At 47.5% G+C, this 67,954-nt stretch overlaps 7 protein-coding genes and 1 long non-coding RNA gene across 17 annotated transcripts in view; 3 read left to right on the plus strand and 5 right to left on the minus strand.

Annotated features, from left to right (window-relative positions):
* Window positions 1-2,830: 2,830 nt before the first annotated feature.
* On the minus strand, window positions 2,831-9,850 carry tars2 (threonyl-tRNA synthetase 2, mitochondrial). The gene is made up of 18 exons (XM_037273236.1): window positions 9,652-9,850; window positions 8,697-8,872; window positions 8,495-8,609; window positions 8,029-8,150; window positions 7,568-7,679; window positions 7,145-7,209; window positions 6,983-7,061; window positions 6,329-6,475; window positions 6,039-6,137; window positions 5,650-5,819; window positions 5,422-5,584; window positions 4,732-4,869; window positions 4,415-4,492; window positions 3,952-4,052; window positions 3,747-3,848; window positions 3,602-3,674; window positions 3,421-3,535; window positions 2,831-3,346 (listed from the first exon to the last, which is right to left on the minus strand). Exons 1-18 carry the CDS (start codon window positions 9,748-9,750, stop codon window positions 3,204-3,206), a joined length of 2,097 nt encoding a protein of 698 aa, XP_037129131.1. The 5' UTR covers window positions 9,751-9,850; the 3' UTR covers window positions 2,831-3,203.
* A 1,034-nt stretch (window positions 9,851-10,884) lies between these two features.
* Window positions 10,885-19,794, minus strand: rprd2b (regulation of nuclear pre-mRNA domain containing 2b). The gene is given in 13 exon segments (XM_037273463.1): window positions 10,885-12,747; window positions 12,779-12,992; window positions 12,994-13,549; window positions 13,552-14,337; window positions 14,417-14,584; window positions 14,812-15,033; window positions 15,116-15,395; window positions 15,518-15,693; window positions 15,766-15,892; window positions 15,954-16,006; window positions 16,123-16,304; window positions 16,381-16,510; window positions 19,567-19,794. Coding segments are annotated over 13 exon segments (3,405 nt in total). The 5' UTR covers window positions 19,763-19,794; the 3' UTR covers window positions 10,885-12,432.
* A 1,145-nt stretch (window positions 19,795-20,939) lies between these two features.
* prpf3 (PRP3 pre-mRNA processing factor 3 homolog (yeast)) lies at window positions 20,940-25,935 on the minus strand. 5 transcript variants are annotated; one of them, XM_037273235.1, is made up of 17 exons: window positions 25,744-25,935; window positions 25,300-25,452; window positions 24,807-24,937; window positions 24,574-24,744; window positions 24,415-24,492; window positions 23,850-24,094; window positions 23,653-23,771; window positions 23,382-23,567; window positions 23,133-23,301; window positions 22,647-22,729; window positions 22,383-22,526; window positions 22,213-22,312; window positions 22,039-22,152; window positions 21,843-21,961; window positions 21,678-21,755; window positions 21,550-21,605; window positions 20,940-21,481 (listed from the first exon to the last, which is right to left on the minus strand). In XM_037273235.1, the coding sequence occupies exons 2-17, from the start codon at window positions 25,442-25,444 to the stop codon at window positions 21,332-21,334; spliced, it is 2,088 nt and encodes a 695-aa protein (XP_037129130.1). In that variant the 5' UTR covers window positions 25,445-25,452; window positions 25,744-25,935; the 3' UTR covers window positions 20,940-21,331. The 5 variants fall into 5 exon arrangements, with proteins under 5 accessions (XP_037129130.1, XP_037129128.1, XP_037129129.1 ...); XM_037273233.1 differs by having other exon boundaries at window positions 22,641-22,729; XM_037273234.1 differs by having other exon boundaries at window positions 23,850-24,097.
* Window positions 25,936-30,274: 4,339 nt separating this feature from the next.
* LOC119135603 lies at window positions 30,275-35,920 on the minus strand. Its single transcript, XM_037273356.1, has 6 exons — window positions 35,628-35,920; window positions 33,333-33,658; window positions 33,192-33,267; window positions 32,708-32,786; window positions 32,337-32,508; window positions 30,275-31,867 (listed from the first exon to the last, which is right to left on the minus strand). The coding sequence occupies exons 2-6, from the start codon at window positions 33,654-33,656 to the stop codon at window positions 31,358-31,360; spliced, it is 1,161 nt and encodes a 386-aa protein (XP_037129251.1). The 5' UTR covers window positions 33,657-33,658; window positions 35,628-35,920; the 3' UTR covers window positions 30,275-31,357.
* Window positions 35,921-44,217: 8,297 nt separating this feature from the next.
* Window positions 44,218-51,426, plus strand: ca14 (carbonic anhydrase XIV). Of its 6 annotated transcripts, XM_037273339.1 has the most exons (13): window positions 44,224-44,408; window positions 44,615-44,638; window positions 46,398-46,577; window positions 46,648-46,793; window positions 46,908-47,003; window positions 47,081-47,147; window positions 47,476-47,633; window positions 48,096-48,222; window positions 48,558-48,581; window positions 48,647-48,731; window positions 48,822-48,863; window positions 50,351-50,404; window positions 50,783-51,426. In XM_037273339.1, exons 1-13 carry the CDS (start codon window positions 44,348-44,350, stop codon window positions 50,889-50,891), a joined length of 1,173 nt encoding a protein of 390 aa, XP_037129234.1. In that variant the 5' UTR covers window positions 44,224-44,347; the 3' UTR covers window positions 50,892-51,426. The 6 variants fall into 6 exon arrangements, with proteins under 6 accessions (XP_037129232.1, XP_037129233.1, XP_037129237.1 ...); XM_037273337.1 differs by lacking the exon at window positions 50,783-51,426 and having other exon boundaries at window positions 44,218-44,408; window positions 50,351-50,696; XM_037273342.1 differs by lacking the exon at window positions 50,351-50,404 and having other exon boundaries at window positions 44,223-44,408.
* Window positions 51,427-57,740: 6,314 nt separating this feature from the next.
* crabp2a (cellular retinoic acid binding protein 2, a) lies at window positions 57,741-62,067 on the plus strand. The gene is made up of 4 exons (XM_037273446.1): window positions 57,741-58,001; window positions 60,820-60,998; window positions 61,079-61,195; window positions 61,265-62,067. Exons 1-4 carry the CDS (start codon window positions 57,920-57,922, stop codon window positions 61,313-61,315), a joined length of 429 nt encoding a protein of 142 aa, XP_037129341.1. The 5' UTR covers window positions 57,741-57,919; the 3' UTR covers window positions 61,316-62,067.
* A 4,176-nt stretch (window positions 62,068-66,243) lies between these two features.
* Window positions 66,244-67,954, minus strand: part of LOC119135687 — a 3,511-nt gene continuing 1,800 nt past the window's right edge. The window contains exon 3 of the long non-coding RNA XR_005100591.1: window positions 66,244-67,954. This exon is cut by the window's right edge and continues 1,364 nt beyond it. This is a non-coding gene — a long non-coding RNA (uncharacterized LOC119135687).
* itga10 (integrin, alpha 10) overlaps window positions 66,786-67,954 on the plus strand; it is a 15,881-nt gene continuing 14,712 nt past the window's right edge. The window contains exon 1 of the mRNA XM_037273151.1: window positions 66,786-66,924. Within this exon, the coding sequence (XP_037129046.1) occupies window positions 66,882-66,924 (43 nt within the window). The 5' untranslated portion in view covers window positions 66,786-66,881. The remainder of the gene's footprint in view (window positions 66,925-67,954) is intronic.

The following is a 67,954-nucleotide window of genomic DNA, read 5'->3' on the forward strand; positions in this document are numbered from 1 at the left end:
GGCAGAATCGCTCCCGAGTCGCCAAGGTGCTGCTTATTGAGTTCACTGGCACCGACACACAACGCCCAAAAAAAACAAAAACATGACAGCTCGTATCTTGAAAATCCTGCCAACTGGATTCAATCGTATCTCAAGGCACCACTGTGTGTCATTTGTCAAGCTCACAAGTGTCAATTGACAAGGAAAGGAAAAGCAACACAGAACTTGGACAGCATAAACAGCTCTGATCCGATTAAGGGTCTCCTACGAGGTGAGCGGAACCTCTTCCACTGGCTTCAAGTTACCCTCCGAAAAGCAGGAATCCAAACAAGAGCGAGAGGTCAAAACTCCCCGAGGCGCCCCTGCACCGCTTCTAAACATGAGCGAAGGGAGGAAAGGTTTATTCAAGATGGAAGGAGGCAGGAGAAAGGACATTTTCAGCGCTCTGGAAATGTTGCGAGCTGGAGAGGTTTGTATGCGACTGCTTGACGTGCACAACATTTTGTCCTGTCCGCAGCAAGACAGACACGACAGTATTTAGTGAATTCAAAGCCGATGTCGGCCTCTTCTTCTCTGCGGGAGCAGAGTGCAAATGCAAATATTTGGGAATGTTTTTTTTCGTCTAAACTGGCCTGAGAGTCAACGTGACCCCCGACCCTCCTGTGAACCCACAAACCGCCACCCCCTCCCTGAGAAGGATTCAACAGGTTGGCTCTAACAATAAACTCTTTCACACAGGAAGCCCGCCCACCCGCTCTCTAATACGTAAGGTGTCGCCAGAGAAAAGCGGGTCAGCACGTGCGGCATATCATGCATAGTTCAGTGTCAGTGTCAATTCTACACGACCCTAAATGGGGAAATCGCGACAATTAGCAAAGGAGCCCGCTCATGCTCAAGGCAAGTTCAAACTTTAAAATTCAGTTTGTAATTCAGTTCGAGAGCAACTTTACAAAGTTATCAATGGGCCAAGTTGTGACTGAGCGATTTTTGCAAGAGCAAGAAGAGTCACAGATAGGCAAAGGGAACGAACCCTGACCTCAACCGCTATCAATCACATGACCCACAACAAGCGAGACAAGAATTCACGACTCATGGGAGTGTTCAGTGTGCAGAGATGATCTGAAAGTCTGGGATGAGGCGCACAAGAGTGAGCTGAAACATGAGCCCGCCGCCTCTGGTGGCAAAATTCAATTTACGCGCCATTGTGGCCATGAAAACACGTGACACGTAGGTGTGTGTGAGTGTGTGTGTGTGTTTGGGGGTCTCTGGGGTCACTGTGACGGATCACTCCCTTCTGTTGTTTGCAGTGGCGGTCGGTCACTTTTCTATTCCTGACTCGCTCTTCTTTTCTTGCCCCCCCCCCCCCAAGGAGAGTGTGTGTGTCTGGGGGGGGGTATTTATAGGAGGGTACCAGGGAAAGATGTCAAGCGGGCCTATTTTGGGAGGTCCGGCCTTCAATCAGTCAGGCAGGCAGGCGGCAGTGATAGCGGGAGAACAATAGCGCGCTGCCTGTTTATCTTCCTCTGGGCCAGGCCCGCGGGGTTCGGCGGCCTCCTGCTCTGGGTCGCCGTCACCCTGCCCTGCAGGAAAACAGTCAAGGGGACAAGAGGGAGAGTCCTCCCACAGTCTGACACTTGACAAAGGGCATCCCCCTCCTCCACGTCTATCTAGACCACCAATTACCTTTATCTTCTCTCTGCGTTACATGAAGGAATTCAGGGTGTGTGGGAGAGGAACTGATCTTGTTATCCATGAAGAGCAGATTTGAAGAGTGTGTAGTGGAGCTAATAGTGCGCGTCATGGCAACACCACTACTGGGCAACGTCGGAGCGGCGCATCTGGCGATTAGGGCGAGTGCACAATCCACTCAAGCAGACCTCAACCGACAGGACAGCGACGTCTGTCCATACGAACGTCTCGTCTACATGCTCGCTGCGCAAAATGTTAGGAATATTGTGGGCATTGAAATGGGAACTGGGAAAAAGTGCACGGTTGACTAAAAAAAATAATCATATGTAAATGAAGTTGCATATACAAACTGCTGTGTGCATCCCTTGAACAGACAATGAATTTTATCTTATCTTTAAATGATCTTATTTGAGATGCATTGTGACTCTGACATTTATTTGCAATGTACGTATATCTAAAAGTATTTTTGAATGACTACTTGGAAAAGTATGCACTTTGGAAATATTTGCACGTTTTCCTTTTACAGTCAACGGTGAACAATAGCCTTGTAAAAAGCTGACGTGTTGTTGGCAAAGCACACACAAGGTCAAAGAGCAGTGTAATTATTTGGACGCAGCTGAATTACAAGTGTGCTCTGTGAACAAATGAAACCCTTATCTCAAGGCACCAGCAGACCGCCCAAATTTAGTCACTCAGAGCCGTGTCAAATCAAGGTCAAAGTGTTCAGGTATGTCACAGACTTTGGGATCATTTCCACTCCGGAAGAACACCACACACACACGCGCTGTGTTTTCCACAGTGGCCGTTCCGTTTGTCCACCCTTGTGTTGTGACTCATGTCTTTTCCATCCTGTCGCTCTCCCTCAATTAAAAAAAAAAGAAAGAGACATCCAATCATTTTGACCTGTACCTTGACTTGGCAGTTTCCACCAAAACATGCCACTGCCGGTTGCTGCTGCAACTCCTATTTTAGTCAAATCCTCCTCTCCTCCCCAGCATCCTCCCTTTCTTCCACTCTTTTAAAGGCAAGCCAGCTCTTTTATTCTCACAGCATGACGCGGCCTAAGTGGGGTGGGTGGGGGGCACATTAAGTGAGCACATCACAGACAGTGAGCTCCCAATAGCTTTGAGATTTAGGAGTGAGCAACATTAGTGAACAGAAAAAGGGTCGATGCAGTTTTATTGGAAATTGAAGCTGTGCTTTTCCCAGATGAAGGGCAGCACACAAAATAAACATTGGTCACATGACACATTTGTAGTTGTTCCACAGTTGTCGAGATATAAATTATTATGTTTCTTTTCTTACATTTAAAAAACAGTTCCCATGAGTTTTAACATTTCTACAACATGATTTCCCCCGACGCAATCGGCCGATTCTGAGTCTCAAAGAGCCGTCGTGTTACCATAGCAACCAGGGTAAAGGCTGAGTTCAAAGAAAGAGCCGTCCTCGATTTTGTGATAGCCAATGATAGCTTGAAAATGTGTGCGTGTAATCCGGTTGCGTTACTTGATCGCGAATGTCGCGTATGTCAGCCTTTAAAAGTCATCTTGGTTACTCCTGGAGTCTCGTAGTTGCGAGAGGATCGTCAGAACCTCCTGGACGGACCTCCTGCCCAGCTGCCGGCCGCCTCGACTCCGCACGCTCACTGTGGCGCTCTCACGCTCCTCATCGCCGACCACTGGAAGCAAAATATTTGGCATCGGAAAAACAGAACGTAAAAATCGACAGGACCTCACTCTTGGCAGTCCTTACCCAAGGTGTAGTTGTATCGCGCCAGTTGAGCAGAGCGAATCTTCTTACTTAAGGTGGCGCCGGCGTCTTCGTTCAAATCCGCCATGAAGCCAGCTTTGCGAAACTGCTGCACCAACTTAGTACAAGACAAACATTGTAGGCTCGTTGCGCCTTTGGTGTTGTGAGTAAATTTCTTACTGACCTCCTTGGCAGCTGCTTTGCAGCTGCTTCCCACAGGGATGACCATGACCTGCGCCGGAGACAACCAAAGCGGCCTTTGAGGGACCAACAACAGACGGTGACACATTTGCTCAATAGATAACACACAGACTTCATTTTGTTCTCACCATTTGCCTCCAAAGTTTTCAGCCAAGATGGCAATCATCCTCTCCACTGAACCAAGCACCGCGCGGTGGATCATCACCGGCCGATGGGACCGGCCGTCTCGCCTGAGAAAAACACAGAGTTACCACCATGACTTCATGAGGAAACGGATTCATGATCCACGGAGAACACGTTGCACTATTAAGGACATCTGAAATGAGCACTCACCCGACATACTGAAGGTCAAATCTAATTGGCAGTTGAAAGTCCAACTGGATGGTGGCGCACTGGTGCTGTCGGCCAATCGCATCTCTTATCTGGATGTCAATCTGCAACATTGTGTAGAGTTGGGAAAGGGGGGGGGGGTGGCATTAGAGCTCCGACTCACAGGTGCGGGACACAAATTACATTTTTGGAGGGCGACATGCTCATAAAACAAGCTACCGCGAGACAGGAGCGGATGCGGCTAATTGCTGCCAACACGCCCGAACTGGACGCGGAGGGAGGAATGTTTGTTTTGATGGAACGTTTTTTGCCGAAGCGCACCCTGACTTGACTTGCCTCGACTCTCGGCTCACACACCTGAGCTGGAAAATCTTTTCCCGGCTTCGTACATTTTCTACCAACAAAACCTTTTTCAAGTAAGGCCATTGCCAACATGATGGAAACTTTGATTGATGACCTCGCTCACCTTGGGCCCGTAGAAGGCTCCGTCCCCCGGGTTCAACTCCCACCTCTCGCCAAACTGCCGCAGACCCCGCTCCAACTGCTGCGCACGCAAACAAACAAACAAACAAACAAACAAACAAACAAAAACAGCGGTTTAATGGTCGCGTCCATCCATGAGGGCGTGTGCGCATGCAATTGAATGCACTTTAATTGCTGCTTTGAGATCAACATCTGCGGCGCAGCAGCTTGAAAAATCGTTTGAAGTGAAGCGAGCGTTTTGTAGTGGTTGCCGCAATTCGCGGTAAATACAATTACAGGCAATTTGCAGTGGGCGGATACCTGCTCGGCGCAGTCCCACTGCTCGGGCTCCCCGAGGCAGGGAGTGGGACGTGTGGACAGGAGGCAATGGAAGGAAAACCCAAACACTTGATAAACGCGCCTCACAAAGTCCAAACAAGCCACAATCTCGTCTTCCAGCTGTTAGGGGCAAAGAAAAACAAACGCCCGAGGGCAACAGGGAGAATGTGTTAACCTGTTTACAGGCACGCCCATCAAATTGCTCTAATATAAACCCACATGAGTCCCATTTATAGGTTGTGTCGGAATAGAAGCCCTTTGAGTCAATTGTCGTAAATTGAATTTTTTTTAAACTTTATTTCCAGCTATGTTGAGCAGGTGACTTCATTTAGTCAGGCCTTGTCTAGTTTTACCCAAAAGTCTTTGCTGCCACCTTGTGTTCACTATGTGTAATTACCAAACCTTTGGGCTGGGCATCAATTGTTCAAGGTATTAGGAATCTCTGACAGTTCAAAGCAGGTGCTTTTCTACACACAAGGTCTTATTGTCTTTAAACAGCTTGAAGAGCTTTTGAAAATAAATATTCACAATTTGTCAAATTGGTTCGGTTTACCAAACACCAAGCACCATTGGGTTTGTCTTGACTATGCTGCTCTGAGAACCGGTGGGACAACAGCACGGCTGGCAGCAGCCTGATCATCTCAATGTGACACTCAAGCACGTCATACCGACCTGCTCGGGCGCGCAGAAGATGTGAGCGTCATCTTGGCAGAACCTGCGGACCCGGGTGAGACCCCCGAGAGCGCCGGAGAGCTCGTTGCGATGCAGCGCCCCGAAGTCGGCCCAGCGCAGAGGAAGCTCTCGCCACGAGCGCACGCGCTGCTCGAACATCAGGCTGAAATGAAGACGCCGTCAGTTGGGATCTGGCGCCATTGAGCTTGTGCAGTTGTTCAGACGTACCAGTGGGCAGGGCAGTTCATGGGCTTGAGCGCATAGGTCTGTGAGCCCTCTGAGGTGACGGTGAACATGTTGTCGCTGTAGTGTTGCCAGTGGCCCGAGCGCTCCCATAAGGCAGTGCTGTACAGAGTCGGCGTGATGACCTCGGTGAAGCCTCGGCGCCGGTACTCGCTCTGCCAGAGGAGGGAGGGAGGAAGGAAGGATGCGCGTGTCACAAAGAGTGCAAGGACACGCTTGCACTGTCACAGTGCGCCGCAGACAAACGAGCGCAATATCCTGAGCGACGATGGAAAACAACAATGCCCTCTGGGGTGTGTTTTTAAGCAAATGCTTGTGCCGGTGGAATGCAACAGCAGGGGGCGCTAGAGTAAACAAATCCTCCCAACTCTCACCTTGATGAAGTCGGTGAGGGCGTTGTACACGTGCGCACCTTTCGGGAGAAAAAAGCAGCTTCCAGGACTGACATCGTTGAAGAAGAACAGCTCCTGCTCCTGGAAAAACATAAAGTCGGACTTTTCACGGACGCCAACGTGTTAGAAGAATGTGAACATTGTTAGAATGTCGCTGTGTGCGTGTTGTTTGCTTTCAATTTGTAAGCACAGTAAACTGATATGGATTGGAAGCTCAATGGATGATATTGGCTCTCGTTCATTGGCCCGGCTCAGGTCCGGATCGCTTTTACCGTGCCGATGCGTCTGTGGTCCCTCCTGCGGGCCTCCTCCTGTTCTCTCTCCCACTGCTCTTTATGCTTGGCTGTAGGAAAGGCCACCCCGAAGAGACGCTTCAAAGGCGGACACTCGCTCTGATCGACCAGGGTGAGGGGTGACAGCTGGGGGGCGAGAGAGCGAGAAACTGAATCTTTCACGTCGACGTAAGCGCTGAGTAAAAAGGTGGCGAAAGGGAGCAGAAGGGCGAAGCCATGCCAGTCGCAGAGTTTCAGAGTTTGTGTGTTTGGAAGAGCCAAGGACAAGAAACCGGCCTCCCTCTGACAAAACAACATCCTGCCGGCGCCACGGAAAGGCAGGATGACGGGCCGGTATGGAAGAGGGCTCCCTCATGGATCAATAACCACGAGGAACATTCCATTCACACAGCCGCATTAAGCCCTCCACATGTATGGGCCAAAATAAACACTTGTGCACGTTCGCCAGGCTGAACACGCAACTGCCTGTTTTTGTCTGAGCTTTAGTTGACGTAAAGCACTTTGCAAGTGATTGTTTTGATTGACTGTGCAATCACAAACATCCGACCCTGCCTCTTGCCCACAGACAGTTGGCAAAGAGCCCTGCGTGGCCCGCAACCCGTCAGAGCGGTTCCAAAAGACACAAACACAAACCTGGAGCATCTTGAACACACCGAGGAGGCCAGTGTGAGGGAGGAGGGGCCCGTTACAGACTGCTACAAAGTCTCCACACCTGTGCAACACAAAAGGATTGCAAGAGTTTTTTCACCGTGCTTACGGGACATTCCAAATACCTGTTTGCGTGGGTACACGTGCCTGTATACTGTAGCAGTGAGGCCCTTCAACTGCTCCCGTGCAAACCGCAATCTGAGCAGGTCATCCTGAAACAAACACACAAAAAAGAAAAGGCTCCTCATGTGTTCCAGGTTAGGAAGAGACAAGAGATAGCAAGAAAGCCACAGTCTCTCGCTGCAACTGCACACGTTGACTACTTTGGGGAAGTCAACATGTGAGGGTCGGCACATCAGTCTCATAGGTTCTGGGTTCAAATCTCAGCTCTATAGCAATGTTTCCATCTCAGCTTGAGACCTGTTTGGACTTGCAAGCACACCTAGTATGCAAATGGCTGTCTCATACCCCTGACAGATGGATTTTGACCACTTTGACTGCTGCTTCTTCATTGTGTCTTGCTCAGAGAGGGCGCTGGCTGACTAATCGGAGCGGACGAGCGTTACTAACCCGGAAGAGGGCGCTCATCTCTTGTGCGTCGAGTTCCAGCCTGGTCAGAGGCAGCTTGAGGGCGGCGGCTGCTTTGCATCGCTCCTCCACGGCACTCAGCGACAAGGCAGCACTGTGGGTGAAGGAAAGATGCAGGTGGACCATCAAAAGACAAGCAGAGATTTGACAGAGGGAGGCAGGAGGGGTGTCAAAGAGGGGAAAGTAGTTCAAGATGTGAGAAGAAAGTAGGTCAGGGGCCCAGCATGCCCCGATGTCAGACATAGCGCTTTGGGGTCATCTAGACAGGGGATTTGTTATGCTGCAAGAAGACACCATCTTCGGCAAAGCAAACTCAGCCTGGCACTGCTGACTCCACATGAACAGCCCCGCTTACTGTACTGGAGTGTAAAACTTTTTCTATTTGTAAGATTTGTATTTCCAAGCATTTTTGCTTCCCATACTGGAGGCCCGCCGTGTCTGACCTGTCATCCAACACATGATCGCAGTGAAGGCCAAGCTCCGACGCTCCTTGGCGATACACAGTGGCGCCAAACTCCCTCTGCAGCACTCCGCCCAGCACGCATGCTCCTGTTCGCCACGCTGCCTGGAGGTCGCAAAGGTAGAGTCTGAGTGCTAGGAACGTTTTGTTTCGAAGTAACTGTTACATTGTAAAAGGATGGAGGGCAAAGGTTTTGGTGTACAGCAGTGACATCTGTGGTCACGAGTAGGAATAACAGGTTGCTCATTACAAAAAACAAAACAAAAAACAGCATTGCTTGGAAAAATGGATAATAAATCAAAGTTTCTGATATTTCCTGAGATGCTTGATTATATTGGCTGGTCATAATCTTGCATACTGTGTGAAATGGATGACTTTTGGTTGGAATAAAAGAGAATGCTTGTGAAAACAAAGACAAGCGCAGAATTGAAATACGCAAATGTTTTCACCTCTCTTCCCTCAAGCGAGTCAAAGCCGAGAAGCTGCAGCTGACAATCAGCCTCGAGGGGACGCTCAAGATCCCACAGCTCCCCGTTCACCTTGCTCACCAAGGCTCCTTTCTCACTGTGAAGGAAAATGAGATTAGCAAAGTACATACGGCAGAGAGAAAGAAAAAAAAAAAGAATAATCTTTTACAGCTGGAGCATTTACCGAATAGTCTGTGCGACCCAGAGCGGCGTTGTGACGCCAGCAGTTCCCTTCACAAGCTGCCCATCGCCAACCTGGACACTGATGCACTTTTCAGAGGCCTCAGCTCTCCTTTTTTTGATCCTCTGCTCCCAAAGAGACTCAAAGACTTGCACTCTCTCTTGCAACGTCGGACATGCCTGAGGACAAAAATGTTAATAGTGTGAGGAAGTGACATTAAAAAATCCTTTGAGGAATCAAACTGAAGTTTGAGTACATGGTGCTTTAATATCCTCTACAAGAATAAACACGAGACCAAGAAAACAATGCAAGAGGCACATTGGGCAACAAAATCCTTGCCAATTGATACTTGACTTTTAATAAAACTCAATGTACCTAATAAATTGGAGTGTAAAGAGTCCCCAAAGCGTTGAGAACCAAGTGTGCCTGTTAAACTGGAGTTTAGTGATCCAAAACTCTCTTCAATGTATTGTAAATATTCCTGGCTTTGTAATGATTTATTTGTTTGGAGTAGCCCATTTATGATAATAGCCCATTGAGGAATTCTTGCATCGGACTTGAAACAGAGCACATTTATCAACTAGATAGGAGTGACCCAGAAAAATCAATTGACGTCATTTGGGGAATTCGGTTTTGCAGCTGCTCCAAAGATAACACGAATATGTCCAAACCTCCGTGTCGTGGCGCTGCAAATGTTTGCCACACTATAAACAATACTTTTGTCCCATGTTATCTGCGTGCTGGAAAATCAAGCAAAGGCGCCATTTCATTTAATTGGGTGACTGAGTCATTTTTGAAAACGAGTGTAAAAACATTTGACAATGACAAGTCCTCAGTGGTAAAAGTGTCGCCTTAATGCGAAAGGGCGGCTCGCCACACTGAATGACATCACAGGCCGCCTTGCATGCTAACGTTAGCTTCTGCTGCTAACAGCGGGTAACTCAAAACACTTGCGCACCTTGCTGTACTTCCTGTACACGCGAGCGCTCGCCTGCCGGACGAGCGGCCGGAAAAGATGCGTCACTGCCATCTCAAACACACGCGGCGGGACGAGCATTCACCTAGCGTCGTCAAACTACAAGCAACACCGACGTGCACTCAACTCGACGCGCGCAGCCATGATCCCGGAACAGCGCGCGTGTGACGTCACGACATGCGCGTTCGCAGTCGGCCACGAGCGCGTATTCTGCGTACTGTAGTACAGTAACTGCACGTGAGCATGTAAACAGGCGCCGTTACGACGCCAGATTGAAAAGTGAGCTGGAAATATTTATTCAACGGCAACCTTTTAGTTTGTAAAATGACTAAAGAAATAAATGAATGAGATACAAACAAAAGCAAAGTTATGATACACCCATTTTGCGTTGTTCAGAGTCTACAAATTACTAATTGTCACAACACGAATTTAAAATAAATGCAGGGTTAAGGGATGAGAAGCGTAAATAATATTTAGACGCACCGTTGGGGATTAAAACCGTTAATGTACTCGACAACGTATGTGGGGGGAACCGATGTTAGCAAGACAATCCAGGTAGCATCTACTAAACAAATTGGGGCAAATTCCGTCCCGGCTGGGGAAATGTTCAACTTTTAAATGAACAGTGGTATGTGTTGTACACGATTTCGAACACATGGTGACGCTAAAGCAGTCTTCAGATAACCCGTTTGGAGGTAGTGACGTCATTGTGGCAGTGAATGAGTATGTATGTGTATGAGAAGCACCTGTATGTGCTCAGTTCACTTTATAACTTACACTGCTGAACTTTTTTTTTTTTTTTAAATGAGTGGTATGAATTAATTATGGATGGCAAAACAAGAGTGTCAATTTAATATTTCCTGTGTGGTACTGAGAGAGGTTGAAGTGGTGTATAGGTGATTTAAATGTCATCTAAATTCTGATCTATTTTAAAAGGTCTTTCCAAATTCAGATTCACAGAACAGACTATGGCTGAAACAACTTGGGTTAAGAATACAACGTGGGTGAAAAAATACATTCTAAATGGAAAATAAAAAAATAAATAAAAAGAAACTTAGACAAGCTTAGACATTGAGAGATAAACTGAACAGTATTCCGGTGAATAGTCATCAGAGCAATCCTTAGCAATGCAAATGTGTTTGATCGGCCACAGTGAAATTTGAATTTTGTCTAGAGCGACCTCAACGGCATTTATACAAGAAAGAGAAGCGCACGGAAACTACAAAGCGCTATTTATTCAAGAGCGAATCAAGTCCCACCCGCCCCCTCCCGCTCCTCTTTCATTCAAACTCTGGATTTTATTCAAGTCAGGACATGCAGGAGCCCCCCAAAGTTGTGGCATGACTGCTTTCCCTCCATGATGCTAACCTGAAGCGTGCTGGTGCCTTGAGATCCCAGCTGAATATCTTCCGTGAGCTCAATACTCAAAACTCTTCTGAGTAAAATGAATGGAAAAGCCATTCGTTTGTTCCGCACTCTCCCCCCCAGAAAATTGTCTACGTTAGGACAATAGCATTCTTTACAGTTGTACTTGCAAAGGCGTCACAGCACCAACAAACACAGTAAAGACGGGAACAGTTTTTCGTTTCTGCAAACCACCTAATTTTCCTTCTCCTTTTGGTGTGCTCGCCTTGGCCATCGGAGGCAGTGCAGAGCAAACAAAAACTCTTCTTCCAGTACTAAGAGTGACTCGGCAAAATTGTGCAATCGTCACTTTTCGCGGAGGACAAAGAACAGGTGACAGTGCACATCGTTACATGAATTGTCAAAATGTCTTACGCCACCATTTATCTTTCAAAAAGTGCAACGAGAGATGCTAGCATGTGAATATCGTTGCTTGCGAATCGGGTCACTCATATCTCAAGGCACCAAAATAGGTTTGAAATTAAAATTAGGGATGAGCATTTGAGTACATGCTGTGAAGGGAAATCTTGAACTTTAATCTTCTCGAAAAGCATCAAGGAACTTATTTTGAGTCACTGCATGGATGTAACTCAATTTCCCATCACGTTATAGCTATAGTTCTAGCCAGAACAACTACGGGTGGACTAGCATGCCCATCCCTAATTAAAACACAAAATGATTTACTCTTTTTCTATATGCTGGATTGAAAAGGGAAAAAAATGAACAAATAAAACAGGCAATCGGCGCTAATTGAGTGTTTCCATGGCCTGGATCACAATTAACAACAGGCTGAAACAGTGAGCATCATTTACAAGAGTTTGAAGAGGGGAGGAAAAAAAGGCAGGCAGTCACTCGTTCATATTTATAATCTTAAAATGACAAAGGCGGGAGGGACAGGCGGGAAGAGGAAATTTGACAAGGGTTATTTACAAATTCTGGAACTGGCTTCAAACACCGTTGGAGGACAGTGCTCACATTTATACCTTCAGGGAGGAAAAGCAACTTTGGAACAAATTGTGGTTCATGAGTTGACATCTTTTTTTTTTTGGCTGTGTATCAAGTGGGACCTTCCGTGAAATGTATGACCACTGTAAGGAATTCAAATAGATGTATGTAGCTGACCTCTACGCTAGTTTGATCTCCTAATATGCGTTGAGGATGATGCCACAGTGAGTCTAGAGATGCGCTTATACAACACGGTGCACTAAGCATTCTTTGAAGATTTAATACACTATTTACACACAAGTGTTAGGATTCAAAGTAGGGAAATATACCTAGGCTCACAGCAGCGAGGCCGACACGCACACATTAGCGTTGTGGCTTGCGCTCCTTCTCTCGCTCTTTCAGCATGTGGCCACTTCAGTAGCGCGGCGGTTGGAAGGGTCTCTTCGGGCCATGGAAGGGGCCGCCTGCGAAGGGAGGGCCAGGACGCTTGTTGCCGCGGAACCTCCCGCCGCCTTGCTCGTTAAAATGTCGCGAGTGCTGGCCCCGCTGCGGCGGCCTGTGCGGGTTAGACAGCAGGGGGGGCCTTTGAGTGGGCAGTGCCAAGAGGGGCACGGGACTGGGAGGGTGGTTGAGGGGCTGCCCGCTAGGACTAGCTGGGGCGTTGTGCCCAAGAGGCGGGGCCGCAGGAGATCTAGCGGGCGTGCCGTCCGCAACCAGGGGGACGGCGGTCTGTCGAAGGAGACGTGGGCGGGGGCTGCACATTTGGGGGCTCCTTGACTCGGCCCAGGAGAGGCGGAGGAGCGCCGGGCGCACCCGGGCGGTGGATAGGGGGCGTATGGTGAGCGCCAAACGGCTCTTTGACCGTCCCGGGACGGGGCGCTTTGGGAGGCTCGCCTAATAAAGACAGGAGGGGGCGAGGCGAGGGCCTGTTGCCCCTGGGGCCTCCTCGCTCCGCGCCGTCGTGCCTGCCCGGCCGGCTTGCATCGGTCGACCGGCAAGCAAAGTCCCCCGACCATGATCCCTGGGGGTAAAGAGGGGGACAGTGTGGGCGACATGGGAGGCGGAGGAGGTTGAGGTATAGTGGGGGGTGCGCTAAAGAAATGGGGTGAGGGAAGAGGCGGGTGTAGGAGATGGGAAGGGGGAGGAGTCTGCAGACTCTCGGCATGGTAAAGCATTTGGAAGGGAATTTGTGGTGGGGGGAGAGTAGGGAGCGGGTGACGGACTGGAGGAGGAACAGAGGGGTGAGCTAGGAGATGATGCGGGAGCGGCATGGCGGGAGGAGGCATGTCCCCGCCGCCTCCTTGGCCGGCGCCGAGAGGAGTGGGGACGGTGTGGGGCGAGGCGGAATGCGCTTCCATGTACTCTTCCTCTTCATACCACATTGATGCCCCGGAGCGAGAGCCGGCTCCTCCCCCTCGCCGAGAGTCTCGGCCAATCACGCGGATGCTCTCCACCGTCTTGATTCGCTCTCCCGCGGGAGGCTGCTTCGAGTAGCCCACCGTCTCAATGGGTGCGCCCTCGGTGCATGGGAAACCAGGGTCTCGATGCGATGGTAGCCCCCTCCGTCCCTACCGGGCGACCGCTCGTCCACCCTTTTCCCACTAGGGCCGCCGTCTTCCGAGCCCACGCTCGCTTTTCGAGAGCCGGCCGAGAGCCGACGCTCGGCCTTGGCTCTCGCGCCGCCTCCTGCCGTCGCAGCCTGAATGCGTTGTGCATCTTTCTTCATCTTGGCGAACTCACTGGTGCCTGCGGAGGCTGCCTGCTTCCTCGCATTCTTGGCCTCATTGCTCCTTTTTGCACCTCCGTAGCGCGAGGAGGTATAGTCACCAGCGCCGTCGTCGTTACTTGCCGACGGCGTGATCACAGCGTCCCAGGGCTCGCTGCGATACGCCGTGGGTGAAAGGTTGTTGCTGCCAGAGGAGCCCAAAGACTCGGGCACGCTCCCGGGTGCATCCATGATCTCGTCTTGGGTGGGGGTAGCGGCAGCCTCATCGCGCACCGGGGTCCCATCCACGCCATCGGGACTGGCGTCGCCTAAGGCCAGACTGAAACCGGGATTGCCCTGCAAGAAACTGTTGATTTTGGATTCCAGGCTGGGAGGAGAGACGCGGGGAGGAGGCGGCGGTGGAGGCGGGGACAGCTGCCGGCCCTTCTCCCAGACTCTGTTTCTGCTGGGCGCGTCTCGCTTGAGACTGTTTCCCATCGAGGATTTTGCTTTGGGGGTCTTTGCTGAGGACGAGGATGCGGTCGCTGCTGTTTCTGGTGAAGCTCGGGTGGGCTGAGCAGAGTTTGTCACATTGTGCAGGAGAGATGACAACGCTGTCAAAAGACAAGAAAAACAGATTTATAAAAATTGACAGTTCTTGCTTTTTGCCAGAGTCCAAATACATTTGGATACCTGGTGTGTTTTTCTTTGACAGAGCGTTGAGTATGCCTTCGGGTGTGATGTCAACACGTGACAATATAGTGGCGAGGGCGGGGCTTGCCGGTGTGGCCTTGGAGGCTGTCGACTGGGCCGACGGTGCGCCGGGTGTTCCCGGAGACGGCCGGCCTGAGGGGCTCCCTGCTTGGACACGCGAGAGCATGGGGAAAAAAAGCCAGTTCAAGGCAAACCCTCTGTGAAAAGCATTCCTGAAGTCCGCTTCTTTCACACTTAAGGACAGTTTTGTCGTCATTTAACCCAACATGAATTGTTTTGGCAATGTGGAAAGAGGCTGAAGTGGCCGACCAACAGACAATGTCGGAGTCAAGATTCCAACTTTCTCTCTGACCATGACACGCCAAGACACACACCTGTGTTCTTCATGGCAGCTGTGAGTGAACTGAGGATGGAGCTGATCTTTCCCAGGTCCACCTTGGCCATGTTGACTCCCAGAGGAGCGGATGTCGCTTGAGGTGTGACCGATGTTGACGCGGCAGTGCTGTTAGCCTTTGACACTTTGGTAGGCGTGGTGGGAGTCTTGCAGCCCGCATCTGACTTGACGGCAACCGGGGACATCACGCTCGTCTTGTCACCTGCATCGTAGAGAAATACGCTTTTGGACCTGCGTCGCCGTGCGGTCAGCCGAGAGGGTGAGGGCACGGTTCGGCGGCTGACCGGCCGTTGAGGAAGAGCGCTCCTCTTCATCAGACGCCTCCGCGTCCTCTTGGCCGTCACCGGGCAGGTCTCCTTCATCCATGGCCTTGCCGTCTAGCTCTGGGTCCACCCGCGCTCCGGTGCCGCCCATCCCCACAAAGGGGGAGTCGGAGCCGGTGGGGGAGGGGGCGTCTTCCGAGGGGGAGGGGACGGGTGAGTCCTCGGACCCGGGCAGAGTCGACTTGAGGGAGTCCAGCTTCCTTTTAAGACTGGCCACACGGTTGGCAAAAGCGCTGTAGGCCTGTGCGGGTGGACGGAAAGACATCGGAAGATGGACAATGTGACCCCCAAAAAATGCCGCGTTGTCAAAATGGGGGAGTTCGATTTTCAAGAGAGCCTCCCAACAACACAACACTGACTCACGTTCGCCACAATCTTGACCTCCTTGTACTGCGTGTGGTAGAAGATGTCAGCGTTCTCCAAAGCTTCCAGCAGGGAGGGCCCCGTCTTCAACTCCTCCTCCAGAAAGCCGACAAAGTCCTGCAGCGTCTGGCAGCCGTCTTCAAAGTCCTTGGCAAACTTGTTGCCTCCCGCCTTGTCTGTAAGTCATTTCAGGATTGAGCAAAGAGGCACAAGACTCAATTTAGACTGACGTGAGCATGAAATTCAACCTTTCAGCCGCTTGAGCGCTTCGGTGCTGCAAATGTCCAGCCTGAGAGCTGCCAGCTGCTTCTCCCTGAAGTCCTCTTCCGCGGCAACCCGCTCATATGCCGACAGTTGCTCGATGAGCGCGCCGGGCTAAAAGAAGCGCAACGTCAAACCACAACAACGAACATGTTAACGTTTGCGTGAGACTTACCGCAAACTCTTCCACGATCTTGGACTTGATTGCGGCTTTGGTCTTGGCTGGATCTAAGCATCCACAAACATCTTAAATCCGACCGTGGCATCTCGCTCAAGCTCCTGCCCCGCTAGTTGCTTTTCCAAATTGCACGGCGGGCCCAACCAAATGCGTGCGGCACACTCACCGGTCGCAGGCGGCGTCTCTTCACCTTTGTCCTTCAGCTTTTCTTTGTCCTTCTGCTTGTCCCGCTCCTTTTCCTTCTTGTTCAGGTTGGCTTTCAACTGGCTGATCAGCTCCTCGGGATACACGCCACGCTCCTCCCAGATGGACAAGATCCTTTCCACCGACTTGCGGACCTTGGCGTCTCTGAGGCCGCACACACAACAATCGGGTTCACGCTCAAGCATTTGGGCAGAGACTAGCTGATAAGCCGGTGGCTCACTTGATAAGCAGGGCGGCGTTGGGAAGAACGTCGGCGAAGGCTGAGCGAAACACAATGGCATTCTTTCTTTTGCAGTTCTGGATGACGTCATTAGCAAGGTAGAAGAGATTCAAGCGATGATTGTGGTCGGCTGATAGAAGAAACAAACAGATGGAAGGACCCACAAATACACACAAAATGTTCATTCAGGCAAGGCAGAAATATTACACTTGGGAGATTTCATTCTGGAATATTTTCAATAGCTATAGAAATGTCCGTCTGCAATACGGTAAATGCAGATGAACAGCGAGCCAATCAATGTACTCTCACGAATGATTTCAGAAATCAGAGAATTGTACTTTTGGAGAAGCTGAAGTCAGAGAATTTAGACCATTGAACGATGGCAGAAATGGTGTCAAACTCAAGGCTCGGGGGCCAGATCTGGTTCATCACATCAATTCATGTGGCTCGAAAAGCAAATCAAGCGTGTCAATTTCGGTGCCGCTTGTTAAAAATGTCTATCGAACTTTCCAATTGCCATCTGTCAAGGATCAGAACGGTGTGTGAGGAGCTGATTCAAATAGAGGTTATCAACTTTAATAAACACTTTGAAATGCAGTCTGCCAATTTGCCAGGCGTTCACCGGCACGTCCCGTAAATCAGTAGGGCACAAAGTCAAGTTAAGACGACAAGAAAAATGTCTTCCTCCAGCCGTTAAAATCGTACGTGCTAACAACGTGGAGCAAAGCTTGACAACTTTCCAAACTATTTCAGCGGACGAAGCAAGCACTTGTGTTTTGTTTCTCGGGAGCCAGCAGATGCTTGCAAGGGGTATCAACTCCAAAACAGTTCCATCAGCAACTCGGCAACAAAATATTTTTCAGGGGCAACAAAACAGACAATTGGGCCAATGTTTTTTTTTGTGTGTGTCTGTGACGCGCATTAGAACGCAGTGGTGTTTTACACACTTGCAGACATCTTGCACCACACATGCTCCAACCGACGACAGCAGCCCAAACAACCCAAACAAAAAAAACACGAGTTTTTTTTTTAACCTTACAGGGCAAAAAAGAGCAAGCAACTCCTCAGTGCCACCTCACTTGATGCGAGCGTGGCAACATTAGCTTTGCTTTCTCCGGGCCTCCCACCCCTTCACTTCACTCGCAAAACAGTCTGAGCAGTCCAATCACGGCAAATCTTTGCAACTAGAAAATCTCATTTGAACAAATCACATTACTATTTTAAACTAAATTAATTGATTGACCCCTGCCCTTACCATCTCAAAAGGAAATATCTTCTGAATTGATTAACCTCCTGGCCAGTGATGGGCTGCTTTACATGCAATTTGCTCGTTTTCAACCAAACGAGCAACGGCAACAGCAAGCAGCAGCAATGTGAAGCCCCGGAAATGCCTTTTTAAATCTCACACTTGGGGTCATTTGGAGTTTACATACAAATTGACAATCGTAAGCCCCTCAAATAGAACTAAAATAGTGCAATAAGATGACAAACCTGCACGAGCACTTACAGTGACGCCGCACAAGCACATGCAAACTTTAACAATTTGCCTGCACAGCACGGCAGGCGTAGCGTGCGGCCGGTGGAAAAGCAAGCAGCTTCAACATGTGAGCCTGAAGACACGCCAATCACATTACGCAATTGCCCCAAAAAATAAATACAAGTGCTCGTGTTGTTGTTTGCAACAAGTCACTGATAGCGTAATCTTGGATCGGTTTCAAGAACGCGAGATTTGCCGCAACCCAACTTGGACCCAAATATTGCAACAACACCAAAAATGATGGAAGCTTGAAGGGGAGAGGACGGAGAAGGATTGGGATCAAATTCATCATTTAAATGTGCCGTTTGTTCAGATTGGCAAAAGGTCAATCCTGCACCTCCACTGAACCCAATGACTCCATCCAGATTCAGCCTTGAGCATTTACGTTCCGTCGCTATCCTTCCAGTAGGAAGACGAGTGGAACAACCAGATGCGCACCATCAACTGTGCACACGATACTGCCGAACATATGTCTTCAAATGTTGACAAAATTGAATGAGCACAGGGGTTGTTAACACTGGCAAAAATGAGAGACAATTGCAAACAGCTCACAAATGCAAACAAGCCACAGAAAACAAAAGGACTCGATCAACAGAATAATTGATTAAAAGAAGATCGGTTAGCGACAGCCCAAACTTGATTCTTCACTTCTTTGGTTGACAAACAGAAGTGCTTCTGCTGTGACATCGTTTTGTCTCAACTGCTTAAAGACCTAATCAAATCAACAATCGATTCCACACATCTTACAAAACTCTTCAGTAGAGCTGGGTGGTATTTTCATAAATACGCATCGCGATTGACACGTAATCGATATTGATAGAAAACCCCTTTAATAAAAAGTTCAAAATAACCCAAACAAAATCAGAACGTAGAATGTGATGCATTTGTGGCTCTTTGGTAGATGTTCAAGTTATCTGTGTTCTTTGCACTGAAATTTGGATTGGTTTAAGTGTTTACACGCATGTTTGAAAATCACTTTGAATTGATGAGTGTTCGGGTTCTATACATTTGTGGTCTTCAGTAGTAAGGGCAGGAATTATTTTTTTCTTGAAAAACAAAACATTCCATTGGCAAAGGTACAATTAGTGTGACGAGAAAGTGTTTGATATAATTCGACGGATTGTGAAAAGCGAAACATTTTGAGTCCCTGACTAATCACATCCAACAAGTAGACGCAGCCCAATCGGTGGAAGGCAGCACATAGACAGGAGCAACAACCACCACAAGCCATGTTTTGTTGACAACTGGCAGCCCGAATTTGAAAGCCTCAACACACAAAACCACATGAATTCTGAAGACTTGCATGACACGTCACAAAAGACGTAACTAGCAGGTATTCGTAAGGCGGTGGGGAGCGTTTCGTGTTGCAGTGGGCAACTCCTGGCAAGAAGAAACAAACGTTTGGACCTGGAGGCCCGACTGCCTGCTAGCTTGCAGCTAACTGTTAGCAGATATCAGCCTGGTCGAAAATCTTTAGCTAGCTAACATCGGGAAATCCAACCATTAACTGCTACAACTCAACGCTATTTCGCGTCCCACCAAATTAATTCTTTCCCCAATTTGCATCGTCTCGGGAAACAATGGAACTCGAATTAGCTTCACCTTAGCCTTGTTTTAGCCTTAGCTTAGCGCACGCTCGGGCTACTCACATTTCTTGAGCCACTTCATCCAGTAGCGAACGACGAGGGCGCTCTGCTTCTTGTTGTCAATGCACCAACCGGAGAGGCTCTGGATGGACTCCATGGTGTTGGATATTCCTTGGAAGCGGCGGTCCAGGGAGGCCTCCAAAGCGGCGTTGGAGCTGCGGGCTCCGTGGCCGCTCGCAGCTCCGGTACCGGCGGCCATTTTTGCTGCTCTGGCTTGGCCGGGCTGAAGACACTACTCGGGGTGGATGCGCCACGCCGCAATATGATTGGCTGAAGAACGCGAGCATTTGCAATATGATTGGCTGCTGCATCCTGCCGAACGTCTGACTGAAATGTGGCGGCCTTATTATCTGTCACTCACTCACCCTAATGAACTAGATTTTTTTTAAATTAGTATTACTATTATTTATACAAATGTGATCCCTGTTCGGAATGGTCATCGCACAAGCAGGCATTACCTAGATACATGAGCCTATCATATTGCAGCGGCTTGTCCTCTGTTGCCAATCATATTGCAGCGGGCCGTGACTGGTGGACGGATAATTCCCGCGAAAATTGTACTCGTCGTTTTGCGATGAGGATCAGAGGCACACTCGACCACACCCCCTACTTTTCGCTTCTACCGTTTTGTAGTAATTTAGTAAATTCATTTTCAGATAAATGTTTAGGGCTGCACATAATTTACTTTTCCATGTCTGAGACAGTTCAGGGCGTTTCTCGTCCACCCGGAGGCTCCCTCAATATTAAGGATCAAGCTTGTCATGGGCCCAACAGTATGTAGCTAAAACAACGAATGAGACCAACCAGCCCCCTAAAGCAACACATTGAAAATAAAAATTCAGCAAAATGTCTAATTTGTTGTAAAAAGAGGTATTTAATTTTAGTTATTTAGTTACAGCTGCAGTTGTTAAAACAGTCCCTAAAGTTGAGTCTTCAGAAATGGGCAACTCAAACGGCAACTTATTTTTCCAATTTATGGACTTGAGTATTTTCAATATACTATTCCTGAGAATGCTTTTTATTGGCCTTGACAATAATAAAATTCATCATTCACTGAGGCTCCCTCAATATTAAGGACCAAGCTTGTCATGGGCCCAATAGTATGTAGCTAAAAGAACAAATGAGACCAACCAGCCCCCTAAAGCAACACATTGAAAATAAAAATGCAGCAAAATGTCTAATTTGTTGTAAAAAGAGGTATTTAATTTTAGTTATTTAGTTACAGCTACAGTTGTTAAAACAGTCCCTAAAGTTGAGTCTTCAGAAATGGGCAACTCAAACGCCAACTTATTTTTCCAATTTATGGACTTGAGTATTTTCAATATACTATTCCTGAGAATGTTTTTTATTGGCCTTGACGATAATAAAATTCATCATTCACTGAAGGGATCAACTTTTATTGACACCTTGACTCGATACACTGCAGTGGCCTATCATAACAGAAATGTGTGGCTAAATCTTTTATATCACAGTGTAATCTTACAGAATAAGCTAAAAAAAAAAAAAGAAAACAGCCATACATAAGCCCCACTCACGCTCGCTCACTCGCTTACCATACATACGTTATCTGCCAGGCGTTTCACAAAGGCTGATTGATCGTCTTCTTGCACAGCCTGACCCACCACTCGGCGTGTCCAGCAGAAATAACCCCTTTTACTGTTTCAAGTTCGTGTCAATCGGTCAGTCAGTCCGACGCCAGGTGAAGCCGGCCTACGAGTCTCTTTTAAACCGTGGGACTGAAGCCCTCGTGTTCTTCCCGTTCAGGTCTTCAATCGTCGGCGCTGTCTAGCACACTCTTACTGAGAGCCAGATCCCAGTAGTGTTCTGTGCCGTGTTTCTTGAAGTGTTCCCTGGCCATGTTTTCTGTGGGGCACTGCTTGAACTTTATGTCCCCGAAGGAGCGGTCTTTGGCCGTGCCCTGGACAGAGGGAGGCCCGTCACAACCTGCCAATCAATTTGCGTCTGGGGGCTTGCTCAGACACTCACCTCCCAAATCAACCAGCACTTGTTGTTCCTCCTAGTGTCGTCGTCGCCGTCCGGATCTGTGTGCGAGTTGGATGCGTGAGCTCGAGATCTCAAAAACACAAACAAAAAGACGCCAGAATGTCTCTCACCGTCTCGTTTGGAGTTATGCTCCTGCCACTTGACTCTGTGCATCATGAGTTTCTTGAACTTCTTCTGAGATTTGGGGCCTGCAACGAGACACCCGAGATCAGGATGGGAACTCAAGCCACATCACTAGGGACACGCGACGACACCTGACTATTTGATGCGCTCACCTCCTTCCACCACAACCAAGTTGACGTCTTTATGCAGGACGACAGTGCCGGTCAGGTAGAGCTGGTTGGCATTGGCTTCCACTTTGAACTTCTTTGCTGGATTCTGCAGGTTACGGATCCTGTGCGGGAAGAGCAGATCCCCTTTTGAGAGTCTGCAAACATCTGATGGAGGCATACGCACCCGCTGCCCACTAACCTGTACACGGAAATGTGAACCCCTCCGCCGAGATCCTCCTTCAACTTCTTCACCTTCTTTTCTTTGCGCTGCTCAGCCGTGAGCTTGCGCGCCGCGTTGGCCTCTTCGTGGGCTCTACACAAAGAGCGAGACCACGTCAAGCCGACCCCGAGAGCGGTGCGACGGACGACCTACTTTTGTCTCTTGGCCATCTGCGCTCTGACGTGGGCTTCCACTTTGGTGGGGTCCTGAACCGCCTCGGTCCCCAACACTCTCATCAGGTTGGAGATGCGAACTGCCAAAAGCCAGGACATACGTTAGACACGCCCAGCGCTCCTTGTCTTTCGCACCCACATGGCAGCTACCTTTGGGCTCCGGTGGCGGCATCAGTCCAAGACGGACCTTTTCTTGTACTTCCTTTTGGCCTTCCCGTCGAGTCTGTCGTCTCAGCTTCTTCTGTTCTTTCTTGGTCAAGTAAACGCCCAGCGTGACCGGTTTGTCCTTGTCGACTGGTGGTGGCACAAAAAGCACACGCACACACAAACACTGTAACCGGTTTAGTCCTTGACGATGAGGTGGTCGCTGATGCAGTAAATAATAAGATAGAGGAGTTTCACACTTACACTTACCAGGAGGACTAATTTGGGCCGGATGCTCCACTAAATTGGTCACTCCGAAAAGCACCACCTCATCAAGTTTGGTTTCTGGCTTTCTTCATGGGGTACAAAAAAAGAAAATAGAGATCTTAAAAGTTACACCCAAATGTTTAGGAACCTATTTTGTGGCATTCTTACAGTAAATGCAGCTACTCTGTCCAATCCAAAACACATCTTTTGTCCTTCTCACAAAAAACACCAACATTTACAACAATGGCGGACGTTCTTAAGATGATTTACATTTCTACAAGAGACTTTTTACAAACAAATAACAAAAAGAGTCATTCCTGTTTCAGTTGAAATGTGACTTGACTTAAAAGGGCATATTTCATTTGATACCTTTGTGTGAATTAATTGTATATTCACTCTGAAACAAAGTTTGATAGCAACAATACTGTATGTCCACCGCACTCAAAGGATGTAGAATTCTTCCATCGTTTGCATGTGCTCATAGCTTACATTTCGATGTTGGTGGGCAAGATAAAGGAGTCCCACCACTCGATGTTGGGCACTTCGCTGTCGCCAATGTCCTTCCTGGGAGCGATCAGAGCCAGCTTGGTGGAGGCGTGGATTCCCGTCTTCTTGGCGGCCTGGGAAATCTCGTTCTGTAACCTCTCCAGCTGGGCCTGCCGACCAACAAAAAAGTGCTCTTTTGAAAAGCGACCGTCGGAGGGTTACGTGACACCACGCGTGGAGCGGACTCCTACCTTGTTCGAATTCTTTGAGCGATCTTCTCAAACCGACCCTGCTCGTGAAACTTGAAGGTTTTGCGCGCCCGCTGGGATGCAATCAGAGTTACGCGATTGTCAAAGTAGGACGTGGACTCCAGCTCCTCTCCAGGCTTCTCTTTGAGTTGCTGACGGAACTGTTCCCTTTTCACCGCCCGAATGTTGGCTGGACATGGGAGAGGACGGAATGCAGATTAGTAACACCCAACTAGCTTGCACTGCGAGTCACAAGTGTCCGTGAATGAAGGTACCTTTGAGTGTTGGCATGCGATGAGTCAGCTCGATCTCTTTGCCGGTAGCATCCACCGTCCTGCCCTTGTCGTCCAGAATGAGCGGTGTTGGTTTATTCACTTCCTTCACTTCCACTTTCCTGGCAGAGAGCACAGGGAAAAAAAAGCCTTTCAACCGCCGGACATGGACCCAAATTTTAGCGCCTCGCGTCACTCACGGTGGGGCGATTCCCATGGCGTGAAGGTTGGCCAGAGCCACAAAGTTGTGAGGGATGGAGTTCCCCAACATGCCCAGGATGTTGGGCTTCACCGGCATCTGCGACTGCAGGCGCGCCTGCTCCTCGGCCACCCTGCGAGCTTTCTCGATGGCGTCGTTCATGAAGCTGGCGGCCTGCGAGGGCATGATGGAGCCGCCTACGCTGGCGTGGCCCAGAAGGCGCGACATGGGAGATTCCATTTGTGTCTGCTGGGTAGAGAGGAGGCAAAGGAGTCATTTTTCACCTGCTATGATGGATCCCTGTACGCAGGGGGGGCGACAGTAAACGCCGATCGACAATATTCCTTTGAAAACAAATAGTGACGCTTTACGCGTATATCACAATAATCACAGGCATATATTCTTTATTCTCTGCAGAAAAACACACCATCGCTCCTTATCAAGTCGCCAAATCCATGACAATCTAATGTTGATGATTTTGGCTATTGGCGAGTCCCGATCTCCCGCAAACAACGTGGGTCCACTGAATCAAAAATTTTTGTTGCTCAATTTTTGGCTCCAATTACCTGAGCAGGAGATGTAATGTTCAGTTGTTTCCTTCGCTGTTCAATTTGCTTGGTGGCTTCCTCCATCATCTGTTTGATCTGTTTGATGATGCACAAGAGCAATCAGAAAAGGATCCACGATCTCGTCTATCATGGGTCGCATCTGCGGTGAGGTCTCACCTGCAGTTTGCTGAGCATGCCCGGACTCTCCGACGGCGGTCCCGGAATGACCTCGGGCTCCTCCACTTCCTGAAAACGAGCCACCCGCTTGCGTTTGGGTGCCGCGCCATCGGCGGCGGGCGTCGCGACACTTTTCACTCCACCCGTGTCTGTCTCATCACTGAATGCGTCCTGAGAAGCACAGTTGGAGGTCAACGGTCTGGGACATTTGCATTCAAGTCGTCTTTGTTTACCTTCAGCTCTCGCTTGCGGGTCTTTTCTCCGTTTCCTTTGCTGCTTCGGGAACCACGGCTCTCCTCCAACACTTCGAAGAGACGCTCGACGAAATTCCCGGCTGATTCATTCAGGAAAGGGTGCAGTTGGTCTAAGAGGAATCGAAGATGAATCCACTACTGAACCTTTCACAATTAATACAACCGACATGGATTTACAATTATATTGCGTAATGTAGTTTGCAAGGATGTAGTCCTGAATGCTGTCTTTAATTTTAAAAAAATGCAGAGAATAGGTTTGTTTTTAGTTCTCCTTACCTACACATCAAGTCAAATATGTGCTCAGCATGCAGACAGTTCATTTGTTATGCATAACAATGGGGTCAAGTCACCTGGAGTTGACATCTCGTCATTTCCCCAAAATATTTCAACCTCCTCCCACCTTGCTCCATCAGATGATCCTTTTTCCCCTTCTTGCACACTTGTATAAAATAAATCCACAATCGAAATGTACCTGTTGTTTTTCTTTTGTCCAGACCTTTCCCCACGCACTGCAGAGCCACGGTGACCACGGTGGGCTCTGAGAAGCCGAGCATCTTCTTCACAGTGCGCTCCACCCATGGCCTCAATTCCTCCACCTCCCGTTTAGGAAGCGACATTCTCTCGTCTGCAATATACACGTACATTTTTTACAAATGTTGATTGAGACACACGACGAAACACTTCGCTGGTTTAAGAAAAACGAGTGCTAAGTCGTACTTTAACCGTTCCACGAGCAATTGATTCAGTTTGGACACTGGGCGAACATCAACCATGTGATTAACATGTTGAAATGACAGGTGTTAAATGCGATTGAGTGAAAATGATGCCAAAAGTCAATCCCGACCCCGAAAACTGTCTGGCTACATGCTAACATTAGCGCCATTAGCACACAGGGCGCAAAAAGCCGCTTCGTTACCTTACAAACGCTTTCTCGTTTCCGTGAGCCGGTATGTGGACACCAGCGTGGTGAAAATAACTAAGCTAGGGTCCGCTTAGAGACGTTTATCACACCGTAAAGGAAGATGTTTTCTTGACAATTAAGAGTTTGGTCGCGCGGTTCCGTCCGTTCCCACAACGTTGTTGCCTTACTACCCGGAAAAGGAAATACTGATTCTTCTTCTTCACCTTCTTCTTTTCGCGGTCACTTTTGGAGGTTTTCGTTAGGTCGACCTCTAGCGGCAAGAAACAGTATCCAGTGCATTCACGACAAGCGTGAGCGAGTTCATGAAAATGAGTAAAATGATTTTTATATATAATACCACCATTTTAACATAATTTTGGAAAGTTGTAAATGCCTAAAAAGATCTAAGGAGATATATTTACTGTACAGTAGAGTATTGTGTTGCAGAAAGAAATTTAAACAGATGATTGGGGAACAGTAAAAGCCATTGTTTTCAGTCAATGTTATAGTAAGAATAAAGCATAATGCATGAAACTCGTGACTAAATCCTTTCGAGGTTTTTTGTTGACATTATGCTGAAGCAGCTCACTAATCGAGTCGGATTCGCCAGGGTGGCGTAAAACATAGTTATCTATTGATCGCAGCCGTGAACATGTGATGATCAAGTGACAGCGCCCCCCCCCCCCCCACACACACACATACTCCATGCCCCCATACCCCCACCCTCGCCCCTAATTTGACTATCTTTACAGGAAGTGGGTCAACTGAGTGGCAATGGAGTAGCATGATCACGAAAGCACTCATGAGCCCGGGGCCTCGCTTCGTCTGCCAGACAGTAAACATACACACACACACACACGCACACACACACACACCCATCCGTCCCTCCCTCCCTCCCTCCCTCCCTCTGCCAAACTCCCAAATAATTGCACAAATCATCCATGTCATTCAAGAGAAAGAGCGAAACTAACCAGCTGTGTGAGAAACCTAAATGTGTAGTAAAATACAAATTCTAATCAAATGTACTTCCCAAGACCTTGTTACAGGTGTCCCACAAGGTTCAGATCTGGGTCCAATCCTGTTTAGTCATTCTCGAAACGATAAGACCTTCAACACTCAATGAGATGAGATATGCGGACGTCACACTCTGCCTTTGTAATGGACCTCCCCATGTGTACCCTAAACACTCCCCTCACACCCAACCTGACCTCTTTGCCAACCGGCCCATTATGTAATGACGGTTGTGCACATAAAATAGCGCACTTTCTGACACACACACAAGCGCGCATGGACACACACATGGTCCTCCCCCCAATACACAGTCGGGCGTGTTAGAGTGGTGCTCACTCTAACTTATTTTTGCAAGAACCACACGGGAGACAGTATGCCCTTTTAAGCATTTGCAAATGGAGAACCATTCCTCGCTGTGCGTTACAGCGATGATCGAATGAGGTCTGATTCTGGCCTCTTGCAAGAGCATTTTTATAAGAGAAACAGGGTGGGGGTGACAGTGGACTGGATGGAGAGGAAATCCCTTGACCTCTAGTCAAAACATAGCAGGGGGTGTTTTACGACGTTGTGTAGGATGGGACAAGCTAGGTTATTTATTACAGGTTACATTCCAACATAATCATACGATCAAGATAGTTTGGAAAACCCTGACAGGGCGCTTCTATAATCTAGACAAAACGCGTACTTTCTGATTGCAACTGTTCCGTCTCCACTTAAGCGGCCTATTATAGGCCTCATTGCAATGACACCAACATGTAAAGTGTCTTGTTATATAAGGCAGCTGGTCATTTACGAGAAAATATAGGCAACCCCGAGTGCTGCATGGTTTGGTCTGGCTCATTGTGTGTTTTGCAATGTTTCATCACAATGACCCACTTTGCGGCGGGTTTTTTGACAGGAGGCACTAAATCATCCTCTCTTCGAGGACCTCTGCTGTCTGTATACGTTCTCACAAGGACCTCGGCAGCATCTACACGCGTTGTGGCCGCGAGCACGTGAATGTGTGCCTATCAGTGATCCATTGAGCACCACACATACTATTGCAAGGACATATTTGGACTTGACTTGATCTTAAATGTTATTTTGGGGAGGTACGAGGATTCTGCCCAATAGCCAGCAAAATTGTTCAAACGACGGCTTGTATCTGCAAAAACTTGTATCTCAAGACGACAGGCTCGGTGTTTAACAAAAGTCAAGTGAAAGCGGGCCTCAGCCTCCAGACAGAGAAGAGGGAGGGAGGCAGGCAGGGAGGGCAGGGGCTTCTCTTCTAAAAACTGCATGGATACAAGGGGGGGCATGTGGGGGGCTTGAGGGGGTTGGGCACTGGTGCCTGTGTCACAAAAGTGGCCCATTCGTACATCAACCAACAATCACGGTCTCGCTCCACTGTGTGTGTGTGTGTGGGAGGGAAATACTAGTCCATTTTGTAGGACTTTTTGTGGATGCGTGAGAGAGCCATGGCTGATTTCATTCAGAGAGTGGGGGAGGGGTGGGTGGTGGGGGCATTAAACCACACCCTTGATAAATGTGCCAGTCCCCTTACACATCAATTTCTGGCAAAGCATTGCACAAAAAAATGCCAAGTGAGCCAACATTTGGATCTTTTTTTTTTTCTTTTCAAATAAGCAGATTGTAAACAATGCGAGAGATGGGCTCGTGACCCACATCAGTGTCAGCAAAAGACGAACACAAAGAGTGGAGCAACACAATACACATAAACATACTACTTTCTTGATCCTCTGCCAAGAATGACAAGATTCACTTATATTTGTAACTGCTTTTTGTTTTGTGTCATTTGTTTGGTCTGATTTAGTTTTGATTCGTTTCTGTTTTAGGTTGATTTGTTGGGTTTGTTCTTCAGTTATTTGTTTACATTCAATTCAATTGTATTTCTGCACATTTCAATTTGCTATGATTGAATTTGATTGTTTTGTTGTTGCTGCAGGGCTTTTGATTGATGTCTAGCTCGTGCTTCAAGTGCCCCGCCTGCAGACCCATCCATTCAAAATATTACCTCAACATTACTCACAAGCGTCAAAGCCACATATACGAGCAATTGTGGTGTTCTGTTTTGGCAGCTGGTTGGAGGCTCAATGCGCCCCCCCCCCCCCCCCCCCAACCAGATTTGTGAGGTTGGAGTCACGCATGCACAAACCCATATGAAAATGTCCATCCTCTTAACGTGCACCCCCAATGCTCCGCATCTGGTTGCCGTGAGCCCCTTTGAAAAACATCACACGAGTTCCCATTTCGCTGTGAAAAATGCCATTTTATTCCAAAACTTTGCTTTTTTGCGTGTGGCCACAGAAAAAAAATGTAGCTGGAGTAAGTTTCGACTGAAGGTGAACCAAAGACTGGAAAACTAACAGGATTGAGGGAGATGAAGGACGAAGGGGGAGAGGGTAGCCCAGTGCTGTGGGGGAGGGGCGAAGCAAAGTAGTAAAGCTGGCAGTAGTGAAGGAAAGAAGTAAGGAAGGAAGTAAGGAAGTAAGGAGGTAAGGAAGGAAGGCTACAAGATTCCCAAATGTTCCCTAAGCAGTCATAGATGACGTAGAAAAGGTACATGAAAAATTAAGTGCAATCATTCGGTCACGCCTTGGCCGTAGAAAAAAAGTGGAAGTGTGGACCCCCCCCCATACACACACAAAATACAAGACGCTCACCCAAACAGAGACTCTGACAGTGAATGATGGACACAGGGAGGCTTTTAAGTCAGACTCTCGTAATAAGGCCTGCGATACACCTCGCCACGCTACCACCTAAGGAGCCATTCAAAGCAACTCAATAAATAAAACAAATTGAAAGAAATAGATTTCAAATACAATTCAATTCATTAAAAATGCTAAATTAGTATAATTAAACAAAAATCAACAACTCAAAAAATTAAACAAGTTTACATTTCAATAAAAACAAATGGAATAAAAAAGCAAAATCAAGTAGAACTCAAATTAAATCAACAAAATTGAAAAAAAATGAACTGAATTGAAATAAATACATTTGACAAAATACAGGCAAAACAAACTCATAATAAAATAAACCCCAAACAAAGAAAAAGTAAAGTAATCTAAAACAAAATAAAATGCAACTTAAAACCAAGTTAAAAAAAAAGGGAAAAAACTCCAACGCAATTGGGAATTCAACAAAATAAATTTAAATGACAAAGAATAAAGGAAAAAACAAACAAAAAAACAACTAACACTGAATAGGGAATATGAATAATTGTAAAAATCAAAATGAACAAATAAATCCAAAATAACATGAACCCAAAATCAGTTCTAAATAACATCCAACGGAAATGAACTGGAAGGCGTTTGTCGGCCGCCTTGCTGGCTCGATGGAAATAATTTGAGAAAGTTGAGTGGAAATATTTCCAGCACTTTAGCATGAGTTGCTGGTTTGCGACGCCGAGGCCGCCGCTACTCCTCCATGTTTGGACTCGGGAGTTCCGATGCGAGTTAGCAGCACAGGAGGAGGAAGGAAGCGGCGCTTGCTCGCTAGCTAGCTTGCTTGCCGCTGGCAAGTTGAGACAAGTTTACATTTTTCTATCATTTCAAGTTTTGCAGTTGCATCAGCCTTCAGTGCGCCTCCTTCGATCCCTCAATTCGGGCGGAAGCAGGGGAAAAAAATAAAAGGCTAGCAGATTAGCCTCTGCTGACAAGATGGAGGCATGTTTATGAATTGGAACAGATCGTTAGCGTAGCGCAATTGGCAAAGTCAGCATTTGTAGATTGTCAGTTATGGTTATCTGCAAAATTTGAACCAAATTTACAGCAATATTCAAAATGTTTTTGCTAGTCAGCTAACAATCATTAGCTGACTAGCATAAATACCTGTGTAATATTTTGAACTTACTGCAAAAGTCCCAGTAAAAATGACCAGTGTTTCGTGGTACTGGCAAAGGTTAAATTGAACTCTTGTTTCCTGGAAAACGTGGAAAAATGACTTGGTCATTTACGCTATTAGGCTAATGAGTGTGCAGGACGCTGTTATGTTATGTTACAAGTACTGTCCAGTATGTTCCAGGCGACTACTGTCAAGATGTGTTGTGCTGTTGTCTTTTTTGTTGTTGTTTTAAAAGCAAACAATCAAAACATAATAGAAATGCACTCCCAGCACCAATTGTTCCTTCTGAAAAACAAAAAAAACAAACACATCCTATTTGGTAAAAGGCACAGTAGTCCGACGGTTCAAAAAGAAAAACACACGTGTCAACAATGTAGTAAAAAAAAGGTTGACGCCCTCGCTGTGCGTTTTCCTCAGCTGCCTGAAAAATAAATACCAAGAATAATAAATAAATGCAGTGTCAGATAAATTAACGGTGATCTCCGATTACATTCGTGAGTTGATGACATCGTTTCCTTTCTCCCCATAGTCTCCAAAATCCTTGAATGCATCACTGGTCCAGTCAAGTACAAACGCCATTTGCTTTTTTTCTTGCTGTGGATATGTACAACCTGTAAAAGGTGTCTGCCACTTCCTCTCCTGACAGGAAGTGCTCCACTAAGTCATCTTGTTTGAGATTTCACTTGACTTGCTACTCTCCTCCATGATTTCTTTGCACATTTTGACACAATTTGTGATTATCAACACGCGTTTGATTTTGCTCTGGCTGCGTTATTCACTCAGGTCTCAGAGGGCGCGCCCGGGTCCTGATGGTCTTCACCTCCTTGCTCGTCGGCAGCGGCTGCGTGGCTTTGGCAGCGTGCGGCTTTCTCGAGATTCTTGCTGTGCTCGGGGGGCGTGGTGGAGGACACGGCGCTGTCCTGCGTGGCCGCCGCTGCCGCGCCCGTCTTCCTCGGGGACAGGATGGGGGCAACGTGCACCCACGTGAGGCTGGGCTCAGAACCACAAGCCGTTTTGTACTCTGACAGGTTACCCGAACCGTCAGAGTCGCTGGCGTTTCCCTTTGCAGAATTCTGGTGTGGCGGCGGCAATAACAACGACGGAGGAGGAGGAGGAGGGGGGGTGCTGGTGGTGGGGGGCAGGGGCCGCCTTCCGTGGCTTCCGTTTGTGTCTCTTCCTCGCTGTCGTCTGGAAGATGCTTCTCTTGCGCACTAAGGCGAGGGCACTTGGGGAGGCCCGGAGAGGACGTAGGGGAGTCGGTTCCTGTCCAGCTGAGTCGGCGTTTCTGCAAATGTCAACGGCAATGTCACATGTCCTGGAAAATTACCAATTCATACTTCAGTCCTAATTTTACTGCGTTGGAGCTGTAATGCTTGAGGAGGATCAAATTATAATAAGAAAATAAATGCAAAACACAATTAGATGTAGGAATACAAATGTAGGAAAATACAAATGATGGAGCGTATCCCAGCAGTCATCGAGCAAACAACAGGAGTGCACTGCATTCCCTGTCTACATGTGTTGCTCCACCGTTTGTGATGCTTCTAAAAGTGCGACTTTCAACGCTGACTGTTAGCAAGTCAATAGCATTTGTTTGCATGAAGGTCAATGGCTAACGAAGGCAAAGGTAGTTTCCAATCAACAAAGTGAAATTCTTTTGTGTCTCGTATTCAAGTCAAGTTCAGCTGGATTGTACGGTCGGTTGTTGGCATAGACGACGCCGCGCGCGGCGTCAACGCTTGATCGGCGCTCACCTTGACCGGGATATGCAACTGATCCCTGTGCTTGTGCGGGGGCGTGGCGTCCGCTGCGGGGCAGGCGGGTGAAGTGGCGGCAGCGGCAGATGACGGCGGGAGGGCGGCGATCTGAGGAAACCACAGCTTCAGCATCATCTCCACTTGGAGAAGCGTGTTGAGGTAGCGCGCCCTGGAAGAAGACAACCGTGCATAACTTCAACCAGGGGAACATCTGTACGCCCGTCTTGTCACCCACAACACACCGAACGGATGTTTCATTAGGTAGTGGCTACCACACGGGTGTGAGGAACATCCACGGATTTCAAGACTCACGTGCATATATTCTTATCTCTAGCAAACATGATGTGTCAGTATGAGGCTTATCTTACCCGCTGTTTGGGTTCTGCAAGACCCCCACAATCCGCTGGATGCGATCCATGGCGACGCTCTGCTGAAAACTACTCAGACCTGTCAATCGCAAACATAAGCCCTCGTCAGCGTTCGCACCGCGAAGCCGCCGCGCCGGTCGCCCCGATGGAGGTGATGAGTCGGCCACACCAGATCAATAGTGCGCGCTCTTCCCATTTGCGGATCGGAAAAGATTGTAGACGGGCGTATTCAGCAGAGTTAAGACAATAGCGTGCTGCCGCCAGCATCAGGTGGCTCACACCCACTTGTCCCATCACACTTGTTTGCACCGGACGCAATTATTTATCGATGATGAATCATGTCACTTTGGTCATCCATCAATGCCAGCGACATATAGTGACAGGCATACAATCCAATACAAGAAATCTTTATTTCTATGTCGTTTTGCTGACGAGGGGCCGAGGAAAGGTTGGGAAGGCCCGTGCCACAAGCTAGGACGCTTACCACGGTCAAATCGGCCCTTCTTGAGCCCGTTGAGCAGCTCCAGCAGGGGCCTGACGAAACCCTGAAGCTCAGCACACTAAAGGGAAGCAGCAGAGGGATGGATAAGTGGCCGCCACTCTGAGGTGGAGCGCGGCTGCTCACCTTCTGAGCAAACAGCAGGTCGCCCTGCGACTTAGGATTCTGGGCCGGCGAGGCGCCGTCCTCCTCCTCTTGCTCTTTGTCGGCGTAGCCGTCACAGGCCCACTGCGAGGCGGGGCTGTTAGCGGCCCGGCCGGCGCGGGCGTCGGCCGCCGCCGGACCCCCCGCCATCGGACCCGCCGCCGCCACCGCTGCCTCCAGGAGGGCCGAGGAAGAGGCGTCGGTTAGGAAGACGTCGGCGTTGTCAGAGTCGCTGAAGAGGAGGCTGTCGCTGGAGCTGAGTGAGTCCAAGGAGGGTTGGGACGACGTGCTGCCCTGGGACTGCATCTCTGGCAAAGGGGGATCGACACAAGTCAGTCACATCCAAAAGCCCACGTGCGCCGTGCGCCACACAAAATGGTGGTGTCCTACTTGAAGGCAGCACGGGGGGCAGGCAGCGCACAATGGTAGCGTATGTCTGGCTCCCATTGAAGAGATTGGAGACGGAAGAGAGTAAAAATGTGAAGGGGGGGTGGGGAGGGGGCGAGAGTGGCGGAATCGGAATAGGCCGTCTGCTTCTCTCACAGCCTCCAGTGCTCGGCTTGTAGCGCCGCCCTTGCCGGTTCTGGGCTGAAGCGCCATCCTCATCCCCCCCCACACCCCCTTCCTCACACGAGACACCCGCCCCCTTCCTCCTCTCCCACCCCACCCCCTTACACACAGACACACACACACAAAGTCCTCTCTTTGCATTTCTGCATGCCTCTCATCCTCTCGCGTACGCATTCGGGCTGGCCGCCCCTCTCTGTCTTCCTTCCGCCACTTCCTTCAATAATATTTACGATAAACAGGAGGCCATATTAACATTTTGCCATTTGTGGCTCAAACGTTTGAGGGCTTCTCAAAGCAGCACCTCGGAGGATTTCAGTGCATTTAGAATTGCACCACGGCCCCGAGCAAATGCTGTCGTGTAGACCCCGCCCCCCACCCGATCTATTCCGCTCTCCCTGCTGGACCCTGAGCCCTGGGGGAGGTCACACTTTTCACGCCCACTTTAGAAGAGGCACATTGAAAGTCACCGGGTTGGACTTGTAGCAATGCAACAGCACTTTGACAGATTGTTTCATTCATCACGAGTTCATTTTAACAAGAGCAGTGAACAATTTGTAACAAGCTCGGTCGGTGACACACATCCGATGTAGGCAACCAATGAGACAAATGTAGACTCAAAAAGGCCCTCAAGGTAACAGATATCATATTGGATGTACATTTTACGGTATGCTTGGCAAATAAAAATAGAAGAAAATAAAAACCTTGAACTCCGAAAACAGAATTCTTCAAAGTGTGTAAATAAAACAATGAGCACGCATCGCGCAAATACTGTTTACATAGAGGATATAGATAGATGATTGCTAAGATAAATAGATAGACAGACAAGTGATGTGCATTCCAGTTCTTTTAGGTGAACTGAATCTTTAGAATCGTTCAAATGAATCGTTCAATGAATCCCCCTTAACCCTAGCCCCCCCCCACACACACACTGATACATTTGTTTGTTTGTATTTTTACATCCAGTGGAAACAACCCATACACATCAAACAATACAACTACACAACCCCCCCCCCCCCCCCCCCCCCCAAATTATTATATATAATAATAATTGGCTCGGGTAATTAACACATTTCTTTCTATAATACAACACTTACACACTGATCCGTTGTCAACAGTCTCTCACCCGGTCGTGAACGGGAAATTGCGTCACTGACTCGTTCATGAACGGGATATTACGTCACTGACTCGTAAAGTCCCTCCTCCATCTATTGCTCGCTGGCGCTGCTGATTGGTCGTTCACTCACTCACTGAGTAATTCACTCACTGAGTGATTCGTTCACTCACAGATTCGTTCGTTCGTTGGTGAACGCGAAATACAACTCACGACTCGTTCGTGAACGGGAAGTTACGTCACTGACTCGTAAAGTCCCTCCTCCATCTAACGCTCGCTGGCGCTGCTGATTGGCTGATTTTCTTCTTCGTTTTGTTTTACGGCGAGGTAGCACCAGCTTCAATGGGCATTACTGACATCTACTGGTTGAAGTTCTATATGAAAGGAAAAAAAGAACGAATCACTTTAGGAAGTGATTCGTTCACTCTCGTTCACTGAAAAGAGCCGTTCTTTTTGAAGGAATCGTTCACTCACGAGCCAACACTAAGACAGACAGACAGATAGATGGATAGAGGCGAACAAACAGGATGTGGCTAGCTTGCCAACTTCAGAGAGCCACCACACACATAAACAAAGAGGAAAATGACGTTACTCACCCTCCACTCGGTGCTTTCACGATACAAAACACAACAATAGTAGCTGGGTTTCGCCGCCGACTTGTTTCCGTCAGTGAGCCGTGCAGGGTGAGCCGAGTAGCATTTGGGCGACCGGTCTCAACTCGGTCGCACTCGCATCCGCACGTCAACTCCAGCCGGGCGTGCGTTGCCTTTAGCTTGTGTCGCCTTGCGTGTGCGTTTGCTTGCGCTTTCTTCCTCGCTTTCGCTCTTCCCCCGCTCACTTTACGAGCGTCAACATGTGCCGGGATCCACGTGCCCACGTCATCGGCGCAGCCCATTGGCGGAGGATACCTGAGGGGGCCGCGCATCATTGGTCGAGACGCTCAGCCCGTGATTGGTTTGCTGGGCGCCGATTGGATGGCGGCACGGCCGCTCGTGGCCCCGCCTACTCATGTGCCGCCCGTGTGGAGGCTTCTTGCGGCGTTTGCGGCTTTGCTTCTACTACAAGAGCGAGCGGGTGTAAACACACGCGTGCGCTACCCCGCCCACCTCCACGGAGGGGAAAAAAAAAAAACAGCATTCTGACTGAAAGTCTGCTTCTCCCTGCAATATTTTAGGGCGTTGAAGTCAAAACTGAGATCATGTGGTTGCACAAGTTTGCACACCCTATTATGAACATCGGCCGTTTTCAAAATTGATTGATTGATTGATATCTTTATTTCGAACATCCAAAACAAATAACACTCTAAAGTGCCACATATAAGTCCATACAAACAAACAAACAAAAAATAAACCAACAAACAGAAATAAATTAAATAAATAAATTAATAATAATAATAATACATAAGTAAATAAATCAATAAAGAATGCTCGAAAAGGAGTAGGAGGAAGCATAGCTTTTTAGATTCTACCCCTTTCTCACTTTATCCATTAAACCAACGATTCAACATATACTGTGATTCTACAACAGAACACAAGTAGACACACTTTCACACTTATTGTTCTGTTTCATTTTTACTTGTGTGGAGCCCTTTGGCACTTTTAGCCTTTGTACCCGCTAAACAACATATTTTTGTACATTCTTTTAAACTGGTGGATATTTGGACTTTGCTTGAGTTCCTCACTTAGATTGTTCCATAGTTTGACCCCGGTTATAGTTATACAGAAACTTTTTAAGGTTGTTCTTATGTTTAAGATTTTGAAGTTGTGATTCCCCCTTAACTTATAACCTCCCTCCCGATTCCTAAATAAGTTTTGGATATTGTCTGGTAGTTGTTTTGCTTTTGCCCTATACATGATGATTGCTGTTTGATAAGATACTGTCAGTGAATTTCAATAGTTTGGATTGTATGAAAAGTGGATTTGTGTGTTCCAAGTAGTTGACTTTATGAATAGTCCTTATTGCTCTTTTCTGCAGAATGATAAGTGGCTGTAGTGAAGTTTTATAAGTATTCCCCCTAACTTCAGCACAGTAATGCAAATAGGGCAAGACAAGAGAACAATAAAGTGTATGAAGTGAATGATAATCCAGTAATTCTTTTGCTTTGTATATGACTGCCATGCTTCTTGAAATTTTAGACTTTACGTTTTTGTTGTGTGGCTTCCAACTCAGCCTGTCATCTATTCTAACCCCAAGAAATTTGTTTTCCTGCACCTTTTGATTGAAAAGTATATTATGATTAATTGTGTCAAAAGCTTTTTTGAGGTCAATGAAAACTCCTACTGCATGTCGTTTGTTGTCTATTGCATCTGTGATTTCCCCGATTGATTCCATTAATGCCTGTGCTGTTGATCTGTTTACTCTAAAACCATATTGGTTCTCTGCAAATAATTTATGTTTTTCCAAAAATCCATCCATTCTACTGTTAAAAAGATTTTCCAATATTTTTGAGAGTTGTGGCAATATTGAGATAGGTCTGTAGTTTGTAAAGTTGTGTTTGCTCCCAGTTTTATAAAGAGGAATGACCTTAGCAATTTTCATCTTCTTTGGGAATGTACCAGTTAAAAATGACAAGTTACAGATGTACACAAGTGGCTTTGAAATCCCCTCAATGATTTGCTTAACTAACATCATATCAATCCCATTGCAGTCGGTAGATGTTTTATTTTTGCATTGTTTTACAATGTTAATGATTTCATTTTCATCAACTGCCTTCAAAAACATTGAGTGAGGATTCCTTTCTATTAATTTATCTCTGTTGCCTACATCTGGCGCTGGAATCGGTATGTTTTTTGCTATTTGAGGCCCAACATTTACAAAGAACTGATTAAAACTGTTTGCCACTTCTTCCATATTATAATTTTCAGTATCATTTATAACATAATATTTCGGTAATTTGTGTTGTTCGGTACCTTCTCTAATAATGTGGTTTAGGAGAGTCCGTATCCCCTTAATATTATTTTTGTTATCCTCTAATTTATTCTTATAATATTCTTTCTTACCTAATCTTATAATATTAGTTAATTTATTCTTATATCTCTTATATTTATCTTCAGCTCCTTCTGTTCTCTGTTTTATGAAGTTCCTATAGAGCCATATTTTCTTTTTACAGGCATTTCTTAAGCCTTTCGTCAACCATGGACTGTTCTTATATTGTCATCAATTTATGGTATGCATTATTTACATCTTTTTCTTTATATATTGCATCCCAGTTCTGTTCCATTAATTCATGTTTTATAGTAGCAATTGTCTCATCTGTCCTAATTCTTCTTTGTTGTTTATACACCCCAATTTCAGATTTGAAATTATTGTCATATACTGTAAACACTGGAAGGTGGTCAGTAATATCAGTAATTAATAATCCGCTTGTTGTCCTGTTTTCTATTATATTGGTGAATATGTTGTCTATCAGAGTAGCACTCTGTGATGTTACTCTCGTGGGTCTAGTGATTGTAGGAAAGAGACCCAGGCTATGCATTAAATTAAAAAAATCATCAATATTTTGTTGCTTATTTGGATTTAATAGATCAATGTTATAATCCCCGCAAATAAAAACATTTTTGTTGCCTTTTTGTACAATCACACTTTCTATCCATTCTGTGAATGTCTCAATGCTAGAACCAGGAGCTCTATAGACACAGCTTATAATAATGTATTTTTTCTTTTCAACACAAATGTGTATCGTGAGACATTCAAGAAGGTTGTCCACCACCTGTGTCATAGCCTCTACAATCTTGAATTTCATATTCAAATCAACATACTAGATTGCAACACCACCCCCACCTTTACTCTGTCTGTTGTTGTATATGAATTCATAGCCTTCCATCTCAAAGTGCATTCCCTTCTCAGTCGTAATCCAGGTCTCAGAAATAGTTATCATATTAAATGGTTGTTTGAATGTGTTTAAGTAATCCCGAATGCTACTAAAATTTTTATATAGACTCCGGCTATTGAAATGGATAATAGATAGCTTATCTTTTGTTAAGATGTCTGTATTGTAATGATCATTGCTGTAATAATAACATGTGTTGTTTGTGGTGGAGAAGAAATTATTGTCTGGGTCGATGTCCTGATCTATGTCCAGAGTGCTGCTTTCACTGTAATCAAACGTTAGTTGGAGTTGTTCATGTTCTCGTATCCACTGTGTTACATGTCCATTGTTGCTTGATGTAGGTTGAGTAGTGTCCCTGAGCATTATGTTTGTGTTTTGTGTTGTTACCTCCATTCAGTTCCAAGTCCACTCCAGTTGATTTTCTATTGAGGATACTTATTCGAGCTTTTCCAGTTCCTCAATACTCCTCACCATCAGTATCTTGGCCTCTTCTGGTGATCCATTAAGCTTGATGTCTATCTTGCAATTTCTGGTCCATGTACTCTGTATTTTTTTTCCATTCTTCTCAAGTGACGTGCTTTCTTTGCAATATCCGCATTGGTCTTTGTCAAATGTTCATTTATGTAGATGTCTGTACCTTTGAGCAACTTACCCTGCTTTAGAAGTGCAACTTTGTGCTTCCTGTTGACAAATTTCAGAATGACTGCAGGCTTGTTGTTACTGTTTCTTCTGGGCAGTGGATGACATGCTTCAACCTGATTGGAGTCCATAGTTATTCCTTTAGTTTGCAGAAACTCAGCGACGTGTTGCTCGGCTGAGCTTGCATGTTGCTCACAGCCATCGTTACTTGCCGTCACTGCCCTTGCATAAGATATAGGTTTGATTGCTATTCCCGTGATAACAATGTCATTTATTCTTGTATATTGCTCGATGTCCGCTACTCGACTTTCAAGGTAGGCAAGCCGCTTGTCCTTCTCAGCATTGAGCATTTACCTCTTCCACCAGTGCCAAGATGTTTTTCTGCTGCATCCTTACAGCAGAAACTTCTTCCGAAAGGAAGTCAAGTGACCTTTTTATGTCCTCGACCTCCTCCGTGGACATGGTTAGGTTTTTTTTGGCCCCATATTGCTCACGTTGGTCGCAGCTCTCTTTGACAGCTCAATCAGCTGTTCCCCGGTAAATCAGCTGTTAGCAGTCTGCTAACAAACTCGCGGGTTGAACCACCTCAAAGCTCAGTCCTTCTCGCCGGCTTTTCCTGACCTGCTCATAATTCCATATCTAAAGTCTAATTTGAGGGCTGGAAGAACTTTTAAAATGATTCACCTTGGTCAGAGTATATTAGAAACACCTGGCATTTGAACATGTAGACGTTTTCTGTCTATCTAGTCCAGTGGTTCTTAACCTGGGTTCGATCGAACTCTAGGGGTTCCGTGAGTCGGTCTCAGGGGTTCGGCAGAGCCTGCACTGCGGAGGTCCGAACATACCTGATTTACATTTAAATTCGTGATGACGCATATCTGAACTGGTTTCGCAAAGGCAACGGCAGAAGTCACTCTGATCTGCAGGTATGTAATTTGTTTTGAGTTCATGTATTGTGTTTTTTTTTTTTCTTTGAACAAGGTGATGTTCATGCACGGCTCATTTTGTGCACCAGTAATAAACATTGATGTCTTGAATTTGAAAGAGGGGTTCGGTGAATGCGCATATGATACTGGTGTGGTTCGGTACCTCCAACAAGGTTAAGAACCAATGATCTAGTCATTCATTCATCCTTCCACTTCCATCCACGAAGCCACCATGCGCTCTATCGTCCATTCCATACACTGAGCCCAATCGCAGATTCACGAAAAGATGCACAGCAGCTCCATCAGCGTTCGTTGTCACGAAGCGCTGTCTGTCGAGCAAAAGAGCGGCCGTCGTTTGCGTTGACGTTGCTGTGTCTGTCTCCAGGCAACACTGCTAACTATGCAAGTGTTAGCCGAGGCCAGCGTTCAACATAACAACACCTTGCCAACGCTTGGAGGGGAAGTTCGAGCATCAGACGAGTGACTTGACTTGCTATTGATTTATCAACACTTGATTTCAGCTCTTGCTGCTCAGGTTGGGCCAACCTGTTCTTGGCTTTGGGGAGTACCACGGTAGTAATATGACTCAGTAGTGTTTGGAATTTACAGCTTCTGTGTTGGGTGTACTGATAGAATTTCATTTGCAAGTTTCTTTCTCGCTCCTGCTTGCTCAGGGGCACATGCTGGCCATTCGTCCAGTGAGTCGCTCAGTCAGTCTACTGCCACCTCCGCTCCTCTGCTAGCAAGCCTGTCATCGTGAAGGCTTTGCTCATGAGTGTTGCTCACATGTTATGCACAGAGAATGAGTGAAGAGTGGTGCCTTGTGAAATGGGCCAGGTCACCCACCCCCACTACGCAACATACATGTGAACCCTCTGACCCTCTCCTCAGGGCGCACGCGCGCAAGCAAACACCGTATCCTCACACTGTTGACAATAATTACCATTGATCATGAGCATGGGGGGAGGGTTGTCACCAGAAAGGAGAAGAGCAGAGGCAAAGCAGCCTCAAGTAGTGTCAGCAAACATATAGTTAACCTTTACTAATAGTAAACCTGGGGAAGGGGGTGAGGTGATGGTGGTGGTGTGGGGGGGGGTCTGTTTGCAGATACACTGAGCAGGTCAATAGCAGAAAAAGCCCAGCCTGGCCCCGCCCATCCCCCTCCGGCATTCCTCAGCAACACATGAACCCAGTGAACCTGCTTGGTGTTCATGGCTTGTGAAGACCACCCCCATCATTCCCATCTCTGCAGTTGCCCTTCCCCCATCTCTCCCATCCCCCACCTGCATTCTGCACTGGCTGGCTCACTTGCTTGCACGTTCTCCATCAATAATGGCCTGGCAACTGGAGAGACCAGTTAAGCCAGAGCTTGTTGCCTTTCCACATACGTGCGTGCGCACATAGCGCAGCCCGCAAATCAAGTCAAATGATTAGCCTAACCACTCACTGGGGAGCCTTCGCAAGTCTTGCGCTGGCCGGGAATGAGATTAGGATCCGTTGGACTTAAGTCGCCGGGCGCCCTTCGATTCACAACAAGGCCTCGACCGCAGTCGAATGAAAAATACAGTCGTTAAGCGGCAGTCATCAATTAAGCGTGAGTACGTCTATTTTGGGTTAGCGGTCTACGACCCAGCCACAACAAATCCAAAAGCTTTGGGTCCTGAGCCAGTGGTTGATGATCACGTTAAGTTTAAGAAAATTTGAAAGTAATTGCGGAGACAACTGACATTTCCGACATGCGCCTGCGGTTTGGACTCGCTCGCCAGCCGCACACCTCACGAGATCTCATTCCGGCCGGCATTAAAGGATTAACTCTGCGTGTGTGTTTTGCTTTTTTAAGACAAGCCGAGTATCCACACAAGGTTAGCGGCCCCCGTTGACCAACTTTTCCACCATTACAATCATCATTGTGCTGCTTGACGAGACAAAATGGAGCAGTGAGGGCCATTGCTGACTCGTCTGTATCTGTGGACGAGTGATGAGGCAATGTTTTTGGCACTCGAGGTCATGAAGCCTTGGGTTATACTCGCGTTGCGTTTTTCAACACTCACTGGACACTTCGATGATACATGTCGAATGTGTGACGAGAGGCATCATAGTCCGAATAGCAATACGGTGGAATATGCATGTAAATATAAATTATCTTTATGATGACAGTACAAAACTCACATTCAACATCTCACTTTGTTTTTTTCCCCCCATTCTATATTTTTAAATGTCGGCGAGGAGCTCCCTCGGCGGTTTTTATGAATGAAAACAGTGGACGTGCCCCTTCAGAGGAGCTGGCCAATAGCGTGCCTAGCCGTCCTTTCCACGCCCCCAGAAGGAGAACGGAGCGACCAATGGGCGGACGGCAGGGGAGGCCAATGTTGCATAATTTGGCTGAGGCGTTTCTGCACGTTCCAGCAGGCAGGTCGCGGCACGAGCACGCGCACGCACGCCGACAGCAACTCGGGCGTGACGGCAACACACGTGACAAGAATTATTACAAATCTTGTCGACAAACGGTCACAATATATTTTATAGAAATAATAATAACAGCTCACACGTTTACGGTGGTCGGTGGTAATGTTGACACATTTACAAGCAGCCAAGGATGGAATGACTTTTTTTTCATTACACGAAATAAAACTGATGAGCGGTCTAGTGTGGTGATGGCTCCCCCTAGTGGCAAAGAGCCACACAGCCAATCAACGGGCAGTTGCACACAATTTGAGATTCGTGTGAGCGTGTGTGCGTGTGTGTGTGCGTGCGTGCGTGCGTGTGTGTGTGTGTTGGGCTTCCTATAAAAGGAAATAATATTTATTTAATATTTTTATATTTCCGAAATATATATACATGACAGATTTGTATGTATGATCATATTCTTTTGATGCAAAACATTTTTTAATGCATGTTGCACTGTTCTGGAGGGACTTATTCCATTTTATTCTACCCAATGCTTGTGTTAAATATTTTTGTATACAGTTAGAATTATTTGTGTTTGTTTTAAATTGAATACAGTATAAACAATGAAATACGTGACGCTGATTGAGGGCTTAAAACTGTAAAAATTAATACATTAGTTTCCAACATGAAACATTTGAGAACTCTTTAGGTGGCATTTTAAGCTATACGTAAACACTAAACAATTCAGAATAGAATGACATTATGCAAAGTTTGCAAAATTTTCTTACCCTCCAGTGAAGCCTTGGTGAAAAGACTAGAAATGGATGACAGAGCCTCCATTTTAGGTGTTCCTCATCGTCCATTTGCCTACGTTTTGTTGGCTTACCTATAAAGTGAAGAGAAATTTGTCATATCACAGATACAGTAATCGTTAACAACTGAACCAAATTTGAAGGACTATGCCCCTCCCAGCTGAAGTTCACTGTCAAACTAATCAGAAAGCGAGCAATAGATGTGCTTGAGAACATTGTATTATGAAAGTCTGCTCATCTTAATGCTAACAAACAATGCCAATGACACGCTAATGCTTAGCACTGAGCGCTGTGGTTTTAGAAACAACGGATGCTTGAACACCAACGGTGGCGTAACAATGTAGACAGTTAGGATGCAGAAATGTATTTCCAAGAAACAATTATACCCTCTTGAATGATAACTATCATTGTGTCACTGAATTATCCTTGGCCACTTGGTGCTTGCAACTTAGCTCACTTCAGCACCTGTTCAAGGACCCCATAAGCTGGCCTGTATCCATCCGCCGCCCACTCAAGGGAGCAGTGGGCAGGTGGGCTCGCCGTACCCGGCGGGCCGCTCTCCCCCTTCGCCCGCTCTCTCGCTTGCTCGCTCTCTCGTCGCTTGGTCTCTCCCTCCGTGTCCCTTTCTGTCCCCCTCGCTCTCTCACTTCACTCCTCATCCCTCCGTCCACCGTTGTTCGTTTGGCAGTGTTGTGTGTGTATGTGTGTGTGTGTGGGCTCCCATGGACTCTGTGGCTCCTTTTGTGCTGCTTTTGCTGCCCGGCCTCCAGTGGGCAGCTGCCGGTAAGTATTTCATTTACATAATAATCAGCACCGGGTGAGCTGAGTTTTTTTTTTGTTGCATTTATGAAATGTGTTGCTGAGAGATGTGTTGTACAGTAGTCGCAGTGCAGCCGCAAACTCCGTCTGCGGGTTGGAGGAGTTTTCGTTGTGAGACTTGAACGATTACAAAACAAGTTGAAAAGAGGTCTCACTCTTGTGTTTTCCAGAGGACACAAGCTGGACCTACACTGGTAAGTAAGAATGTTTTTTTGTGTTTCGAGATGGTTTTATAAAAGCTGTTTTGTCATCCGGGCTGCTCAGTTGACGCGAGGTTTAGGACATTTTAGTTTGAAACCAAGGTGGGAATTCTGTCATTAGTGATTATTCTATTTGCATGGCCACAAATATGTTGGTGACATCCCCACAGCAGTGGTGGTTAACGTTCTTAATCCTTCTAATAGCAAAAAATATTTTGGGGGGCTTTGGGGTTACGCTGGTTAGTATTGCACGGCAGGCCTTGTTAAATGCTCACACTTGGCCCACGGACCAGAGATGTCTCAGCCATGAGCAAAACCACCACAAAATCTAGTTTCAATCACCCAATATGAAGATGCGAGGCTTCCATCTCATGACTATCCAAAACATGGTTGGCCTGCTTTTGTGTGCGTGTTCGATTGTCCCCGCCTTTTCTCCCTCTGTTGCCCCTCTCCTTGCCTCTCCGCACGTGTTAGTTCCAGTTGGTCAGGCTGGCGTGAGCGCAGTGCTCACACAGAGATGATGGAGGTCTGCAAGGGGGTAGCAAGGATTCCGGGGCAAAATTGCCAAATGAAGAGAGAGGCAAGTGCATGACGATGGCGCTGGCGGGCCAGAGCAAGAGAGCAAGAGATGGAGACAGGCCGGGCCGAAGCCTCCCCAGTTGCGTGGTGTATTGTTGCGGCGCACAATCAACACACAGGTTATTGTGCTGCAGACCCACACTGAGCGTGCCTATGCTATGGACAATGGTAGAGCGGGCATGAATGGGGTGCATCGCCCCCCCCGGGCAGTGCACTTTGTGCATTGGCGATACCAGTACCAGACAGCGACTGGTTTCTATTCAAGCTGGTCTCAACTTGGGGCGGACCCAGACGCCTTTCTGCTTCCGGCAAGGCACATCTGCATTCATATGTGGGAAAAAATGCACTGATACTACAAAACCGATACCACTTTATCAGCTTGATATATATATTCCGGGTAGGAGCTGTGTGGAAATACTAGACTTGAAGGTAAACACTTTCAGCCAATTGCAAGTTTTTCTCTTCTGTGGCAGCAATCCTGCTAAGATGCGAGCGCTGTGGCGTTGCAGGTGACTCGACTCACTTCACAAGTTCCTCAAAAATGAAGGCATCAAGTTGTTTACTGCCACTCCCAGTTGAAGTTGGCAGTCAAACTAAGATAACTACACTTTGCGCAGTTAAAACAACCACATAGCCCTGACTAGCTTAATGCTAACATAGGCACATGGGCAAACAATTAGTATCTGAACACAACCTGCATTATGCGGTGGGGGCCTCTTGAAGAGGGGCCGCCTGGATATCGGGCCGCATTATGACAAGTGATTGTTATGGTGCTCGCTTGAATAACGGCCGCGCGCGATGTGGCCTCAAGCTCGCTTGTTAGTTGAAGTGGAAAAAAACAAACAATTGCATTTTCTCACACGAAAGAACAGCGTCATGTCAGACGGCAAAAATGTGCGGGCTGTCCGCTGTCACTTTTTGTCTACGTGAATCACTGTGCGTGTGCGTGTAGCCGATGCATTCACAAAGGTGGGCCAGGACAGGGGGTGAGAATTTTCAGCCCTAGGTTACCATAGAGACCTCCGTGACAACCATCGGCGGTGCTGCTTAGGGGCAAATAGGGGAACGATGATCTCTTCATGACGTTTCGGATCTATTGAGTTGTAAAGCGCAGCAGGGAGACCATCCAGCCTGCCGTCAGGCCAAATAACGAAGCTCATGTTCCCCGCTGAAGGCATGGTGGGGCAGTCGGAGTGGTCGGAACATTTCCCCGAGTGCGGCGGTTCCTCTCAGTCTCCCGTTGACGTGGTGACCAGCCAAACTAAATATGACCCCGACTTGAGCCCCCTCACCCCGCTGGGCTACAGTCAGCACGGCAACAGACCCTTCACGCTCTACAACAATGGACACACAGGTAACCACGGCAGCCCCCCCTCCCGCAACGTTAGGTGAAGTGCGGTGAAACATTTCCCTCCCGCCCCCAGCTGTGATCGAGCTGCCAGACTGGATGAGCCTGGGGGGGCTGCCCTGGCTTTTCTCAGCCGTACAGATGCACCTTCACTGGGGCAGCGGCGGCCCGAGCTCCGGGGGCAGTGAACACACCATCAACGGTCAGAGCGCAGAGGCGGAGGTAGGCGCCAAATTGTAACCGCATGGCCACCGACCGGAGGGAACCTAAAGGCCGTTCTCCAGCACGTGCTGTCGGCAGTTCATCAACCCCATGAAAACTTGCGTCCTGTTGCAGCTGCACGTGGTGCACTTCAACTCGGAGCTCTATCCCAACGCATCTGTCGCCATGACGCAAAGGAACGGCTTGGCGGTGCTGGGAATTCTCATTGTGGTAACGCGCAAGCCCTGCTCAACCACCTGGCTGCAAACTGGCCGCACTTGCTGATCGCTGCCCTTGATGTGCTTCAGACAGGCGAGGAGACCAACCCGTCCTTCAACAACATCATCAACTACCTGAGCCGCGTCAGACACGCAGGTAGGGCCAAGGAGTGGAGTGTTGTCTTTCAGCCAAGACATAAAAAAAACTGTTGTCACACTTTCTCCTTTACTTGTGTTACTCATGCATTGGTCACCAGGGGGCAGCACAATATGCTGTCCAGTACTGGAGGCTCAGCTCCTCTCTCAGTTATCAGTGCGGCAGTATTATGAGTCCCTCTATGCATGATATGTGAGTTGAGATTTTGAAGGGCAATGTTGTAAGATGGCATCAAATTAAATTAACCATACTATCATTTTTTTGCGATTAGGGAATAGCTCGTGGTTGTCGCCCAGATTCTAACTGCTTTTTTTCCCCCCACTACAAGACCAGAAAGTGTTGATCCCAGCCTTTGACGTTCAGTCGCTGCTCCCTACCGACCTGGGTCGCTACTATCGCTACAACGGCTCCCTGACCACGCCGCCGTGCTACCAGACCGTGATCTGGACTCTGTTCCACGAGAGGGTTCAAATCTCCAAGGCTCAGGTGAGCCTGACACCTGCAGACGTTCGCAACCGACTTCTCTCCAGGCAATCGCAACAGATGCGAGACCGGTTTTAGCCATTTCCACTTGACAAATATATTGCTGATGGAAACTATGCAAAACAAGTCCCAACACTGCACACGTCTACAATATTAGATATAGAAACATAGAATTAAAATTGAATTAAATTACAAATTAATCAAAACTAAAATTAAAGATAAAAAGTAAATTAAAATGAAATTAGAAATACTTAAAAAATAAAAAATTTAATTAAAAATTCATTAAGTTAAAATTAATTATTAATGAAATTAAAAATGAAAAGTATCACCAATACTGTCGGTACAAGATATCACCCCCATGAAAAGATTGGACAGGCCAAAAAGTTGTATTATCGGTGACAGGCAGAACAAGAAAAAAAGCAAAACTTACTTTTTGGTTGACTGCAACACGTGTGTCTTCTGCAGCTGCTGAAGATGGAGACCGTCTTGTACTCCAGTCGAGCAGAAGATCCGGACCGGATGCTGCTGCAGGACAACTATCGCGCCACGCAGCCGCTCAACCACAGAGTGATCTTTGCTTCCTTCACAGCAGGTGACACGTGGGATCATTAAGGGGAGCATGTTTTGTCACGTCTCCCGGCATCGAAAAAACTGAAATGTGGCAATATCAAAGGCGAGGAGCGGTCGGGAAAAGCGGCAAGAAGAACCGCGTTTCTTTGTGAGCCGATTAGCGGTAAAAAGACGGGATTTGGCAAAAAACAAACACTGACTTCATTGTTTTCACAAGAAAGTGGGACAGGGGACAAGTGAAGCTGACTCTGAGACAAAAAATGAAAGCATTTGTGCAGAGTGATTGAAGTGGAAGGGCCAAAACATGGACAAGGCCTTCAATTCGAAATGAATGATGCCTTCCTCTCTTTGTTGCAGAGTCGGGGAAGGAGCTCTCTTCGGGTAAGGCCCACAATTGCGTGGCAGGGTTTCCCCCGCCTGAGCTTTTCTCGCCTCGTTGCCTGCAGGTGAAGTCACCGCCATCGTGATTGGCATCATGTGCGGCTGCGTGGGCCTGGCAGTCATCGTCCGCTTTATCATCAAGACCGTCCGGTAAGATGGCGCGCCTCGTGGCTCCGAATGGCTCCTGAAAACAGCCGAGTGCCACTTGGCCACCATTTTAACTTTTCCGTCTCTTGGCAGATTTTTCGCTTACCTTCGCCGTGAAAGGGTCGCGGTGAACAGGTGGCGCACATCGCCGACAAGGAGACCACAAGCCGTCTTTTTGTCCCCTTCCCCTTTGGGTTGACAGATGTCTTTCAGCGCTCTTCTAATCCGAAAAAAGACAGCGCTGCCTTGAGATACGAGTCACTCCGCTCAACCGCTCAATTTTCAGCTGACCTTTCCTCAAAAACTAAACAAAACGGCAAAAACGACACCTTGCGTGTTTAAAACAACCAGCCTTTCAGGCTGCTCGCCAAATGCTAATGCCCAAATGCTAATGCCTTAACCCTTTAAGCAGCTTCTATTACAGTAATTACTGTCATAAATTCTTTATCCTCTGCCTAAAACAACTAATATTAGCGCCGTATCGACAAGCTCAGAGTTGTTAAATTCTTTTTCATTTTGATGATTTCATAATGATGTTTTTAAGTACAATATTATGAAGTGCTATGACTTAAACGTCCATCTCAAGCCATCGCTGTACTTGGGGGCAACCGTGAAGACAGCATCACGGTGACGATTAGAACCCGACCATATATTGACACGGATGAAATTTGGGACCGAGCGGCCGTCTGAATTGCGGAGGCCATTTTGGAGGAGCCGCCCTTATGCGGTCGATGAAAGTGACGTCGTCAGAGGCCAAATCAACATCTGCCGATGGGTTATTTCTGTGCTTGCTATTTTGTTTCGCGGTTGCAGAACAGTCAACGGACGTTTGACCTGTCCAAGCCGCAGCACAAGGAATCTCTCACGCTAACGATGGCCGCATTCCATCGGGCTAAGCTACTTTCCGTGCTTTCGCCGACATTGACGTTAACACCTGCGCGCGCCAAAGGAAAGATGAGCAAAACGCACCACGCAAGCCATCACATGGTTGCGTAGGAGCGGACAATCTTTGTGTTGGTTGGGATCGAAGAAATAAATTCAATCAATATGTAATCGGCTTGCTGGGATTGCTCCAAAAAAGTGAAACACAAGAGAAAGTGAGCCCGAGATTAGCGCTGAAGATAATCTGATCCTCTTTGCCCTGTCGCAATAACACCACTCGTGCCCAGTACTGCTCGCCAAATTACGACTTGGACTCGAAAGAAGCGGCGAAATTGAGGAGGTTGGAATCCAAGTGGCTTTAAAAGCTGATTGGAGTTTCACTCAGGTCTAGAAGTATTGGGACATGGACACAATTGGCACCAGCTTTTGGGCTCTCAACAGCCACCATTCCAAATGCATTGGAGTTTATTGACGTCCAAATCAGGTGATGGAGAACCATCACGGATGTGAGAAATTCAGGAGGAATTCTCCTTGTCTTTAGCCAAATGCTTCAGAACTGAGTGGGCAAACGTACTGCCAAAGAGATGACAACGGTGTCCATGTCTTTGGAAACTCACATCCATCAGATAACACAGCACCTCAAATGATCAACTCCAATCTAATCCAATCCAATCAGTTGTGACTAATAACATCTTGTGCTTGGATCAAGTCAATGATATTTTTTTCTTGTGATCTGACAGCTCTACCTCTAGCTGGGACGTCCTTACCAATAACCGGCCAGCTCCGATCCAAAGGTTGACCAAAGAGGCCGCAATGATTCCCTTTCAACTGAAAACTTCTCTTTGCTTTAACTGCCTATTTATCTTTTCTTTGGCAAATAACACCAATAGCGATGGAACAATCCCAGACGTAACCAATCTGGAAAGGGTTCCCTCAGGCTTTTGGGTGGGGCTGGGGTTAGGTTCGGCTCGGCAGGGGCATCCTGGACTGGGCACCAGCCACTAGCATGAAAAAACATTTCTTTCCTTTTACCCACGCTTACTCATCCCATTTTCACTAATAACTAATCATCTCATTTTCTTCTCCTTGCATTCTTTGCCCAAGAGGGACCTCTACTGGTCAACCTTTCAAACTACTCTGTCAAGTGTGACGCTTTGCTTTTGCTCTTTCAGGATGAAGCAGCCCGAGAAAGCAAACGATAAACAGCAAGAGATGGTTCTCAACTGCACCGGTCAAGCAGAAAAGCTCGAGGAGCGCTCGTCTGCACAAAGCGAGCCCTAGCCGTGCAGAAACATGTCGGAACTCGTCCACGACGGGAAAAACTGTTTTAGAAGAAAGTGCGGGAAGGAAATCACGAGGATCAAGTCATGAATGCCTCCACCGAATAATGGTGGCAAACATTTTGTGTGGTTGCACGCAAAGCACTTAAATATGTCACTTTGCTGGCTCTCGTCCCACTTGCAATGTCTGCTGGCATGCCTGAATTGTTTGTGGAAATACTTTCGACAGGGTCCCCCTCCGCCCCTCCCTTTTTCAAGTCCGCCGTTTTTCCATCATCTCCATCCTGCCTTTCAGCACAAGCACACACTGCACTGACCGGAATTTTGACATGTTCCATATCTAGCCGATGTATTTTTATGAGCCTGCTCGGGGACGTGAGCGTCGAAGCAGAACGGCCCACCGGCACGTGCGAGTCGAAATAAAGTCACACAATAGATTTCTGATGTAGCATATTGTCCTGATTTGTCTTTTGTCATTTTGAATTGTTATTGTATTTTCAAGATGCGCAACACAATTAAATCTAAGAAGCACTTCAGATGTCTCATTTGCTTTTATTTTACATCCAAGTTTCTCCTGATTGCGTAGAGATGAAATGAAACATGTTGGGCCTACCTGGCCGTCTTCAGAGCCACCGAGCCTTCCCACATTTACAACGGCGTTTTTCATTTATCAGAAAGGAAAGAGAAGAGTGGCTCAGCATGGGCAGCGTGCGACTCAAGCGCCTCGATTACTCACTTCCCTTTTGTCCTGCCACCCCCCCCTTGCACTTTGGAAAGCTCTTTGCACTTTAAGTTTTTAATTCTGGGGCTCATTTTTTTTACAAGTGGCCCTCCACAAGTGCTGCTTTTTATGGGTGAGCAAGAGAGAAAAGTCAGCAGGTCTGAGAGCAGAAATAAAAAATAATAATTTGCTTGAAATTTTGGGCGAATTACAGGCTTCTTTATCAATACCTGGATGGATGCCGCCCATTCCGTCACATCTTAACAAGCAGGCTGAAGGTCCAACGTATATAGAAAGGCAATAGAAAAGGACACGAGGAGTGAGCGAAAGCTGAGAAGCGTCCAAAGCGTCCGTTCCCATCGTTGTCGCCTCAGTTTGCGTTGGGGCCGTTTTCTGAAGCCTGCCTAGTTCATGAAAAGTGCACGGCTGCTTGCGATTGTGTGACTGCTCCTTTTCTTCTTGCGTCCTACCGTTTTGCCCCCTGCCTGGCTTCTCACTCGCCACTCATTCTTTTATTCTCCTCTCGCCTTTCTTGAGTAAACCGGGTGTTACATTTGCTTCCTCCGCAGTTGCAGTTGAGCATGCGTGACATATTTATGTCTGCACGTCAACGTGAAATGAAGTCAAGTTCGGTCAATCAAACGTGGGTCACCTTCATTACCGACAAATGTTTGCTAGCTTAATGCTAACGCACAATGCAAAAACACCATATCATCGAGTTTGAGGTAGGAGTAAGAAAAGCTCAAGGCACACGTGATGCGTCTTCAAATGACGTCGCTGGCCATTGAGAGGAAAGCAAGCAAGCACGTGTCGGTTTCTGCGACACGAGGCTAATGAGGACAAAGGAGCCCAGAGGAACGCCGACGGAGAGCAAAGCGGAGACAGCTAATGATGCTTGGACGAAATGCAAAGTTGGGTGAGAGGACAGAAGCAAAAGCAGACAAGTGGAAAGTCGCCCATCGTTTGTCTTCAGAAATTAGATTTGCCTTCCCCGATGTTCTCAACGGGCCACGATGAAAGGTCAGTGAAATTATGTTCACTCAAAGAAAGACGAGGGCCGCTGCAGTTTTGGTCTCAGCAAGATCGCCGAGTTGAGCCCATTTCCCTTTTTATTTGTTTTTTCGTTCAATACAACATCAGGGCACAGATGAAGGAACCTCTGCTTTGCATGGAAGAACGATTAGCAACGTGAAGGCGGGACAGGCTCCACAAGCATGTTCAAAACAGTTCAGTGACTCATCCGGCGAGGCCCATAACAACAAAGATGGCGGCAAAGAACCACAGCCAGGTTGCTTTCAAGCTGGGGGCGTGTCCTTTGGTATCGGGATCCTGGCAGCCTCTGGCATAGTTGCCTGGCTTGGCGCTTCGGGGGTTTCCCTCAAAGTGGACCGGCAGGCACTGGTTCTCCAGCTCCTCGCAGGCCAGGATCAGATGTTTGCTTTCCCGCAGCACGTTCTTGATGCCGCAGGTGCCATGGTCGCTCCTCACCGTGACGAAGGAGAAGCGCTCCCGGCTGATGCAGAGGTTCTCTTGGAAGATCTGGCCCCCTCTGCTGGAGCACACCGCCCTTACCCTGTCCAGGTCTTTGGGGTCCAGGAAGGACTGGGTGGGTCTATCGCAGCCGCCGTTGTTCTTGATGTAGCTCCTCCACTCGGCAGCGTCAAGAGAGGCGGGCAGCCCCGAGCGGACGTGACGCCTGATAAACGTGTTATAGCCGTTGTTCCATTTGGATCGCTGGCAGGGAGCGTCGTTGTGCGCGCGTGTCCGATGGGCTGACAGGACGCAGGCGGCCAGCATCAACGCCAAGCCCGCGGCGGCCATGACCAGACAAACTCTTTCACTCGCCTCCAGGCAGAGGGCACGCTGGGTTTTTACAGCCTGCTGCAAAAGGGCGGCGCTCTGTCTCAGCTTGCCGCAGCTCCGCACGAGTCAACAGCTGTCTGCCTCTCCGCTCAGCATAAAAGCAAAACTACAGAAAAATCTCTACACCTTTTTTTTTTTTTTAGCAAAAAAGAAAGTTCCGGCTTGGCTGAAGACTGCCCTGAAAGTTATAAATGTGGGACTTTTCCGTCGCGTGTTGCTTGCGCGTTTTCCGTCCGTTTCGTTGCGCGTGTGAGAGGGGCGGGGGGAGGGGCTTACTGGGAGCACACAGCGCTGCCTTATGTAACTCTGGCCTTCCCCTTGGCAGAAGAGCGCTCGTGGCTAGACGGCGGGGATCCCTTTACGTCCAAAAATAGCAGCTCAAGGTCCAGCATGCTGCTGATGACGTTGTGTTTGTCCACACACGAGATCAACGAAAGACACGACGGGAGTCCCAAAAATCCACATCATTGACAACCTTAGTCTCAGCGTTTTTGTGCTTCTCCTCTTGCGCCACATTATGCAGCTTGATCTCCAAGCCACTCTTGGAGGAGTTCAAGACCCCTCCCCCCTTCCCCAGTGGTCCATATGTAAATCATACAACAAAGATACAGTCAGTCATGGTTGCTGCCAGGAAATTGGGCCCACTGGTTTCCTAGGAGGCCAAAAGGTCGCTGATAATGACTTCCAGGAGTTGGCAAGATAGGCAAGGTCAAGTTCACATCTGCCTTGTCGGCTTGAGCGCTTTCATTTGAGGTCATCGGCACCATAAAGTGAAGCATGGCGGCAAAGTGTGACTTTAGAAGCAGCTACGGGACACCTTGATGGAGAGCTTCCACGACTTTGGTCCTCTGAAGGTCATCGTTCGTTTTGGGCTGGAGTTGTCCACATTGTGTGAGGGGGAAATTAAGTGACACTCCGCAGAGGGCCGGAAAGAGGAAACGATATGCTGTGCGAGAGGAAAAACAGGACGATTGGAAGCTCCACAATGTTTTTCCACACTCTCACTTTGCAACATGACCTCATGAGAAAGTTCAAAAGGTGAAGCGCCGCACCGCGCCGCCGTGTTTGAGCTTGACGATTTTCCAGCAACGTGCTAAAGCTCCATGCGCATTTGCGCCGACATGAGCAAATTTCTGTTGGCCTGCTGGGTGAGAAGGTCGTGGACAGTGTGACGCTCACACGTCTTCTCTCACTTTGTCAAGTGGCTCCATGACAAAAACGTTCCCGTTATGGAGTGATCTCATTTCCACTGGCCTCAAAGCTCAAAACATTCGATCAAGTCCGGCCAAAGAGACGTCGTCCGGGGTTTCCAATGCTCTGCCTCTTTTTTTAGATTTCAGATCGGGGTGCGCCCCCCCCTTCGCTTTTGCCCTCCTCAACGTGCTTGAGGAATGTGTCCGAGTGGCACAAAAGAACAAAGGCCAGACGGGGGACGAAAAGCAGCCGGGGAGAAAGTTGCATGAGGTTGAGGGGTGCAGCTCACGGCTGAATGCACCTGAATGCCGAGCGGCCCTTTGTCATGTTGCGCCGACATGCAGCGTCACACACACGTTACGCAGCTCTTCATCACACACTCGCTGTCTGCTTCACGGTCATTTGACTCTTCCCCGACGCCAACATTTTCATTCATTTCAGTCACCTTCAAAGCTCGAGCGTCACTTTGGGAGTCCGGCCCGTGCGAGGGAACGCCGCAGCAAACAAGCTGCATGAGCGAGATGGAAACAGAGTCATCAAAGCGCTAAATAGAAGCAAAGCGAGGCCTTGAGCTCTTTCGTCCCACAAAGTTGCCCCTGAGACTAGACAGAAAGCAAAAAGTTTCCCAAAAGAAACTCAAATGTTCAACTACGGTTGCCTTAACAACAGCCCACGAACTTCATGCTAAGGAAAATCCCATTTGCAAGCTAACGGTTAGCATTCACGATTACAGTTGTATTTTGGGGGAAACAGTTAAAATATAAATTGTAACAATAATACCAGAACATTAAAGTTGATGTTAAAGTCATACTGGTACAAAAACGTTGTCATGTTACAGTGCCCACGTATTTTTCCTGTGCCAATGACAAACATTTTGAGTTTTGAAATGAGGACATCATCTACATCAGGGGTCACCAACCTTTCTTAAATCGAGAGCTACTTCCTGGGTACTGATTAAGGCAAAGGGCTACCAGTTTGACACACACTTCTGAAATAGCCAATTTGCTCAATTTGGCTTTCACTATGTGTTATTATTGTCATTTCTAGTTCACATGTAAGTGTGATTTTAACAAGAATAGCAAAAATACAGTGAAACCTTGGTTTTTGACCACAATCCATTCCAGAAGGCGTTTCGAGAAGCGAATTGGTAGAATATCAAATCCATTTCTCCCATTACAAATAATGGAAATTTTTTTTATCCGCTTCAAGACAAAAAATAACGCCTTTTTTAAGCATTTTTTCATTTGCGCACATTTGTCCTATCGCGCAACTGCAGCGCACCGCCGAACGCGCAACAGTAGCGCGTCGCCGACCGCGCAACTGCACCGCGCTGGTCGCATTATTGTGACAGAGCCGTCGCTGAAATGTAGAAAATATTTTTAAAGTCCTGATGTACTTTCCAAAATTGACCTCAGTGCGCAGGGAGCTTAATTTTGTCCGATCGCGCAACTGCAGCGCACCGCCGAACGCGCAACAGTAGCGCGTCGCCGACCGCGCAACTTCACCGCGCTGGTCGCATTATTGTGACAGAGCCGTCGCTAAAATTTTGAAAATATTTTTAAAGTCCTGATGTACTTTCCAAAATTTAAGTGGACCTCAGTGCGCAGGGAGCTTAATTTGGTCCGATCGCGCAACCGCAGCGCGCCGGGCGCTCACTGTCGCATTGCTTTAAGAGCGTCTTTGTGTTTTAGGATGGCTTTACTGCTCCCACTTACTTTCTTTGGAGGCATGATTAGGGGTTAATACAATCCTCAAAATAACGAGAATACAATAACAACGGAGTCAGTCGGCATCCGGGCCACGTGGTCGGGTTTTCTCGGGTCCTCCCGGCTCATCTCGCGAGGTTCGACCTCCGAATTTTGTTCGACAACCGAAGCAAAAAATTCTCGAATTCTTGTCCGAATTCCGCTTTGTTCGAGAACCAGGACGTTCGAAAACCGAGGTTTGACTGTAAAATAAATGGATGCAGCTCACTGACAAGTGCCGCTATTTGAGCTCATTTTAGAACAGTCCTGCGGGCGACTCGTGCGGTCCTCACGGGTGACCTAGTGCCCGCGGGCACCGTGTTGGTGACCCCTGATCTACATATTCTCCTAAGAAGTTTTCGAAACGCTGTTGTCGTAACTTAACATCTTTTATTCTTGCAATATCTTGGATAAGTCTTATTTGTATGGCCCTCGCTCTTTTGCGCTCTTTCGCCGTTTTTGGGCAATCCGCGCAAATTGAGAAGCTACCGCCTAGCGCAAACCAAAAGGTGGCACAGTTTGGACGCGCATAAAGGCGCGTGACTTCAATTAGCCAATTATCCATGTGTAACTCTTCTTTATTGCGCCTTGCGTGTGTGGACTGACACGGAGCGAGAGTATATTTGTAGCGGGGAGCCACGCCACGACTGATACCCCCCCGAGCGGTCGCCCGGGTTACCGCGCGCTAATTCGCCATGCAGCGGAGCGGATGGGATCATCCATCAAGAGTCAATGGTTAACGTCGGCTTTGTATCAGCACCATCCATCATGGGCGGCCTGCGTGCGCGCGCGCGCGTGCGTGGTCCAACTACCTCCCACACCGCTGACCCTGCACCACAACCCCCCCGCCCCCTTGCGACTCTTCCGTTCACGCAGCGTGGGGGAGGCAAAGGAAAGCTATCGGCGACCTGCACCGATCCCACCTCTTTTTTGTTTTTTTTAAATTTCCTCGTCCAGCACCTCCCAGTAGCCCCGCCCCCCTTTTAAACTGATATTCCATCGTGCCGGCCAGAAGCTGTATCCCATTACCGGCGCCTTTATTTTTATGGCGGCAGCATTAAGATCGTGGGTGGTGAACTTGGCCCCAGTGAAATAGTCAAGCAGGCTGCCACCGACTTGCACTAGCTGGAAATCATGCTCACCACATCCACACCTAACGTCACCGTAACATCCCATCTAGACAGAAAAGAAGAAAGCGTCTCCAAACATGCCGCCTACAAGGGGCGTAATTCTATAAATGTACCGTACGTGGATCCATGCCGATAATCTGGTTGTCCAAAGGGGTGTGGATTGACTAATAAGGGGCGGGGACATGCCTCTCCACGAGTATGCCCTTTTCCGCGGCGCAATTACATTTCATTTGCGCAGGCACACACAGGCGGTCAGGGGCGATATCAGTGAAGTCCAGGACCAGGACCAGGGAAGAACCGAAGAGGACGAGGTGCGCACCGCAGCATCGCTACAAGAGGACCACAAACAAGTTGCCATCTGAGCCCAAAGACCAACATGGACCGTAAAATCCCGGACTTTTCCGGCACTTGGGAGATGAAGAGTTCGGAGAATTTTGAGGAGCTCTTAAAAGTGTTGGGTGAGTGATGCAAATTCGTCCCACTTCCGCCGCACTTCTTTTCTTTTGTTTTTGTAGGTTACATCTCCTGTCTGTGCACCGGCCTCTATTACGCACAGGCAGGGGGTCTTTGTCATTCTGCAGACGCTCCAAAATTCAAGTACCTTGGCCCCAGGCCAGCGTCACTAAGCCCCTTCACCCCACTCCCGCCCCCGTTTGGGCTGCCATAACACAAAAGAGACAAACGGCGGCACATCTGCCTGTGGCGCAGCACACGCATTGTGTGTGTGCGTGCGTGCGCGCGCTCGCTCGTCAATAAGCGCGCTGGGACGCGCGTACAGTGCGCGACGCTCACGGATCGGCCTGATCCAAAGCGACAGTCGGGAACGGCGAGGCGGGGGCACCTGCTGGTCGCAAGCTTTTGGCTCCCATGTCAAAACAATTGTATTGTTTGCACTTTTCATTTGAAATATAGTCATGCTCTCCCATACACAGGGATGGAAAAGTTATCTAATATTTTGACAAGATGAAAGCTTAAATCCATTCTTTTAATAATGGTTAGTCACAGCCCTAAACATATTTGGTATCTGTTGAAGCAGATTTGATTTACTAAAGCAATTGAACGAGCGCCAGCGGCTGTATGCGTCCTTCCTCCACCTAAACCACTTTTTGCTTTAAATGGGCCTTCGATTCTGAGCTCCGATGTAGCTGTAACCCAAATGCTGTTCTAAGCCAAACGGCAATTTGACCCTTGACTTGTGGCCTCGCAAATCTCAATCAGCACGTGCGTTTAAGCTACACACGGTGACCCCATCTCCATCTGGTGGCGTAGCGCAGCTGGATGCGACCTGTCAGCGGCCACCGATGCAACGCTCGCCCCGACCGACCCCGTGGCTTCCTCCGCTCCCTGACCTCTGACCCCAAAGCTCAGTCGGCGGGTGAGCATGCCCCGGCTAGGCCTGATATGGTCGCGTTGGAGCCTTTTGGCTGCCTCAAAGTCAGCCGGGATGGCAGTCACTTGAGAAGCAAGTGTCAACTAAAATATTGTAAAAGTACTCACCCATCACAGGTTATGGTGAGGGAACAGGAAGATGATGTCATCACATTTTTCCTCTTCGCTGTCACTTGGAGACTTGATTGGCGCCACCATAAAAATATTTTTAAAAAGTGTTGGTAATTCTGGCAGTGATTTTCAAAATGTGGTACGCGGCTCAAGCTTATTTTTTGGTTTAATAAAGTAAAGAATTAAACAGTTTTTGCATCATGACTATATGCTTCAATCCAATTTATTGCGCTGCTCTTTTTGGTGTGCCTGCCTTGGCCACCAGGGAGCAGTATAACAGTTGATGATGACTTCTACTAAGATGCTGTGATTTTTGGACAAGGATAAAGAATATATGCCTTTGAATATTGTTATATTATCTATCTACGTATAGTTTCAACATTTGTGTTCAAATGTCAGTTCTAAAGTGTACAAAGATGGATCATAACAGCTAACTGAAATTGCATTTTGCATTGTTAACATCCAGCAAAGCAGATTTTCCAAAGGCAACAATGTATCATTCTCTTCATTTTATGTTTACTTTGACAGTTGGGAGTGACAGTAAACATCTTGAAGTCGCTTTTTAAAAATCTCAGTCACAGTTATTCACTAATTGCCAAAGGGTTGCTTATCATAAAGAAAGTTGAGTTCACCGCCAGCACACAGCGCACACGTCTCAAGTTTGTGCTCCCAAGTCAAAGCAAAAATAAAAAATTGAAGATAGAGGTGCTCAAAACTACTCAAGCACGGACGAGACAACGGCCGCACTGTACGACGTGCTGCCGCCTTGTCAACCACTGCGCATTTCTTGTTGCGTATATATTTACTCTTGCTGACAGGTGGGAATGCGTGTCAGGTGGGAAACTCAACTGGAAGGCGGGCACTCACAATACTCACGTTTGACTCCGGTTAAAGTAAACAGTAGTCTTCCAAATATTCCAAGTATTCAATGAAAACAAAAGAAGAAAATATTTATTTTAATAAAAGTGCAGATTTAAAAAATCAGCCCAATTTAAATGTTTAATTGCAGATGTCTGATCACGGTTAACTCAGCTTTGACATTTGGCGGCCATCAACCGGAGTCACACAATTGTCGTCTATTTTCTCGAGCCCGCGCTCGCCTTTGGAGGTGTCTCATTGAGTTGCATTCCCAAGTATTTTTACTTGGTGGCTTTTGGCCTTTGTCTGAACCCAAGTTTCGAAATCACGATGACTCAAGTCATGGGGGTAAAAAAAGAGAGGCGGTGGTGACATGCGGGAATAATGTCCAAAGTAAGTATCCACAGCAACAACAAAAAAACAAAATCCACAAAGTCCTCAAACTCTCACCACTCACGAGAAGCTTGACAAGAAGATGGCGACCCGATTCACACTTGACACAAGCAAAACAAACAAAGTGAGGTGACAACAAAGCACACCTGTGCAAGACAGGAGAGGCTGGAGAAAGCTGATTGGTTGATGTGAGGAACACGCCTGATGAGAACAAAGTCAACAGAAGCAGTAGATGAGATTGGCGTTCGAGCTGCTTGTTTGGAAACATTTGTCACATTGAGCCCACCTGTATTTTCTTCTCGTATCTTTTGTGTCACATTATTAGTATTTGTTTGTTGGCCATGTTGGGGTTTGAGATGGGACAGAACAAAACTGGGCAAGATTTCCCAAAAGAGGAAGTGCGCTTGCAATGAGCACTGTATGGGACACTTGATTTGGAAAATCCAATGATGGCATTTTTGTATGATATCGCTTGATTTAAAAAAAAAAAACACTTTCAAATTTTTGCTCCCACATTTGCTGCAGGCGTAAACGTGATGCTGCGTAAAATTGCGGTGAAGGCGGCGTCCAAGCCTTTGGTGGAGATCACGCAGGATAGCGAGACTCTGTCCATCAAGACCTCCACCACGGTCCGGACAACCCACATCACCTTCACCGTGGGACAGGAGTTCAACGAGAGCACGGTGGACGGCCGGCCCTGCACGGTATGCCCCGGAACGTTCCCCGCAACATCGCCCAGCGCATCGTACCAATCCGCCTCCTGTTTGTTTCTCTCGCCGCTCAGAGTTCTCCGCGTTGGGAGACTGACAGCAAGATCAGCTGCGAGCAGACCCTGCAGAAAGGGGAGGGGCCTAAAACCTCCTGGACCCGAGAGATAACCAACGACAGCAAACTCGTGCTGGTAAAGAGAGACAGAGAAGAAAAACACTTTCTGGCGGGAATCAAACCGTTTGTGGTGTTTCTTTTGCAGACCATGCGAGCAGATGACGTGGTGTGCACCAGAGTCTACGAGCGCCAGTGAACAAGAGCACTTCTCACGTCTCTGTGATGCCTTCAATTGAATTTGTTCCAATTCTCCAATCTTGGCCCATTGAAATGAATGAAGATGCCATGGAACTGCTCCAACCTCCTGCCCAAAATATTTTTTCCTGTTGCTTGTTTTTTTTTGTTTTTTACTACTCTTGAATATTGTACATTATACAAACAAAGCCAAATGTAAACTTCAAATTAGCGTGTTAATTGAATCTCTTCCCACAAAATGTTCAATTAATTGTTTTCAATATAGAGGATAAAGACTCTATGCGTACTTTTCGCTTTTGTGTTTTGGCTTGAAAAATCACCACTATCAACGCTAACGCTAGCAAGTCAACGATATTTTTTATTCATGCTAATTCAAGCCTTAAGCGAGCAGTTTGTTTTTCAATTTGCTTGCTGTTGGATGGCAAACTTCTTAAGTGTGGTCGTTGATATTTGAAGGCTCGGATTCGCTCTCGTGTCTTTGCCTGCACTCTGACCATTTTTCCTGGCTCTTGTGAAAATGTTCCCCATTTGAAATACAGAAATAGTTGTATGACAGATGTGCGGCTTTTATTTGCTGCATATGCGTTTCCAATTGTCATCACCGATCTCTCGTCTGGTTTTTTTTTGCCCCCGGCTGACCTTTTCATTTGATATTTATTAGCATAGGTTACTTTATGTTCCACTTCTACCACATTCAATCCTATGAAGCAACGTTTCCGATGGGAGAACAATAAATCAGCAACTTTGACTTAATATTGAAGTGTTCGCAAAATCTGTGCAGATGGGACACAGGTCGCTATTTTGTTTTGGGTTTTGGCTCAGCTGTGCGCAACTCGAATAACTCGTCTGTGCTCCCGTTTACACTCTGTCAATCGTCTCGTTGCCACATTCCCTCAAAACCTCTCCTTTGGCGTGTTTCAGGGAGGCAAATATTTCCATTACTCCCCCCCCTCCACCCCCATCTGCCGTCTTCATACAGAGTAGCGCCCTCAAGACCCTGTCAAAGTACAGCGGTGCAGTTTCAGAGCTGGATGGAGTTGAGCTCAGGCAGTGGAACAAGCTAAACTATAAAACATCTCGCCATGATCTCATTGTGACAGAAAGAGGAGCAGAAGCAGCTAGTTTGGGAAGAAGGTGGAACTCAGCCAATGGAAGAAGCCACTGGTGAGCTTCTTGACTTGCGCATTGACAATAGTTGAAGTCACCCAAAATGTAAAACGAAAATCGTGCTAACCTTCATGCACCCTGTGTTTGGACACAAAGCGCTGAAGACTCTTCAAAGAAAAAACAATCTTGAAAACATTGCTTGGACTCAGAAGCGTTTTTCTGGTGGTTTCACTTCAATCCGTCAATGCCTCAGAAGGAATAGTTTTGGTCGTTGGAGCTTCCACTTCGGAAAACGTAACGGATCAAGTCAAGGTACTTTATTTGAATCCATGCCAAAACGGATGAGAAAAGCTTTAGAGACGCAAGTAGGGAATCTCTCGGGCGTAGAAACAGAAGTCGGGTAAGCTTCTAAGGATTGGTGACCCCTTGTCCTTTTAAGTCCCCTTCTGAACACATCCAGATGGTTGAGAGCAGACTCTACTTCAACTTGGGAGCGAGTCGACGGCCAATTAGCTGACACCGTCTTGGATATTTACCGCCGGCGGCTTGTTGTCAAGCAGACAAAGCAAATTGTACTAACAACGACTTGCGAGCAACAACTGAGTGACAATGAACCCGCCAATGGGTTGCTTGGCAACCGCCTTGTTGCCGAGCCATAAGCGCCTTTCTCTATCTTTATCGCTAAGTGACTTGATGGAAGTGGAAATCCCTTTTTGAGGGAACTCCTTGGTCAAGTGGTCAGTGAGCCGAGATTAGGCGGGCGTGGCGGCGGTGGCAGGAAATGCCGAGAGGATTACAAAGCACGGCCGATTGACAGCAGATGTGCTTAACGAGGAGAGGAGAGTAAAGCGGGCTGGGAAGAAAGATGGCCGCTTCGCTTAGACGTCTCATGACTTGAGAGCGGGTTGTTAGTCAGGAATTTAGTGATGCTAAAACAGCTTCTTGCAAACTATCTTACTTCTTTGCCCTCCAGCTGTGTGCAGTTAGTGTGACCCCAATAAAGCCCCCCCCCCACCACCCCCTTGTACCTCCTGCCCTAATAAAAGGGATAAATAACTAGCCCTCCCGAGCTGTTTATTACCCCCCAGGGCACTTAAAAGCAGCTGTCACGTCTCTCTTCAAAACGCCTTTCCTTACACCGGACACGCAAAGCTAAACAAAAACACACATGCACGCCCAAGCTCTTCACACGGATGACATCAAACGCTCGCGAGTGGACGATCGGCTCGTAAAACAACTAAAAGGTGACCGGACGGCATGTTGCGCCACAACCTGGCAAAATTACACAAACACAGATTTGTGGGGAAGACAAATGTTTATCCATGGCATTAAGGTCGAGAGAAGAGCAACAAAGTTAGTTGTAGGTGCTCGGGAGGGGGCGGAGTCCAGCGCGGCAGAGGACTGCGGACACCTCCGTATACTTGAGGATGTGTCACATGAGGCAAGGCTGATGTAATCATCAGCAATAATTTAACTGAAGCAATAATTGCAACACGGGTCAAATGCAATCTGGGAAAGAAGTGGGAGGGCACCTGAAGCAAGGCCCTGCGGGAACACACAGGAGCAACATGATGGGACGAGGAAGGGGGCGGGGCTCTTTTCTTTCTTCGCCAGTGCATGCATTCCCACTGACTGGAATAATACAAACGGACACCATTATGAAAGCATCCAGAAGTCATCATATTACATACATATCGACTGTTTTTTGGAAAGGTCGTTTCCATTCATTTCAATGGAGAACGATGATCTGAGATGCAAATCTTTGAAGTCGCCTGCACAAATTGAACTCTTTTAATGTGTAAACACACGAGATAAGAAACTTGTTTTGACCTTAATAATTACTAGCCTGCAGCCCCACTTAAGAAATACAGACCAAGCAGTGTCTGGGAAGAAACTAACTTCTTTACGAGGAAAAAAAACAAAACACAAAAGAGGATCGGAGAGTTTGAGTCAACCCGAAGGAGGTGGAATGATGTTTTTGAAACTTCCTTACATGGTGACTCATCCGCTTTTGCATCAGCAGACCTCATCAACTGAGAGCAGCGTTTATCAAAAGCGGTACCGCTGCCCTGGTATGATCTCCCACTGCCGCCCCCTCCCCTCCCCCTTCTCGCATGAGACAATTCCCTTACAGTAGGCTTGTCTTGAACTCGTTCTCTGTAGCGATGACGAATGTCCCGATGATCGGTGTAATTAGCGACTCTGGAAGTGAGCGAGGACAGACGGGAGACGGAGAGAGAGACAACTCAGTTTCCACATTCACGGAGGTGACCTCATCCCGCCCCACCACGTTTGACGTTGGATTCCCGCTTCCATGAGCTCTAACATGCCCGCCCCGCCCCCGTCCTGTCCTTTCCTCTTTTGACTAATTCCAGATGACGAGAGCATCTGGTGCATAGCTGAGGTGCTCGCAGAAGTGGCCAAGCGTGGCTGGATGAAGCACACCTTGTAAAAGTGGAAACATCCAAACTAAAAGGCTGCTGCATATGTGTTTGTGTTGCACCTCGAGTCTGCAGAATCTGTAAGGTCTGGAAGGTTCTTCCAAGAAAACCTGGATTTGAGATGAATTGAAATGCATTTTGGAAAAGCACAATCGAGAAACAAAAGTTAGTGATTGGGGAAATGAGATAGTGCCCGTTGATGGACAACCTCCTCGTCTGTTAACACTTGACTGTCATCACCTTGTCTCGCGCACAAGCGCTCTGAGCGGATGATATGTAACACGCAGGTGTTGGATGGTCTTTTACAGAAATCCGTCTCCGCCGCCAGGTCAGACGTTGATTTACGTTTGTATCAAAAATAAATATCCCACCGACGTGGCAACTCCCGCTGGCCACTCAGCATTCCGTTTTATTTTGTTGACTACTCTCGTTTGTGGAAAACAGAAAGTGGCTCCCCTCTCCTCCGTCAAGCTCTTAAGACACACATTAGCGAGTTCATCCACCAAGTTGGCACAATTCCATAAGCAAGAAATTACGGGCAAGAAAAATGAGAACTCTGACATCAGGTGACTATCATGAGGCAAACGGGAAGAAACGAGCCCAGGCCCATCTTACGAGTGAGCGAAAAAAGGAGAAATGGAGGCCAGCTGAGAACCAAGACAGGCTTAGAACAGCTGCAGCGTCCTCAAGTGGACAAAATGGCAGCTAATGGCCACAAGAAAAAACACCAGACCACCGCACGGTTACCACAGCAAACAAAACCACTCAGATGACTGAATTCATGAATTGGGAGAACGACAAACCTTCTGACTAACTTGGATGTGAGACATCCCACAAAGTGAAAAAAAACCCTCCTCAATCTCTGCTGACTTGTAAGCGCCAATCCTCCATCGCCTTTTCAAGACAACATTTTTGTTCACGTCTCGTCGTGTGCCACCGTCGGCACGAAATGACCAATTCCTGAACATTAACTCTTGTGTGACGTCAAGATCAAAATCAGCAAGCAAATCAATTGTTATCAAATTCATTGTGGAGGTATAAAAGCTAAATCACGGCCCACCACTGCAACCGTCCGAATACTTTTGGATCAAATCTTGGCCACGCAATACCGCTCATATCCGGCAGATGGCGAAAACGTCACATCCTATTTTTGTCAGCGACTGCAATTTTATCCGACTCGCGGAAAGTCAGCGGATGGATGGTCGGAAGGATGGAAGGACGGAAGATTAGTGGATGGATATTTAGTGGCGAGATATTTAGTGGAGAGAGAAAGAAAATGAAAGCTAGATAATCTAGTTCCAAATTAGGGTTGCCGGGTTGTCCTCCCATTTTCAGTTTCCCAGGAGAAATATCACGAACCAAGTTTTTTTTTTTTTTTTACAACTACTGTATATTTAAGCAAGCCGCAAATGACGAAAGCATGGCAAACCAGTCTTCCAGCGAGAGGGGGAGAGAACGAGGGAGGGGAGGGTAGTGTAAGAGAGAGTGAGCCGTTGGGTCGAACTTGTTGAAAAAGAACAGACGCTGTGCACGCGCTGGATGCAAGGAGGGCATGATGAATGCGCGCTTTCATTGCCCCCGAAAGTGAAACGCAACAGGTTAAACTCGGAACTGCAGCGCACACCGGGGGTTGCTTAGTTGTAGTGCACGTGCGCGCGCGCGTTCCCCACAAGCCAATCTGGGCAGGAGGAGCATGGCCCGGCGGACCTGTTGAGTGGCCGATCCGACGCACACTTGTGGATCGAGAGGCGCGCTCCAAAGGAACAACTGCCACTTCTCGCTTCGTCATGATTTAATCATCACTGCCGCCTATTGGATACGACTTCAATACGGATCATTGCTGACACCCAACGCCGAACTGAAATCCCCGCCGAGATGCCACTGCAGCACCATTTCATTGGAATCGACGCATCTCTGCACTGACGACACCACCGAAAGGGTTTGTTGTTTCTTCAACAAGCTAGGGAGACAAAAAAAAAAAAAAAAACTACATTGTGGGAGTCTGATTGGCCGTTCTAGATGGAGCTGAGGGCATACCTGCTGTGCATCTTCCTTCTTAAAGGTAACGGCCAGCTTTCATTCATGTTTCTCTTCCAATATGCGTATGGCTCATTTTCATTTAATTTCATCAGTCAAGAAGCGGTTAATCTCTTTACCGTTACGCAAAAGTGTTCTTAGTGGACTACCAAGTCAATATCGATTGGTTTTGGTGTCTAAAACTTTGAATCATGAACCTTTTGAATACAGGACTATCTGAGTATGGTTGGTTCAGAGTGAAAAAAAATCAGGATGGCATATGATACTAGCATGAACTGTTTTTCTTGTATTTGTACTCTTTTACTGATCAAAATGACCTCAATACAATTGTACTTGGATTCCTGCGTATCTAATCGGATGCGATTGTGATCAAGTGTTGCATTCATTGCTTCTGTTAGTGTTTTCTCAACCTGCGCTTTAAGTGTTCTCGCATGTGTGTCATACAGCAGCATGTAGGTGAGCAAGTATGCGTGTCATGTTAATGCTTTCAACAGAGCTGCCGTGATGCTCGCAGCAGCCGCGCTCTGTTTTCCTGTACGTGCGCGGCCATTCATAAATTCTGCTCGTTTTAATCGAGCTGACTTTTATTCCCACGCACGCCGAACCTCTTTCCACCCCCGTATCCCCGCGAGGGGGTGACGGATGAGAATGAAATGATCAAGATAATGGAGAGACAATCTGCGGTGGAAAGGGAAATCAAATCAAGGAATCCAACACCTCACTGGGCCTTCAGTTAAAAGGGAGAGGAGGGGAAGAAAGAGGCGAGCGCCATCGTTCAAGCCCCTCAACAAGCGGACTGCATCCCATACAGGCCATGTTTGAAAATGTCGTCAGCCATGAAAGCAGATCCCTTATTTTGGTGTTTCATCAAAATGCTCGCAAGCGTCCAAACACATTCACATGAAGCTCAACGCACGCAAGTAATTACACGCACTCAGACAGCCAGAGCTGAACGTGCGGTTAAGAATCTGGACACGCTTTGACTCGATAAATGTTTGCAGCCAGTCGTCATGGCGATGGGTGGTCAAGACAGGCTGCGGTACAATGTCATATAT

Source organism: Syngnathus acus, chromosome 16 (assembly GCF_901709675.1).
Source record: "Syngnathus acus chromosome 16, fSynAcu1.2, whole genome shotgun sequence".
NCBI classification, from domain to species: Eukaryota; Metazoa; Chordata; class Actinopteri; order Syngnathiformes; family Syngnathidae; genus Syngnathus; species Syngnathus acus.

What these genes read in the sequence shown, in the direction of transcription:
- crabp2a (XM_037273446.1), top strand. Translation starts at nt 57,920, where the DNA reads ATGGACCGTAAAATCCCGGACTTTTCCGGCACTTGGGAGATGAAGAGT. An exon ending in GGAGCTCTTAAAAGTGTTGG is followed by an intron (nt 58,002 to 60,819) that starts GTGAGTGATGCA and finishes CATTTGCTGCAG; the next exon opens with GCGTAAACGTGATGCTGCGT. An exon ending in TGGACGGCCGGCCCTGCACG is followed by an intron (nt 60,999 to 61,078) that starts GTATGCCCCGGA and finishes CTCGCCGCTCAG; the next exon opens with AGTTCTCCGCGTTGGGAGAC.
- ca14 (XM_037273337.1), top strand. Translation starts at nt 44,348, where the DNA reads ATGGACTCTGTGGCTCCTTTTGTGCTGCTTTTGCTGCCCGGCCTCCAG. An exon ending in CACAAGCTGGACCTACACTG is followed by an intron (nt 44,639 to 46,397) that starts GTAAGTAAGAAT and finishes TCCCCGCTGAAG; the next exon opens with GCATGGTGGGGCAGTCGGAG. An exon ending in TTCAAATCTCCAAGGCTCAG is followed by an intron (nt 47,634 to 48,095) that starts GTGAGCCTGACA and finishes TGTCTTCTGCAG; the next exon opens with CTGCTGAAGATGGAGACCGT.
- tars2 (XM_037273236.1), bottom strand. Translation starts at nt 9,750, where the DNA reads ATGCTCGTCCCGCCGCGTGTGTTTGAGATGGCAGTGACGCATCTTTTC. An exon ending in ACTCGCTTGAGGGAAGAGAG is followed by an intron (nt 8,151 to 8,494) that starts GTGAAAACATTT and finishes TGCGACCTCCAG; the next exon opens with GCAGCGTGGCGAACAGGAGC. An exon ending in ACCACAGACGCATCGGCACG is followed by an intron (nt 6,138 to 6,328) that starts GTAAAAGCGATC and finishes ATGTTTTTCCAG; the next exon opens with GAGCAGGAGCTGTTCTTCTT.
- prpf3 (XM_037273231.1), bottom strand. Translation starts at nt 25,444, where the DNA reads ATGTCGCTTCCTAAACGGGAGGTGGAGGAATTGAGGCCATGGGTGGAG. An exon ending in GCCATGGGAATCGCCCCACC is followed by an intron (nt 23,772 to 23,849) that starts GTGAGTGACGCG and finishes GCTCTCTGCCAG; the next exon opens with GAAAGTGGAAGTGAAGGAAG. An exon ending in AATTAGTCCTCCTGGTAAGT is followed by an intron (nt 22,527 to 22,640) that starts GTAAGTGTGAAA and finishes TGCCACCACCAG; the next exon opens with TCGACAAGGACAAACCGGTC.
- LOC119135603 (XM_037273356.1), bottom strand. Translation starts at nt 33,656, where the DNA reads ATGCAGTCCCAGGGCAGCACGTCGTCCCAACCCTCCTTGGACTCACTC. An exon ending in ACCTGCTGTTTGCTCAGAAG is followed by an intron (nt 33,268 to 33,332) that starts GTGAGCAGCCGC and finishes GCTTCCCTTTAG; the next exon opens with TGTGCTGAGCTTCAGGGTTT. An exon ending in GAAGGGCCGATTTGACCGTG is followed by an intron (nt 32,787 to 33,191) that starts GTAAGCGTCCTA and finishes TGCGATTGACAG; the next exon opens with GTCTGAGTAGTTTTCAGCAG.